This window comes from Salvelinus namaycush, chromosome 31 (genome assembly GCF_016432855.1).
Source record: "Salvelinus namaycush isolate Seneca chromosome 31, SaNama_1.0, whole genome shotgun sequence".
Lineage (NCBI taxonomy): Eukaryota > Metazoa > Chordata > Actinopteri > Salmoniformes > Salmonidae > Salvelinus > Salvelinus namaycush.
This window is the reverse complement of record NC_052337.1, coordinates 43,804,482-43,870,517: the sequence shown is the minus strand read 5'-3', so window position 1 is coordinate 43,870,517 and position 66,036 is coordinate 43,804,482. Positions and strand designations below refer to the sequence as shown.

The following is a 66,036-nucleotide window of genomic DNA, read 5'->3' as shown; positions in this document are numbered from 1 at the left end:
CAATCCTCAATCTAGCCCTGCCAGTGCGGGGAGGTGGAATAACCCGCACCGGGCTATGAACACGTACAGGAGACACCATGCGCTCTACTGCGTAACACGGTGTCTGCCCGTACTCTCGCTCTCCACGGTAAGTACAGGGAGTAGGCGCAGGTCTCCTACCTGACTTCGCCACACTCCCTTTTTTCTTCAAAGTAGCCACCTTTTGCCTTGATGACATATTTGCACACTCTTGGAATTCTCTCAACCAGCTTCACCTGGAATGCTTTTCCAACAGTCTTGACGGAGTTCCCACATATGCTGAGCACTCGTTGGCTGCTTTTCCTTCACTCCGCGGTCCAACTCATCCCAAACCAAACCGTCACTGTAAATAAGAATGCTCTTAACTGACTTGCCTAGTTTAAAATGTTTATTATTATTTAACGTTTATTTAAGTGCAAACCAGATGGGATGGTGTATTGCTGCAGAATGCTGTGGTAGCCATGCTGGACAATGTTAAACATGTATTGTAAATGTTTATCAGCACAGCATTATGACAGCATTTTCTAAACTGCAGAGGGGGTTCTTGCTATTATTTTGTAGGTTTCCTATACCATTATCTTCTGTAGAATGCATTTATTAAACCCCTCTTGTACAGTATGGTCCTCCGTGCTTCATGGTGGGAACCACAGATGCAGAGATCCTCCGTTCATCTACTCTGCGTTTCATAAAAACAGCGGTTGGAACCAAAAATCTCAAATTTGGACTCATCAGACCAAAGGACATATTTCCACCGGTCTAATGTCCATTGCTTGTGTTTCTTGGCCCAAGCAAGTCTCTTCTTCTTATTGGTGTCCTTTAGTAGTGGATTCTTTGCAGCAATTTGACCATGAATGTCTGATTCATGAACAGCTGATGTTGAAATGTGTCTCTTACTAGAACTCTATGAAGCAATTATTTGGCCTGCAATTTCTCAGGCTGGTAACTCTAATAAACTTATCCTCTACAGCAGAGGTAACTTTGGGTCTTCCTTTACTTTGGGGGTCTTCATGAGAGGCAGTTTCATCATAGCGCTTGATGGTTTTTGCGACTGCACTTAAAGAAACTTTCAAAGAAACTTTCCGGATTGACTGACCTCCATGTCTTACAGCAATGATGGACTGTCGTTTCTCTTTGCTTATTTGACTTGTTCTTGCCATAATATGGACTTGGTCTTATACCAAATAGGGCAATCTTCTGTATACCACCCCTACCTTGTCACAGCACAACTGGTCGAATCATGACATCAGTGATCTTCAGGTCGGAGCTCTAGATAGAAGCCTGAGTCCCCGACTTGGAATTCTGAGTTGGATGACCGTTCAAAAACGTATTTTCCCAGTCGGAGCAATTTTTCCCCCCAGAGTTGCCAGTTGTCTTGCACTCACTGTAAATCTGCGATTTCCCACTTCCCGAGATTCCAGTTGTTTTGAATGCCGCAGAAGTCATGCTGGATTGACAGCATGGCCAATGTATTCAACCTTTTCTGGTCCATGGTTTTGCGTGTGAATGTTTATCCTTCTAAGCTTGAAGAAGAGACCCTTAAAACCAGACTTGGACCATACACCCTGTCCACTGAATAGCAGGCAGGGGAAGCAAAATAGGGATTGCTTTGCAGCGCTTGCAGTTAGCCACTGATTCTTTCCAAATCACTCATTGTTGAATTTGTGATTTCCAACTTGTTGTGTAATGTTTATGTCCAATGGCCGATGAGCACGATACCTTTTATCTATAATTTATCTTCATATGACATGTATTGAAAAGGATTTGCCGGTAGATTGTTAACGTGATTCATGATGATGACTGCTTGTCTAGCTAAAATGTTGAAAGTATGATGTTGACATGATCAGTCCAATCAAAGCTACGGTAGATATAACGCTCTGCCCCACCTGCCCTGAAATTACTAGCATAGCCAATAAAGTTATGAGTTTTTTATTGTTTGTAGACTATATACATGTTCCTTGAGCGAGTCTGGTAGTGAGAGACCAGGCCTGTGTATCAGATATAGGCCCCTTTTACACAACACAACATAATGAGTCATCACAGTGGGTGCGTGCACCAAATGTACAGTTGAGTTCGTGGGAACCTGTGGACAAGCTGAAACGGCTTAACTTTGAAAAGACAGGTGTGGTTCGAGTATCACTGACAGTTTGGTTAGTGGAGCAATACTGGTGTGGTTTCCACGCCAGAGTCGTGTGAGAAGAGCAAGAACACACCACACAGAATTGCATCCGTTCGGTTCCCACGGTACCTATGCTGCTGCGCAACTGCAGCAAAAGGAAGTCACACGTGCTCTTGTTATTTGTTAAGTTCCATTGCTTTTTGTCACTTTAAAACAACTGGAATATCCACGTTGCTCTTTAGACGGCTCATAAACACATCTCTTGGCTTTATTTTATGGAGGGAGGTTAGAGACTAGACTTGTGCTCCGGTCTCATTTGCTTTATAGAAGTGGCCATTTGTTTTCTCTGTCCAATTTTGAAGTTTGTTATTGCCAATAAATAAGGCCATGTGTCTATGTCCTAAAGTAGGCCGATGCGTTTTTAATTACACAAATTAACTTAACAAGACACACCTGTTATTTGAAATGCATTCCAGGTGAATACCTCATGAAGCTGGTTGAGAGAATACCAAGAGTGTGCAAAGCTGTCGTCAAGGCAAAGGGTGGCTATGTGTTATTTCATAGTTTTGATGTCTTCACTATTACTCTACAATGTAGAAAATAGTAAAAGCAAAAGAAAAACCCTTGTATGACCAGGTGTGTCCAAACTTTGACTGCTACTAGATATACCCCAAAATATATATGGGGTATTGGAAATGATGCAGACAATTACATTAATGGAAGAATCAATCTTTCTGCAATATTAAAGATGATCTACCCCCTAAAACCTGTGTTCGTTTTGCTCCACTTTCTGGTTTGCTTCCTGTCTTATTTTTTATATAGATTTTTTACCTCTGCTTGGGAACATTTTGTGGGCACTCATGGTGGGTGTCTTTTAGCTTAAGGTTGTTGTTGCTAGTCAACCTTCAGTGGACACCCCCATGAGTCTTTCAGAACCCCTCCTAAAACCCCACCTGTTAAGTTTTAGTTGTTTGTCAGTGACTCTTTGTTAGTTCCCCTTCCGTTTGAGCGACATTTTTCTTACTGGGGAACGTAACAGAACCAGGTTTTCTATATTGAAGTCCCAGAGCAGGACGGAAACTAGCAGCCCTCCAGCTACACCATGATGCTACCCTACAGAGACCTTCATTGCAAAACAGTGTGTTTTAATATGTGACTATACAGTGCATTCGGAAAGTATTCAGATCCCTTGACTTTCATGTTACAGCCTTATTTTAAAATGAATTAAATACATTGTTCCCTCAATCTACACATAATACTCCATAATGACAAAGTGAAAAACATTTGACATTTTGCAAATGTATAAAATAAAAATAAAAAATAAAAATCTACATAAGCATCATTCTATCAGACTCGAAATTGAGCTCATGTGCAACCTGTTTCCATTGATCATCCTTGAGATGTTTCTACAACATGATTGGAGTATACATGTGGTAAAGTTACCTTAGCTTTCTTGGGAACAGGAACAATGGTGGCCCATTTACGGACATATTGATTGAATATGTCCGTAAACACACCAGCCAGCTGGTCTGCGCATGGACGCGGCTGGGGATGCCGTCTGGGCCTGCAGCCCTGCGAGGGTTAACATGTTTAAATGTTTGACTCACGTTGGCTGCAGTGAAGGAGAGCCCGCAGGTTTTGGTAGCGGGCCATGTCACTGGCACTGTATTGTCCTCAAAGCGAGCAAAGAAGTTGTTTAGTCTGTCTGGGAGCAAGATATCGTGGTCCGCGACGGGGCTGGTTTTTCTTTTGTAATCCGTGATTGACTGTAGACTTTTGCCTCATGCAGCGTGACACATCTAATTTGCATAGAGTTGATCAGGCTGTTGATTGTGACCTGTGGAATGTTGTCCCACTCCTCTTCAATGCAAAATGTATGGACATTGGCAGGAACTGGAACATAAATCAATGTAGATGAATGGGAGGAGACCGGTTAGAAGGATTTTTAAGCCTTGAGACAATTGAGACATTGATTGTGTATGTATGCCATTCCGAGGGTGAAGGCGCACCGGTTTGTGTCAAGAACTGCAACATTGCTGGTTTTTCCACACTCAACAGTTTCTTGTGTGTATCAAGAATGGTCTACCACCCAAAGGACATCCAGCCAACTTGACACATCTGTGGGAAGCATTGGAGTCAACATGGGCCAGCATCCCTGTGGAACGCTTGACACCTTATAGAGTCTGTGTCTCGACGAATTGAGGCTGTTTGGAGGGCAAATGGGGGGGGGTGCAACTCAAAATTAAGGTGTTCTTAATGTTTTGTGCTCTCTGACGTCATTATTTGGCAACGGTTACAAGACACGAATCAAAATGATTCGTCAACGATGCACGTTTGTTCAACATGGTATATGTGGTGTAGATTTAAAGAAAGACGATAAGAGTTCTATTTGAGATGCTCAGCTATATAGAACGAATACTGAACTTATGAACATAGTGGAAATGTGGTCAAAACGTATTTTAATTAGATCCCTTGCAACCACACAACACAAATTACAAATAGTTACACATCATACATGCTTTTGTTTATATTGAACTGTTTATCAACGACCAACATAATGCAAAACTTAGTTTATGTATTGTTTAAATCTACTTTGAGTATGCAAATTGGCTTGTTCCAGTAGTGATGAGTAAAGTTGTCGTGACATGTTTTGGGGATTTCGAGATATCTATTATTTTGAATGCTAGAAAGTGAACAAATGTATTTAATATATTGTATAGGTCAATAAAAACAGACTATTAAAATACATATTTTTTATTGTATAATGTCTGTCCCTCAGTCTTATGTAATTGGGGTTACTGCCTTGAAATGCTAAGATAAGTTCATTGAGTATTCCGACTAGTGGCAGATTTATCAGGAGAGGGGTCTATTAAAGAAACCCTTTAGTATGCCATCAATTTGAGGATACCATTGATAATTTGGTGTGTTTAAATCCAAACCCTCACTTGGTGTTAGTCAATTTAAATGAAGTGAAATAACATTGTGAGCAACATTATTCATCGCATCATTTAAGGGTTAATAGTGACCTTAGATTTGAGCATTTACAAATATCCTCAACATAAAATGTCTTATTGGTGTTACTACTCCTACTGCACAACTTTATCCTAATGGCACAAATTATTTAAAATCATTAAGCTGACAGTTGATTTAGAACGTGCCCAAATACATTTAAATAAAAATGTAGAGATAAATTATTTTTCAAACACCACCGCAATTCAAGAATGACACAGGTGGAAAAATACTGTACAGTCTTTATTTGATTGATTTGCTGATGTTGGTATAGCCGGCTCCAACACAGGTCATCAGTACTTTGTCTCCTCCTTTCCTCTCGTCCTCCGATGGTTTCTGAGTCTCGATCTTGAACATCATCCGGAAGAAGTCTCTCATGTGTCGGAGGAACTCGATCCTGAGAGGAGAGCGAGAGTTCAGGTGGGTGGCTTGGCTACTCAAATACAGCAGTACAAAACAAGACAGGCTAACCTCATGGAGATGATTTGTTATTTTACAACAGAGTCAAATACAAAACACCAGAGCATCCTAGAAAAAGGCTATAAAAGGCCAGAGGGGACATCAAACACTGGAATACTGAGAAGCACTGACCCCTGACTAGGGTGGCAGAATTCCAGGAACTTTCAATAAATTCCATTGTTTTCTCGAAATCCCTGTTGGAGGATTCCCGAAATTAGGAGGGAATAAGCAGGAAATCTGGAATTCTCCAACCAGGATTTCTGGAATTCTGGAACAAAACATGCCCGAAATTTTGCAACCCTACCCCTGACCTGGTGTGTGATGTCAGAGTAGATGACCGGGGACAAGCACTGACCGTGGACAGTGTGTGCTTTGGAATGCCTTCAAAACACCAAACAGCAGCTCAAAGGTCTTTATGATCACCCATACACAACAACATATACACACAAATCAGGAAACGGATGGACCGTCCAAACATACTGTAGAACATCAATACCGAGAACTCAGAATCCAAAAATGGACGATCCACACTCAAAAAAACCCCAGAGAGCGATAAGACCTGCCTAGCTGCCTCAGAAGGTGCTCAGAGAACCATTGAGATGGCACTGCCAATCTTCAGTTATCATAGTACTGTACTTGACAGGGACACAGCACCGGTACCATGATAACTGAAAATGGACAGTTCATAGTCTGACTCTGAGAGGACTGGAACCCATTCATATTGACAATAGCATCTTCTGTTCAGGGGAGTTCTTTTTTTTTTTTTAAAGATCCCCGATGCTCGTTCTGAATGTTAAAATGCATCGTTTGCGGTACGGGTTTTTGGAAACATAAGGAACGCACCTTTCATTTAACTAGGCAAGTCAGTTAAGAACAAATCTTATTTACAAATGACGGCCTACCCCGGACGACGCTGGGCCAATTGTGCGCCCCGCCCTATGGGACTCCCAATCACTGCCAGATGTGACACAGCCTGGATTCGAAACAGGGACTGTAGTGACGCCTCTTGCACTGAGATGCAGTGCCTTAGACTGCTGCGCCACTCATATCAGAGAGAAATCATTTTACTACACACCTTTATAGGATTAGGGCCGGGACGATACCAGTATTGCGGCAATGAAACAAAGCGTTTAACTTCTTTAGGAAAACAGCCCTTATGTTGGAAACAAACATTATGCTGTGAATATTTTCCAAGCTATAGCACACTATTTTACATACAGCAGGTTTTTAAAAGGACCAAAGAATTTGGTCTGCTTCACATTTTCGCCATGGGAAAAAATTGTTGATTAGCTATCGAGCTTGCTCTGAACACCCGTGTGTAAGCGTAACTGGGGAGGAAGTGTATTTCGTCAAATGAAGGTGCAAAACTGTGACAGAAAGTGTATCTTTTTTATTTGAATGATTATTTCTTGCTGATAGGGAAGGGTAGTGCGTACGGCCCAGTACATCACTGGGGCCAAGCTTCCTGCCATCCAGGACCTCTATACCAGGCGGTGTCAGAGGAAAGTCCTAAAAATTGTCAAAGACTCCAGCCACCCTAGTCATAGACTGTTCTCTCTGCTACCGCACGGCAAGCGGTACCGGAGCGACAAATCTGGGTCCAAGAGGCTTCTAAACAGCTTCTACCCCCAAGCCATAAGACTCCTGAACATCTAATCAAATGGCTACCCAGACTATTTGCATTGTCCCCTCCTCCTATGCTGATGCTACTCTGTTATTATCTATGCATAGTCACTTTAATAACTACCTACATGTACATATTACCTCAACACCAGCACCCCCTGTATATAGTCCCGCTATTGTTATTTACTGCTGCTCTTTAATCATTTGTTATTCTTATCTCTTACTTTTTTTTAGGTATCTTCTTAAAACTGCATTGTTGGTTAAGGGCTTGTAAGTTAGCATTTCACAGTAAGGTCCACACCTGTTGTATTCGGCGCATGTGACAAATAACATTTGATTTTGATAACAGGCATATCAGCATATGTTTCGAAAACCGGTTCGAAAGCGATGATCGACATTTCTAAACGGAAAAAACATTGTCGGAATTGTAGTTCACATGGAGCCAACCGTGGGCGAATGTAACCGGTAAAAACCCTACGCGAGGAGAAGGGGTGATGAACCCGTTGTCCCCGACAGCCACATTATCACTGCCATGCTATCAGGGGATAAAATGCCGAAGCACACACCGACATACATGTACAAATGTCAACATGTTAGACAGAAGGATACCAGTTATTTACCTTTATGGCTTAGTCTTAACTTTCTCTATTACAGATGCAGTCAAATATAGTCACCCTTGCACGATTCACCTTTTCTCCTAAAATATATTGAAATGTAAAACTGTGTTCACACGTGTATTTGTTTTATATATCTTTTTTTAGATCCAAACATTTTTTTTTACTTTAAAGTAAAAATGGCCTGGACTAAATCATTCAAACACTTTAATTAATTTGGTTGGAGGCAAATGCTTGTTTCCTGTGTAATGTCTCACCTGTGGTAAGTTGCAGGTGCCTACAGGGTAAAAAAAAGCCACTCAACCAGTTTTGAAAAGAGAAATCAGAAAATGTTTTTCCGTTCTAAAGTGCAAGGGTGCCAATATTTTCGACCGCATCTGTAGGATATTAATGGATTGGATTTAATTGATCAAAAATGTTCTCACAATATAATTAAATACAACATTAAAAACAGATGTACTAATAAAACATGATTTTGAAGTTCGTAGAAGAAGCAGAACTATTCACCCTAAATGTTTTGCACAAATCGTCAAACAAAAGATTCAACAAAAATGTGGCCATGGGTTTATCGTAAATGACAACTTGTTTGCTTTCCACTGTCAGGTTAGTCCCTTTTTGGTTTAACCACAGCCGGTTTAAATTCCTGCTATAGGAGAGAACTTTGGATCGTAGGTCCTGCCAAACAGCTTACTGTAAAAAAAAAAAAATATATAAATAAATAACTTACGTGTATGGAGAGAGGTCGCCGAGCAGCGCTTTAGATACATCTTGTTGACCCAAGGCCATGTACACGAGAGCCAGGCTTTGGTTGGCTGAGTCGATGCAGCCGCCCTGAAAAAGAGCGCGCAGAGTGGGGGGTGTCAGTGCGTCAGAAACAACAACATAACACACCGACGTCACAAGGGGAGAGGTCCCGAAAAGCTCAATCCCCCCCGAAGATAAGACCGCATGTGGCGTCACGGCCTCACTTAGAAGATAACAAAAAGCAGATTAGACTGATCATTCTGTTATTCAAAAATAAAAATGGACATAACCAAACTAGGAACACGAACAATCTCAAAATGGTAGAGACAACAAATACACCAACTCTAATACTGAAGTGTACTCAGTACTCAGACTCCCCAGACAGACAGGGTTACAGTCCAATCATCTGTCAATCCCCTTGTAGCTTCTGGACATATGACATTTTAGTAAGGTTGGGCAATAGCAGTGTCTAGCGACGATAATTGACAGCCATCGTCGATGGTGACGACATCGTGATGTGACAGATGGTTTGAACTTGACTGGCGCCGCACAGTAAAAGCCTTGCAGGGCACACAGCAGGGTTGCCCAACCCAACATCTTAGATGTACTGAAGAGCACAGAGGCTAGTCTGGCCGTGAATCCCGTGCTGTGTGAGCATGCGGTGTCAGTGGCCTTCTTTATGCCCGACATCTGGTCATCAGCATGAATATGATTCAATCACTTAAATCAGTTTTTCAAATAACTAAGGCAACATTGTCTCCAGCCATTATGTGTTCCATGATACTACTGAGATCCCAAACAATTCACTGTTTGTAATCTCCAGACAGTCAGTCTGACCCGATGATCTGTCTAGGAAAGGCATGTCCTGACTCCTGATAAAATGTAACAGAATAAGGACATAAGATAAATGTTTAAATCAAATAACGCATGGTCTGGACCTACCATTTAAAACAGTCATTTTTCACAATTCAAACAGCAACATTGCATCCTGAGTAGGGCTGTGGTGGTCATGGCATTTTGTCAGCCGGTGATTGTCAAGCTGCCGGTCTCACGGTAATTGAATGTTAATTAACCTAAACACGTTGCGCTCTAGCAACTACTTGTGGCGGGCCAGGGGCCTGCAGGCTGACTTTGGTGGTCAGTTGAACAGTGTTTCCTCCGACACATTGGTGCGGCTGGCTTCCGGGTTAAGCGAGTGGGTGTTAAGGAGCGCGGTCTAGCGAGTCATGTTTCGGAGGACGCATGACTCAACCTTCGCCTCTCCCGAGCACGTTGGAGAGTCGCAGCGATGAGACAAGATTGTAATTGGGAAGAAAAAGGCTCAGTGCCATTATCCTCGCAAGGTGATTGAAAACAGGTGTGTCAATTTTAGTCCCTACCTTTGAGATTTTTTAAAATTACATGAACAAAATATATTTCTCAGAGCAATTGTATTAGTATAAAATATACATTCCCCCTTTTTTTAAAAGCATACAATATAGTTCAGCATTTATATTATATATTTTTCTTAACTTTATCAACGGTGTCAATAATTTCAGACCCCAGTGTATTTGGCATCTCAACAACTGGTGGAAAAGAAATGGTCAAATTGAATTATCCCACATAGGTACAGAAATGATTTTTGATTTAACTAGAAATGATTTTGCCTAATATTTTGAAGAAGCCAAAGGGAGTGTTACAATCCCGTCTAAGATGCGTAGGCGTAGCCTGCCTCAACCACACAGAATACAACATTTAAAAGGCTGACATCTTGCTTTTCTGTAATCATGCATAGAAAACCACCAAAGCGCAAGACATTCTGACATTAAGGTAACATATGGGTGAGTTACTGGACGAATACTATCAAATAATCTAAAACCGAAAAGTTCAAGTTTACCTACTTCATTTCATATTTAACAATTTGCCAAATCCATTGTATTGATTTGAACTCTAAAAGAGATGAATAACTATTCAAATATAAAAGACCACTACTTACAGCCACTCTCCTTGTCCCTCATCTCAACAGGCGCTCCAAAACATATCTCCCGTTTACTACAACCACTACGCTTGCTGCCTGCCAGCCAGTACTACTGATTAGCCACTGAACAAACACAGATGTGCATCGCATGTCCTCCAAAAGAAACTCAACCACCCTTATATGCTTCAAACAACCATTCCCAGGAGACACCAGTGACTCTTCTATCTCCTAGTCTTCCCTCCTCTTGGCCAATGAGGAGATTGAAGCAGTCACTCTCCACGGGCCAAGCTTAGTATCGAAGTGAGCAACAATATTCACCATTCAAAACGAATCATCAAATTCTCCTGGCTAACTGGATTCACATGCTCTTATGAAAGAGGGTGACCAGTGTGAGTCAGGAGGAGAAAAGTGAAGTCACAGACTCAGCGGCTAATATTATTATTTTGGGGGGGATAAAGTGCCTTTTTCTTTGGGGGAGTTGTGCATTTTCAAAGACGTGAGGCGAGTTTTGCATCACATCGTTATCATATTACCACTTATAGACATAGCGTGAACTTCAATTTATAATCCATCGCCTTAAAACCACTTAACCAACATTAACCCTTCTAGAATTACGCTGGTTAAAGACGTGGAACATATTTCTTCATGAAACTATCAACTATAAAACCCTCTCTAAATAGAGAACTGCGGTGTAATGTCTAGATTGGTACAGTCACTTTATAGAGACTGACATCACAACAGTCTTAAAATGTCTTAACACATCACAGGGCTTTATTGTGTCTCTGAGTTGTGTGAGAAAACCAACCAGGCACTGGTCATCTCACAACTCGGGGCTCATTTCCACAAAGCGTCTTGAAGGAGTGTTGATCTAGGATCAGTTTTGTATTTTAAAATCATAATGATTTAGAGGGGGGAACCTGATCCAAGATGAGTACTCCTACTCTGAGACGCTTCGCAAATACGGGCCCAGATGTCCACAGAGCACATTAGGGTCTGTCAGACACATAAGTCTCTGTAACACAGTTGAGGGCTTGACTCAATCACAACATGTAAACAAACAGTGTTTACCCACATTCCCTGTAACGATGAGCTGAGTCTGAGCTCTGAGAGACGGCTGTCTCACTCGCTCTGTGCACCACCGAGGGTAAATACCGCACACTGAGAATAGCAAGCATTTAGCCTTAAAACAGATGGCGATTTGAATGTTTGAATTAACAAGTCCAGACACTTAATGTCTGGTATGTACTCAACAGCTGTAATGACAGTTAGACATGATAGTCCAGGCGTCCATGGGACTTTATGGTTAAATAGTACATTTAAAGTCGACAACAGCTTCAAGGGCCACAAGTCGTTTTAAAACACGGTTGACAGGAGTCCTGTGTGGATCAGTTGGCAGAGCATGGCGCTTGCAACGCCAGGGTTGCGGGTTCGATTCCCGGGTGGGACCAGTACAAAAAAAGTATGTACTCACTACTCCAAGTAGCTCAGGATAAGAGCGTCGGCTAAATTACTAAAACATATCTTTAAAAAAAAATAATGTTTAAGTGCACCACGCCCTGTGGCTTGGGTTTCGATTGATGGTGTGTGTGTGCGCGTGTGTCACCCACCCTGTAGATCTCCTCCAGCAGTAGCTTGGCACAGTTTCTTCCCAGGTCCTCAGGCAGCACAGGGTCTCCCTGCCCCTGGGGGGTGGAAACCTGCTCTGCACTCAGGAACGTCCCGTTCAGGGTCTCGGCCACCAAGGTCAGGCCAAAGCCTGGAGACCTGAGGGAGAGAAATCAGCCATGATAGAACGGTTTTCTGGGGAAACAACCTGATCAATAAGCGTTTGCGTCACTAAGTGAAATACTGGCTACTATTTGCTACTCGAAACAGTACCCTTGAACCTTGAAGTAGACTAGAACAACTTTTGTTAGTGTGATCATTAGCGCCGAGTGATTAACCAACATTTGTGATTTTTTCCCCCATTTTTAAAACAAATTGACCGACGTCTGTTCCATTATTGGAATTCCATTTCGTTCCATCTTTTTCTGAGTGCAATGTGCAGTTTCTCGAGATAAATCAGATCCTACAACTTTCTACATAGTTTAGCGCAGAAAATGTGGTAATTAACTACAATGACCATAATCCATTGCGCGCCTGCTGGTCTGAGAGAAGGGCCTTGAAAAATGCACAATCTAGGGAGAGAGAGAGCAGTTGTTCGATAGTTGGTATTCAGCAGTCATAAACGTATGCCTTATTTACATTAAAAACTACTAAAATAGTGGTTGTCAGACAGCGTAGTCAGCAGCTCTATAGAGATGAGGACTTTATTATTTCGTTCCAAGACATCAAATAGGCCTAAAACAAATGTAATATACACAACAAAAACATTTTAGTAAAGTAATGTGAATAAATTATGGTTAATAAGTGATAAGCAGTACTGGGCAGTCACTACCATCATGGGACTTTCATCGTTTTATTCTGTATTGTTACAGCATTGAACCCACAATGAATGTAAAAAATTATAATTTATAACCTAAAATCAAAAAACAAGTAGAATCGCTCAGCACTAGTGATCAACATGACTGATGACAAATGTTTCAATATGATAAACAGATTGTGCCTCATCAGAAATGTATGCTTTGGCTGTTGATTAAGCAGTGAAAACTAAGATCATCAAAAGGGAACATTGTTAATCGATTTTGATTAGGGATACACATTTCGGTCAATTGTAGGTGCTGTTTTTGTGAAGTGAAACGTCTAGGGAAACCAACGGCTCAGCCGCAAAGTGGTAGAACACACAAGATTACAGAATGGGACTGCCGAGTGCTGAAGTGCGTAGCGCCCAAAAATTGCCTGTTGCAACACTCACGAGCGAGTTCCAAACTGCCTCGAAGCAACGTCAGCACGAGAACTGTTCGTCGGGAGCTTCATGAAATGGGTTTCCATGACCGAGCAGCCGCACACAAGCCTAAGATCACCAAGCGCAATGCCAAGCGTCGGCTAGTGTGGTGTAAAGCTCGCCGCCATCGGACTCTGGAGCAGCGGAAACACATTCTCTGGAGTGATTAATCGCGCTTCACTATCTGACGGACGAATCTGGGTTTGATGTATGCCAGGAGAACGCTACCTTGCCCCAATGCATACTGCCAACTGTAAAGTTTGGTGGAGGAGGAATAATGGTCTGGGGCTGATTTTCCGTGGTTCGGGCTAGGACCCTTAGTTCCAGTAAAGGGAAATCTTAGCGCTACAGCATACAATGACATTGCCCTCACCTCAACCCCCTCGAACACCTCTGGGATAAATTGGAATGCCGACTGCGAGCCAGGAATAGTCGCCCAACATCAGTGCCCAACCTCACTAATGCTGAATGAATGCAAGTCCCTGCAGCAATCTGTCAACATGTAGTGGAAAGCAGCAAAGGGGGGGACCAACTCAATATTAATGCCCTTGATTTTGGAATGAGCAAGTGTCCACATACTTTTGGTCATGTAGTGTATATTATTTAACAACTACTAATGATGCAGGCAATGTAAAACATTTGCCAAAACGCAATTCACTGGAAAACACAGTTCTAAACAGCACACCTGATGTGACACGTGACAGAGATGAAAAGCTCTTCTAGAAACTTAGAGAGTGAATCTAAAGATGCAACAAATTGGATGGGTTGATAATACGACTAGGATTGTGCCTTTGGCTTCTGGACAAACGAAATAAAGTTGATATGAAAACCAATAGAACAGGAGAGAAATCCTGTTTTCAATGGCATATGAGGAAGTCTTTATAAAAAATAATTGCCTCCATGTTTCTATGGTCGGATTTTGGCTAGGCTACTTTGAAGCGGGTAAGACATCGCCTCATAATTTGAAGTAAAACTTCCAGGTTTCAAACAGTGAAGTATGTTTTCAAAATGCATACGGCCTCTAATTGCACGGTGGCGGATAACATGCCGATAGCCTGCCAAACGTATTGCCTATGCACTCGAAAGGAGGACGGGCTTCAATTAGGAGTTGAGAAATAAAAAAAATCTATCAATAGAAAGCTGGGATCCTCCTTTTCATCAAAGCCATCAAAACTACTTTTAACATGCAATTGCGTTTTGAATTGTTGCGCAATGACCGGGCTTATAAGAACACGTTTCACTCCAACAGCAATCGGCTGCAGCTCTCGCCGTCCGACAGGTGATATTATTCCACTCAAACCTATGCGCCGTATGGTGTGCATGTGATAAATAAGACACAAGACGAACTATCAAAAATAAACACGGTCCAATTTTATTCCACTAAACTATGCAAATGAACCTATTGACCAATAAGCATGACCGGTCGAATGCATTTTCGGCAGCTAACCGATTAACATCCCTAGTTGAGCACAGTTTGCCCCCTCCTTTCTCGAAAAGGAAATCTTCCAGCGTTTCTTAACTATAGCCCCATCTAGTGGCCAAAGTTACAGCACCAGAGAAAGACCACGGTTGACTGAAACGGAGAGGGTTTACCTCGTTTCCCTACGCTACGGACTAATGAATATGACACAGGCAGGGCGATGACTTACTTTCCAGACTTGTCCCCCTTCATGTGGTCTGTGTAGATGTAGATATCAGGAATGAATTTATTCAGTATGCTTCTGGCAGAGTCCACTATTCTGTTGGCCATCTGTGGAGAGACTCTAACAGAGTATCTGTGCGACCAATGTCAAGGGGTGTAACAATTTACGTCGTCTCCGTAGAACGGATCAATAAAGTTGTGTTATATGAGCCAGGTAAAGCAAGGTGACAATGACAGAAAAAGACAAGAATGTAAACAAAGACAAAGACCTAACTGCCATACATTTTGCGGGTGTCAAGACTCTCGACAACACCATAAGAGAAAGGACAAAACATTCAAAACATTTAATTAAGAGACTGAAAAAGATACGCTATTCCTCTGATCCGCTTGATCTTGCCAGGCTCCGACAGTTGGACGGGGCGGAGAGTCTTGCGAACGGGACACGTAAACAGCACCTCGCCTCCCCCACCTGGAGCCATCCCCCTTTTCACTACCTGGACACAGGAAACACAATCATCTTTTTTTATTTAACCAGGTAAAATCATTCAGAAACAATTCTTCCAACAGCTTGGCAAGTTGCAAAAAAAGTCCCCCCCCCCCCAAAAAATGCTCTAAAACATACCAATAACACATTCCACCACATACCAACGTAGAGTCCCAGACAAAGACAGTATAACTGCTATATATCATATGAATACAGGTAAACCCATACACACTAATGCTAGGAATGTGCTCTAAAAGCCTCACCTTCAGTTCCAGCCCCTCTCCATCAATCCCAAACTTCTTCATCACAGGAATGGACGTATACTTGAGTTGGTCAACCTGGAAGGAAGGGCGAGAGAAGGGGTTTGGTTTTCCACTTACACAACGTTTACGAGCATGTTTCCATTCAGCATGTGTGACCGAGTGGAAATCACAACCCCCTGCATCGTAACAATTTAACAACCCCCCCCCTGCACCGTAACAATTTAACAACCCCCCCCCCCCCCCCTCTGCATCATAACAATTTAACCCCCCCCCCTGCATCATAACAATTTAACAACCCCCCCCCCCCCCCGCATCATAACAATTTAACAACCCCCCCCCCTGCACCGTAACAATTTAACAACCCCCCCCCCCTGCACCGTAACAATTTAACAACCCCCCCCCCCCCCTGCACCGTAACAATTTAACAACCCCCCCCCCCCCCCCTGCACCGTAACAATTTAACAACCCCCCCCCCCTGCACCGTAACAATTTAACAACCCCCCCCCCCCTGCATCGTAACAATTTAACAACCCCCCCCCCCCTGCATCGTAACAATTTAACAACCCCCCCCCCCCCTGCATCATAACAATTTAACAACCCCCCCCCCCCCCCTGCATCATAACAATTTAAAGGACAATTCAGCCACTTTTTCCAACTCTGTTTTACAAACCAAAACAATGCTCTCATTGAATTGACTTGTGGCACAGTCGATGCCACGCAGGGCAAGAAGGTTGAGGGACGGCCGACCACAAGCTCACTCTCCCTAACTGTTCCATTATTTTACGACCAAAGCCGGCTGCAGACAATCAGCTAGGGGAAATCCTATTTTTTTTATATTTTGATGTTAATTGGCAGCATCTTGTGGTGCTTTCATGACAACTGGGAACTCTGATCTTCAGGTCAAAAAGTCTGACTTTTAGAAAGAGGCCTGAGTTGGAATTCCGAGTTGGATGACGGTTCAAAGCGATTCTTCCCCAGTCGGAGCTCCCCCCCCCGTCGGAGCTCCCCCCCCCCCCCCTCAAAGTAGCCCATTAGATCTCCTTTCTTTCTAAATTTCAAACGGATATTTTCATCTCTGTCACATGAAACCGCTCACATGTGTAGTGCCCTTTTCGACAACAGTGTTTCCCCGCTAATTGCATTATGGAACATTCCGCATAGCCTACTGCCTTGTAGGCATTGCTGCATGTGAAGAAGTCCATCAATAGTCCATCAACAATCAATAGTCCACCATAGTCCATCAACATTTTAAGCTAAACGTTCTGATCTGTTGTATCACACATTACATTTACATTTAAGTCATTTAGCAGACGCGCTTATCCAGAGCGACTTACAAGTTGGTGCATTCACCTTATGATATCCAGTGGAACAACCACTTTACAATAGTGCATCTAACTCTTTTAAGGGGGGGGGGGGGGGGGGGTTAGAAGGATTACTTTATCCTATCCTAGGTATTCCTTAAAGAGGTGGTGTTTCAGGCGTTTCCGGAAGGTGGTGATTGACTCCGCTGACCTGGCGTCGTGGGGGAGTTTGTTCCACCATTGGGGTGCCAGAGCAGCGAACAGTTTTGACTGGGCTGAGCGGGAGCTGTACTTCCTCAGAGGTAGGGAGGCGAGCAGGCCAGAGGTGGATGAACGCAGTGCCCTTGTTTGGGTGTAGGGCCTGATCAGAGCCTGAAGGTACGGAGGTGCCGTTCCCCTCACAGCTCCGTAGGCAAGCACCATGGTCTTGTAGCGGATGCGAGCTTCAACTGGAAGCCAGTGGAGAGAGCGGAGGAGCGGGGTGACGTGAGAGGACTTGGGAAGGTTGAACACCAGACGGGCTGCGGCGTTCTGGATGAGTTGTAGGGGTTTAATGGCACAGGCAGGGAGCCCAGCCAACAGCGAGTTGCAGTAGTCCAGACGGGAGATGACAAGTGCCTGGATTAGGACCTGCGCCGCTTCCTGTGTGAGGCAGGGTCGTACTCTGCGAATGTTGTAGAGCATGAACCTACAGGAACGGGTCACCGCCTTGATGTTAGTTGAGAACGACAGCGTGTTGTCCAAGATCACGCCAAGGTTCTTAGCACTCTGGGAGGAGGACACAATGGACACAACATCGCTTTTGAATTTTTTATGTAACCTGCGCCTACTGGTTGTATGAATTTGGGATCTATCGTCCCACAACTGTCCCAGAGTCTGTTGGGAATAGGCTATTACTTTATCGACAAGCTGACCAATATCATAGGTAGCTTAAAGTTTTCTACTATAGTAGATTGACATAGGCTAGTGATTTCGCTGTTCGTTACTCGTCTTGTTGGCTGAGGAAAAGTAAACGTGGACAGTTGTTCTAACATGTTCAAAGTGCACGTCAGAATTTCCCTAAGGACTACACAGAAGAAAGTTCTTTGTTTCTGGTCCTTTTGAGCCTGTAATCGAACCCACAAATGCTGATGCTCCTGATACCCAACTAGTCTAAAGAAGGCCAGTTTCATTGCTTCTTTAATTAGCACAACAGTTTTCTGCTGTGCTAACATCATTGCAAAAGGGTTTTCTAAAAGCCTTTTAAAATGATAAACTTCGATTAGCTAACAACGTGCCATTGGAACACAGGAGTGATGGTTGCTGATAATGGGCCTCTGTACGCCTATGTAGATATTCCATAAAAAAATTAAAAAGCTGTTTCCAGCTACAATCGTTATTTAAGTACACTGTATTCCTGATCCATTTGATATTGTTATAATGGACAAAAAAGTGTTTTTCTTTCAAAACAAGGGCATTTCTAAGTGACTCCAAACTTTTGAACGTTAGTATAAAATGGAAACGGCAGACAGGAGACATTCTCTAAAGATCGACAACATTTGTATTCGTTCGACAGGGGTGGATCTTTCTTTTGGCTAACATTATTGCGACAAAGTGTTTCGAATAAATGATGATCGCAGAATAAGTTTGAAGGTACGCAGGGCACGCGATGTCATGGCGTAACTATTAGTTCCACTTTTAATTCTAAATGCCTACTGCTTGCAAAATCATTTTTTCCCCCATTCCCAACTATAAAAACAAGGCGTCTTTACAGGACAAGGATTGTCCTGACCCGACTTATGAACGGCCAAAACGCTTCCCCTTTCTTTTCTGGTTGGCCGGCAAGTTTCACCATCCAATCATTTCAGACTTAAAGGAGTGCAAGTTTCACCATCCAATCATTTCAGACTTAAAGGAGTGCAAGTTTCACCATCCAATCATTTCAGACTTAAAGGAGTGCAAGTTTCACCATGGCACCAACACACATTACCTCCCCCTGTGCCCAATAAATAAAAAAGCAAAAATAAATAAATACGTTTGACAATCTTCTGCTATTTTGGACCACTCCCCCACCCCACAAAATCTTTTAACTGCCCCGTAGCCAGCCGCTACACATGTATATATAAGAAAGGGAACATGGGTCTAACCGAGGGGTCTGTCGGGTCGTTGGTGACCCCCTTCAGCACAGCCTTCAGAGGGTTCTTCATGAAGGGAGCCAGCATGAGTAGAGCTTCCAGGTAGTAGCCCACAGACCGCTGGGTGTTGCACTCATGTTCCACCACACCACCATAGAGCAGGCCCGGCTGGTAGAACAGCACCGTACCTACAAGGCAGAGAGAGGAGAGGGTTGTTTTCAGTGCGGAAAGAATGTTTTCAAACTGGGTGGTAGTGGATACAGTTGTCCAATGGAAGCACAGATTGTTGTTTTCCGTTGCAGTATGCCCTGCTGCGATGTGCCCTTATGAACATGGCCCAGGACAGGGACATAAGCCTGGCCCGCCTGGTCTCTGGGTCTAGGAGTTGAAAAATGGACGCAGAGAAACGCCTAGGAACAACATCGAAAGCAGACACTCGGTGCATGTAAACAGATGCAACTACACCCACGCGAGCATGTGCATATCACGCCTTGCAAATGCTGCGTTGCAACATATATGACACTGTTGGGGGCGCCACGGTCTACAAAACATATAGAAACATTTCCCAATGTAAAAAAAACAGTTTGGTGTATATGCATGCATCATGCATTCAAAAGTTAGGTGGTTGCAGAGCACAAACAAACCCAAATGACATTGGAATTCAGTGGTGAGCATGACATACGCTGTGGTCTGTGTATCCATCCTCCCATGGTTTACCTGTTTGGTTGATTTCTATTCTGGTCCCATTGGTTACCTTGTCCAGAAGCCGGATGAAGCTGGCTTCAAAATCTAGAACATTCACAAAAAATGTGTCAATAAAAGTGTAGCTCAAACCCCAATAACAACCTTATCTATTTATTAGGCATATGCAGCATTTACTTGACTGTCTACAAACAGCTATGGGATATTTTGCAGAATTAAGGGTGTGTGTTTATAGAAGCATGATCTTCTATAGAGCTGAACCAAAGGAGTGTTAGTCTTTGGTTGAACACAAATGCTAGCTGGGTAGTGACTGCTGCCTAGCTAATGTTAGCTAACAAAATCCTCAAAAAGGATCATTGTTATGTAGCTATGGTCCTACTGTATCCGGCATTAGATGTTGTCCAATAACTTAGCTGGTTGATTCATTTATATGGCATTGGTGCCAAAAAGCAACAATTCAGTCTACTTGGGCGTGCTGGAATGGATGAACGTTAACTGCGTAGTAACAGCTAGCTAGGTAATGCTAGCCATATGTAATAATGCGACGCCACACTGGTGTTTTGCAGTCCACTTACCTCTAAGTCCTGGGTTATCATCTTTAGATCGTATGTTTCTGATTTTGACTCTTTTGCCACTTAGAGTTGATAACACTAGTCGTTGTCTGAAAAAATTACAACCATCGTAAGTGAGTCCCTGGCTTGCCATGCTGTTGATATTTCCACACGTGTTTTCAATATGGGGAGTCGAGAGGGTAAAGGGTTAACTACGGGACGCCACGAGGGACATAAAGGACATTTTAAACGGAGTATTCGTATTAACCACCAGATGGCGCCCTAGCACTGCTTTAAACCAGTTATCGCGAGCTTTCTCAAACACCACAGGACACAAAGTTCAGTCAGAGAGGGTTAATGGCTCACACTGTGACAGAAATACATCACACCGTGATGAGAAACATTTTGACCGTGGTTAAATATCAGAAATTATTCATTAATTTATTTATTCTCTGTCCAAATGGTCTTTGGTCCAAATAAAAGCCTATGTAAAAAACACATACCCTTATGGCGCATTTCCATACAGGATATACCATTGTTCTCGAGAACCCAAGACATTAAACAAGGCATTCTGCCTTATCCCAGGGGTTCTCAGCTTTAAGCACTGTTTTAACATTTAGAAACTTCAATAATCATCGGTTGCGATACGGTTTTTGAAACATATGGAACTTATCTTTCATATCAACAAAAAATCTGTAAAAATAAAACATATACACTTACTGTAGCAGGTTTGCACAGATCCATACGGTTGTGTGCCTCCAGCCGACAAACTACACTTCAAGCACGTTAGATAGGTAATTAGCACAGGTCGCCTCTGTCTTCCGTAAACAAGCGCTGTAACATGGAGATATCACCGTGTGGGAACACTAACCCTATAAAGGTGTGTTGTAATTTAACTTTTTAAGTTGTTTTATTATTATTTATCGCTGATATGAAAGATGTTTCCAAAACCGTACCACAAGCGATGCGTGTTAATGTTCAGAACAAAACTCCACCGGCCAGAAGATACCATCAGGAATAGATGCTAAAGGTAGTTAGCTTCTATGAATGGGCTAGATTTACCCCAGTGTTTTACCCAAAAGGCTCAGTCTTTTCTGTTTCCATCTATGCGGGTCGAGCTCCCTGGTGTCAGAGAAAGGCCCCAAAAAATGTAAAAGACTCCATCCACCCAAGCCATAGACTGTTCTCTCTGCTACCGGCAAGCGGTAACAGTGCACTAAGTCTGGAACCAACAGGACCCTGAACATCCCCCCCCACTGAACTCTACCCACACACTCCCACATACTTACACTGACACCCCCACACACATAAGTGCACACACGCATACTGACGCTACACACACAGACACACACACACACACACTTTCACACTCACCACCGACGCTGCTGCTACTGTCTATTATCTGTCATGTTGTCTAGTCACTGTTGTCTACCCCTACCTATATGTACATAGCTACCTCAATTACCTCGTACCCCTGCACATCGACTCTGTACTGGTACTCCCTGTATATAGCCATGTTATTTTTACTCGTTATTGTTCATCGCTATTCCGCATTTCTATTATAATTGTTTTCTTTATCTTTAACTGCACTGCTGCAGAACATTTTTGTCTGATGACTATTTGTCTCTGCTAATGAAGGAGTAATAAAGGTCTAGTGCACTAATTTGGTAGATTTTCGTCGTAATTTTTTTATTAAAATCTCTTTATCTATAATATATAAATATATATTTGATTTGATTTATCAGTGGGTGCTACAGCACCCTCGGCACCCTTACTTTCTGCGGCTATGAATCCAGGGTTTATATCACGGTCGTTAGTTTATATTTATTATTGTTAATCGCCATTCATATGATACATCCTTGACTCGATGGATGTGATGTGCGGGTTTAAGCGTCCTCACGTGTCCTCCGTGCAGCGCAGCCAGCCGAAGCTGTTTTCTCATTATGAACTACCTCCTCCTCTATCCGCGTCAAGGTTTTCAGGAAAAATCATTTGAAGGATCATTTGAAGGGACAAGCTAAGACTACTACAGGAGACGCCCACAGTATGCGATTGCACGATTGCGCACAGTGGATAGACTTTGACGTCCAAGGCCGCTCGAACGGAAGTTTCCTTGTGTAAATGCACAAATAACAGTTTCATGGGAAGGACAATACTTTTCTTTATATGGTGGTTACAACATTAACAACAACATTGGAAAATGCTTCTACAAAGGATATTCCGGGCGGTTATCATGGGACCTCCGGGCTCGGGGAAAGGCACTGTGTCGGAACGCATAGTAAAAAGTTTCGGATTAATGCACCTTTCAAGTGGGGACCTTTTGAGGGCCAACATTAAAGCCAAAACAGGTAAGATTAGACCAGGGTGCAGTTCTAGACCAACCCACCTACGCAGATAACGGAAATGGCTGCTATGGCTGATTTTGAAGTAATGCATAATGCATTAGTCAGTTTCCTCGACGTAGTCCGAATGTTCCAACTTGCTTGTGTCTTTCTCATGCATGACCGCAGCAGTTGTCACATTATAAAGGATATATGTTGCTATCATGTTCTTACGTTTGTGTGATTGGCTATTAATAGGGTTACTTTCAATAACTCTAATCATAAATCAAAATGAATATGAATGTATGGTTTAAAGCCGCAATCAACAGTAGAAACAATAACAACGCGTTTTATCGCCCGTTTCAGTAAAAAGATGAGGGATTGGGGCTGGAGAAATTTAACCAAGAGCTATCGATGCAGGGCTGGCATTCGCCTTTTGGGGGCCCTAAGGCGAATATATATATTTTTAGTTTTAAAGTAAATTTCCTGCAATTCTACACCTTTTGTCATGGGGGTTGAGAAAATGTTGGAGTTTTCTGAATTTTAGCATGGGGTGGAGATACATTTGAGCAGTTTAAAGCTATTTTTCTGAAATTCTACACATTTTGCCATGATTTATGCCATGTTAATAGGATATCTGAGTGGTGACAATCAATGGGGGCCCCCTGGAGGTCAGGCCCTGGGCATATACAGATACAGTATATACCCCAGAATATATACCATATAATGTAAAAATAATGCCAACATGTCAAAGTGAATTATGTCTTTTGAAATTTTTATTAATTAAAAATGAAAACCTGAAATGTCTTGAGTCAATAAGTATCCAACCCCTTTGTTAAGGCAAGCCTAAATAAGTTCACAATAGCCACTCATTTTTTTTTTATTAATAAAAAATGAAAACCTGAAATGTCTTGAGTCAATAAGTATTAAACCCTTTGTTATGGCAAGCCTAAATAAGTTCAGGAGTACAAATTTGCTTAACAAGTCACATAATAAGTTGCTCTGTGTGCAATAATAGTTTTTACAGGATTTTTTAACTGCCTCATCTCTGTACCCCACACATACAATTATCTGTAAGGTCCCTCAGTCGAGCAGTGAACACAGATTCAACCACAAAGACCAGGGAGGTTTTCAAATGCCTCGCAAAGAAGGGCACCTATTGGTAGATGCGTAGGAGAAAGAAAAGCTGACATGGGTATGGCTGTTATGGGTATGCTTGTCACTAGGTAGGTATTTATGATAAAAATAAACGGAATAGAGCTAATCACAGGCAAAATCCTATAGGAAAAGCTGGTTCAGTCTGCTTTCCAACAGACACTGGAAGACAAATGAACCTTTCAGCAGGACAATAACCTAAAACACAGGGCCAAATTATCAGGATAAAGGTAAGACCAGGATGTAGACCGTGTCGAAGTAACAATGTTTATTACAGCAACAGGGGCAAAGGTACAAGACGGCAGGCAGGCTCAGGTCAGGCAGAGGTCGGTAATCCAGAGACTGGGAAAAGGTACAGGTCGGCAGGCAGAGGGGTCAGGCATGCGGCCTCAGGGTCAAAACCAGGAGGACGAGAAAAGAGAGATTTGGGGAAAGCAGGGGCTGATACAAAAACCGCTGGTTGACTTGACAAACAAGACGACCTGGCAACAGACAAACAGAGAACACCGGTATAAATACACATAGGATAATGGGGAAGATGGGTGACACCAGGAGAGGGGTGGAGACAATCACAAAGACATGTGAAACAGATGAGGGTGTGACACAAATATACACTGGAGTTGCTTACCAAGACGTCGTTGAATGTTCCTGAGTGGCCTAGTTACAGTTCTGACATAAATCAGCTTGAAGATCTACGGCAAAACCTGAAAATATTTGTCTAGAAATGATCAACAACCAATTTGACAGAGCTTGAATAATTTTGGAAAGAATAATGGGCAAATGTTGCACAATTCAGGTGTGGAAAGCTCTTAGAGACTTACCCAGAAAGACTCACTGTTGAATTGTTTACCATGTGCGGTCGTTTCCTGAGTGAGTTTTTGAGACTTAGTGTTTGTTGTTTTTCAAGTGTACTGTGATCCTGCGGCGACTGTTTCTCAGTAAAGTATTATGTTTATCCTGAACCACTGATTCCTTGTCTGGTCTCTTCTCTGAACCTGGGTCCAACCTCACAACTTCCAGACAAATTAAACAACTTCTTTGCGCGCTTTGAAGACAATACAGTGCCACCGACGCGGCCCACTACCAAAGTTTGTGGGCTCTCCTTCTCCGTGGCCGACGTGAGTAAAACATTTAAACGTGTAAAACCTTGCAAGGCTGCCGGCCCAGACAGCATCCCTAGCCGTGTCCTCAGTGCGCAGAACAGCTGGCTGGTGTGTTTACGGACATATTCAATCAATCCCTATTCTAGTCTGCTGTCCCCCCATGCTTCACCATTGTTCCTGTTCCCAAGAAAGCCAAGGTAACTGAACTAAATGACTAGTGCCCCGTGGCACTCACTTCTGTCATCATGAAGTGCTTTGAGAGACTAGTCAAGGATCATATCACCTCCACCCTAACTGTCAGCCTAGACCCACTTCAATTTGCTTACGGCCCCAATAGGTCCACAGATGATGCAATCGCCATCACACTGCCCTATCCCATTTGGACAAGAGGAATACCTATGTAAGAATGCTGTTCATTGACTACAGCTCAGCATTCAACACCATAGTACCCTCCAAACTCATCATCCCATAGGGCGGCGCACAATTGTCCCAGCGTCGTAAGTAAGAATTTGTTCTTCGCTGATTTGCCTAGTTAAATAAAATACAAATGTAAGCTCGAGTCCCTGGGTCTTGACCCTGCCCTGTGCAACTGGGTCCTGGACTTCCTGACGAGCCACCCCCAGTTGGTGAAGATAGGAAACAACATCTCCACTCCACTGATCCTCAACACTGGGACCCCACAAGGGTGTGTTCTCAGCCCCCTCCTGTTCTCCCTGTTCACCCACGACTGCGTGGCCATGCACACCTCCAACTCAAGCATCATGTTTGCAGACGACACAACAGTTGTAGGACTGATTACCAACAACGATGAGACAGGGTGGAGGTGAGGCCCCTCGGAGTGTGGTGTCATGGAAAATAACCTCTCACTCAAGGGCAGCAAAACAAAAGAGATGAACATGGACTTCAGAAAACAGCAAAGGGAGCACCCCCGATATCCACATCGACGGGACAGCAGTGAAGGTGGAAAGTTGAAGTTCCTCGGTGTACATACCACCACTTTCTGAAGGCACTGTACATGGGTCTTTCTATAAATAATTGGGCCAGTGTGTGACATTGGGATCAACATTTCAAAATGGTTTGAAACTAAAATAAAAAGGATTTTCATGCAGTTTCACGTGAGAATAATGTGGACATTGTTTTACCTGACTAAATAGATTGTGTGTATGCATGCATGTCGATTATTATAATTTCTTTCTGTAGCCTTTGTGGCCGACTCAGGCACATATAAAGCCATGAATAGGGGTAGCATTAATCTCACCGTTTGAATCTCACCATTGTGTTTCTATGATGAGAAAGTGGCCAAAAACCAGGTTCATTTTTAATGGAGTGATTAAAAGAAGCCAACATTAGATGTCATCCTCATAATAACTGCACATGGTTTTACCGCGACAGAGTAGTGCAACACACTTCAATTGAAGCGTCGGGACACAAACGAAAGTGGACAAATCTCTTACAAAAACGGATCAAAAATGAAATCACAGATTATTTTATGGGAGCAGGAGAATTTATACATTGGCTACAATAATGCCAAGAACTTTTCAAGCACCAAATTGAGGAAATGTCTGATTTTCAAGGTACACCTATTCCAGTACTTGTATTTCTGAGCTCGAAGTTCAACTAGGTTACTTGAAGCCCCTTGTATTGTTTAAAATTGCAGGTGTAACATGGGACAACCAAAATGTATTTGTCATGTTATTTTATTACCAAATCATATTGTGAAGAAGCCCACTAGGCTATGTGATTTGTCATAATATCCAGAATAATTAATAGGAATAGCACTGGGTGTTGCACAATAGTCTTTCCTACACAATTGCGCATAGTAGACTCAGTGTCCAATCCGAGGCACAAAAACATGTGAAAACATGAACTCATTACCTTGATTACCTCAAGACCCAGCTGTCAATCAAGCAGACAATAACAGATGCTCAACATCAATTCGCTAGGGATATTGGATCCAACGTGGATCCAGGCACAACTGTCTTCACCGGCGTACCAAAATATTCTGGACAATCCTCGCAAACATATTTTTTTCCAGCACTTGGGCTGTTGTTGCAGTGTATTAGCTATCACCAAAGCTGTTCATCACTTGACTGTCATTTGGCAAATTTCTTCCCGGATCAGATGTGTGAAAATATCACGGCGTAGCTAATCAGCTGGACACCAAATGCGCATCCAACAAGTATTATTTAGGTTTTAAGTATCAAGGTAAGGTGACTCTTTCAGTTAGAAGCATTTCATTTTGCGATGCAAAAATTATTTTGGATTTGTGTGCCCATGAAAACTGTTATCACCCCGTAACATAAGGAGACAAGAAATGTTACGTAGTTACACTGCATTTCTGAGATCTCTATACAAAAAACTGTCTGACAGCTAGATCCAGGATTCTTACAGGGTTCAAGTTCAATGTATAATTTAACCGCCGGTGTAAGTGCTAAACTGCTTACTGACTGTACACTGTAACGTTACTGCATGATTGTACTGGGTTTACTAACGTGTTAGTTCTATTAGCTATGTTAACTATGACGTTACTTTAGCTAATATGGTGACAACGATGTATATATAGGCTGTGTGTAGCGGTTATGACATGGTTTGGCTTGTAAAGTTTTTTTTGGCCTGGTCACATACAGCTGATGTGTTGTGCATTGAAGTCAACAAGCGAAGGGAAAAGGTGAGAGGAGGAGAGTGCGAGAAGGAATACAACTTGGCTGCTATGAAAGTGAACTGTGTTTATTCGTGATCAGCGGTGTATTTATTCTGCCGATTCTGTTGAAAAAGTTTCTTTAATGGAAGCAAACAGAACAAAACATGATGAACATACCTGAATTTGTCCAATAGAAAGTCTCGTTTGCAACAGACGAATGATTACAGCCTATATCAGCTAGATGCAGGCAGGAGTGTGCAAGGTGGTATTGAATGTGTCACTGTCTGTCCATGTGTCTCTGTCACCTCAAATTTTAATTTCGAACTGTGTCACCTACGTTGTAAACTTTCATTCATAGGCTAGGTTGTAGCAAGCTCATGGGTATAGGGAAATTATCATTTAGTAGCCTAAACATATCACTGTTACATTGAACTGGGTAAATGGAATATGAATGACAGTCATGCAATATGCTGTAATAGAAATAAGGCCATGCTCATGGAATATTTTTTTGTCCTCCCTCATCTTAAACGGCACTGACCCCATTGGCTATTATCACCACTATATCTTAATGTAATGACATGAAACAAAATGGCTGATTATAATTAATGACTTATCAACAGTTGTAACAAGTTGTCCGATGTAGGAAATCCTCACTGGTACCCTCTTTTATAGAAAGACCCTAATATAGATAAATGGTCGGGGGCACCCTAGTGGCCAGGGGCCCTAAGCAACCGCTTATGAATCAATCAAATGTATTTATATAGCACTTTTTACATCAACAGATGTCACAAAGTGCTATACAGAAACCCAGCCTAAAACCCCAAACAGCAAGCAATGCAGATGTAGAAGCACGGTGGCTAGGAAAAACTCCCTAGAAGGGAAGGAACCTAGGAAGAAACTTAGAGGAACCAGGATTTGAGGGGTGTCCTCTTCTGGCTGTGCCGGGTGGAGATTATAACAGTACATGGCCAAGATGTTCAAACGTTCATAGATGACCAGCAGGGTCAAATAATAATAATCACAGTGGTTGTAGAGGGTGCAACAAGTCAGCACCTCAGGAGTAAATATCAGTTGGCTTTTCATAGCCGAGAATTCAGAGTTAGAGACAACGGGTGCGGTAGAGAGAGAGAGAGTCGTAAACAGCAGGTCCGGGACAAGGTAGCACGTCCGGTGAACAGGTCAGGGTTCCATAGCCACAGGCAGAACAGTTGAAACTGGAGCAGCAGCACGACCAGGTGGACTGGGTACAGCAAGGAGTCATGAGGCCAGGTAGTGCTGAGGCATAGTCCCGGGGGTCAGGTCCTCCGGGAGGGGAGGGAGAGGGAGAGAGAGAATTAGAGGGAGCATACTTAAATTCACACAGAACACCGGATAAGACAGGAGAAGTACTCCAGATATAACAGACTGACCCTAGCCCCCCGACACATAAACTATTGCAGCATAAATACTGGAGGCTGAGACAGGAGGGGTCAGGAGACACTTATGTCACTTATGGCTAGGGGCCAGCCCTGTATGGATGCAAGGACTGGCCGTCCATTATATCAAAATTATAGTTTAAACCATGTTTTGAGGCTATAATGTTTACATTTACTTTGTTTACAAACATTGGAGTAAAACAATCCTACATTTTGCGTTCTGATGGGGTACGACCAGGACTCTAAAGTTCGACCATATGCTCCTAGATATTTTGCTGTGTTACCTAACATTTTATTTTGGGAGCAGCAGTGCGACCCGAGAAAAAAATCACCCAGATGATAATTGTTGAAATAATAGGCTTCACTGTGCTGTTGTGCCTAGAGAAAAAAAGTGAGCGCAGATTCGTTCAATCCAAAGACTACATATTAAAGAATGCATCAGTGATTTGTATTTCCTGCAACTTTTTGAATACTTAATGGTATGGGAATGCCTGTTTCTTTGTGTCGCCAGTTAGCGATGCCAAAACAGTCATTTCTAAAGGCTTTCCCATAAAACTTTCCAAATGAAATGTTAACTGCAAAGTAGGCTTACCTGTCAGAATAATATGATATCATGATGATTTGTATTAATCAGGTGGTCTTTTGTTTCGTAATCTCTGCTATTGCGCATGCAGTACAGAAACAGCGCCAGCCAAACACCAGTCTATTGAGGTGTGCAAGCGAAAATATATATATTTTTCCAGACTCCTGATGTGGTTTAAGTATGGTTGTGGACTTAGAACATCAAATTTAGTTGTTTTTCTATAAAAATAAGTGAGATTTTGAGTGTGAAAACCTGAAAAACACTAGGGGAAATCAGGAACCTGGAAAAACGAAATAAATGTATTGGCTGGTAAGAATTGTGAGTGGCTGGCAAATTGTTTCATCTACCTGCCACAGTGGCTGCTGGACCAACAAGTTCGTTTTTAGGCCATGTTCGTAAACCATGTCACGGGTCGTTCCAAAAACCAGACTTTTTTTTTACACCTTGTTCAGTCATTTTACTTCATTAGCTCTCTATCTAAACATTTGGGGGCACAGAAAGAAAGGAAAAGGGGATAGCTTCGAAGATCAATGATCATAGCAATGAATGACGTATCCCTTGCGATGTCTTCACTCTCACACATTTGAGACCGTGTAGAATGTTCAATGTAATACATCTCTATAGGTAGTGCTTTTACACAATGTAGAAACCACCTAATATTACACAAATTACGTCGTCATTTTAATTACAGGTTTTTGTATCAACATTTTAGCTTTTTATAATAAACAAATGTATTTACAGGTTTAAATATGAGTTTCTAGAGCACAAGCAGGCCCCCAAGTCAAGAGCTCTGCTGACCGGCTACTGCGAAGCCAAAAGCCCTGGTCTGCCCTCGAAATGCTATGTTTTGGGCTCTCAAATTAGTTTGTTATGATCAGGTTTGATTCCAACAATGAATTATTTAAAAGTTTGCTACAAATCTAGATATTTAATTAAATAGTGATCTAATCTGACTACAATATTTGTTGTCACACAGGACCACGTGCTGACACAGACCAATCACGGGCCAGCAGGCTAGGAGGAGGCTCCCGATTGACTCTCTCATGCAGGATGATAACAACCACATGATCCTTTGCTAGTTACGGCCACTTTCACCATGATCTTTAGCATTTATTTTGTGCCATTCAGCCCCATTCAGCTTCAAATTCAAATACTCCCGGCTTCATGTGCGATCGGGAGTTTTCCAGCGGAATAGGTGGATGACATCCGCTCTATCGCTATCTACTGGTTTAATATCTATGAGCACAACATGTGCTTCAATAGTACCTAGAATTTATATAGGCCCAATATGCTATATCTCAATTAATGAAAAAAAATGATATATTCTGGTGCTCCTAGATTTTATGTTGTGCTCCTAACTTTTTTAATTTGGGAGCGCCAGTGCTACCAATATTTTTTTTAATTTAGAGCCCAGGGGACGGCAGTTGAACTAAGCTATTGAAGCATTTCTAAGTTATATTCTTCAAGAATATTGGGTATACAGTGGGGCAAAAAAGTATTTAGTCAGCCACCAATTGTGCAAGTTCTCCCACTTAAAAAGATGAGAGGCCTGTAATTTTCATCATAGGTACACTTCAACTATGACAGACAAAATGAGGGGGAAAAAATACAGAAAATCACATTGTAGTATTTTTAATGAATTTATTTGCAAATTATGGTGGAAAATAAGTATTTGGTCACCTACAAACAAGCAAGATTTCTGGCTCTCACAGACCTGTAACTTCTTCTTTAAGAGGCTCCTCTGTCCTCCATTCATTACCTGTATTAATGGCACCTGTTTGAACTTGTTATCAGTATAAAAGACACCTGTCCACAACCTCAAACAGTCATACTCCAAACTCCACTATGGCCAAGACCAAAGCGCTGTCAAAGGACACCAGAAACAAAATTGTAGACCTGCACCAGGCTGGGAAGACTGAATCTGCAATAGGTAAGCAGCTTGGTTTGAAGAAATCAACTGTGGGAGCAATTATTAGGAAATGGAAGACATACAAGACCACTGATAATCTCCCTCGATCTGGGGCTCCACGCAAGATCTCACCCCGTGGGGTTAAAATGATCACAAGAACGGTGAGCAAAAATCCCAGAACCACACGGGGGGACCTAGTGAATGACCTGCAGAGAGCTGGGACCAAAGTAACAAAGCCTACCATCAGTAACACACTACGCCGCCAGGGACTCAAATCCTGCAGTGCCAGACGTGTCCCCCTGCTTAAGCCAGTACATGTCCAGGCCCGTCTGAAGTTTGCTAGAGAGCATTTGGATGATCCAGAAGAAGGTTGGGAGAATGTCATATGGTCAGATGAAACCAAAATATAACTTTTTGGTAAAAACTCAACTCGTCGTGTTTGGAGGACAAAGAATGCTGAGTTGCATCCAAAGAACACCATACCTACTGTGAAGCATAGGGGTGGAAACATCATGCTTTGGGGCTGTTTTTCTGCAAAGGGACCAGGACGACTGATCCGTGTAAAGGAAAGAATGAATGGGGCCATGTATCGTGCGATTTTGAGTGAAAACCTCCTTCCATCAGCAAGGGCATTGAAGATGAAACGTGGCTGGGTCTTTCAGCATGGGCCAAAATACCAGCAACAGTGTGTGAAAACCTTGTGAAGACTTACAGAAAACGTTTGACCTCTGTCATTGCCAACAAAGGGTATATAACAAAGCATTGAGAAACTTTTGTTATTGACCAAATACTCATTTTCCACCATAATTTGCAAATAAATTCATTAAAAATCCTACAATGTGATTTTCTGGAATTTCTTTTTCTCATTTTGTCTGTCATAGTTGAAGTGTACCTATGATGAAAATTATAGGCCTCGCTCATCTTTTTAAGTGGGAGAACTTGCACAATTGGTGGCTGACTAAATACTTTTTTGCCCCACTGTATATCATACATTTATAAGTCCAAAAATGAATGTGGCATCTGCCACTTTACTAGGGATGCAATCAGGTTATTCTGTATGTAAGCACAAAATGCAACATACAGAGAGATAGAAAGAGAAAAAAGAAAGTGTTATCTACAAGATGATGCAATGAAGCATGTCCTGAAAAAAGCTCTGAGTTCTCACACTCCTACTATTATGGTGTGGTGGTTGCTGATCAACTGACCCCTGGGGAGAAAGATGCAGATCAAGAGTTCACCAAAGTTCACCAAAGTTTTTCTAATGACCCCTGGCCTAAACCCCTGGATTTCCTGTCTAACTACTTGTTGTTTTGTTGAAGTTGCTCTTGACAACTATTACAGAAATAGCAATAGACCAACACCTTGCAAATAAAGTACTCCCCCCTACAGTAGCCAATAGTATGTTTCTGGTCGGACTATGATAAGAGAAACAGTTCAGTCCAGTTCCACAATCATACTGGTATCTTACTGCAGTTAGGTCGAGCCTGAAGAGGCGTGACAAGACCCCCATCACAAATCATTAAGTGGAAAGAAGAGTCATTGTGACAAAGAACCGCTTTAGCTTGAAACAATTCACACACCTGTATTTCACATAGAACTACGGCTAACGTAAACCTGTGCACAGGTCACCTGATATATAAACGAGCTGCTACCCGAGCTTTCTACAGTGAAGTTCAAGGTGGTTCTGTATGTAACTGCAGCATGTTATCACATTGCTCCAGCTCTTACCTTGGCTGAAGTCCCATCAGATATGAGGACATCATAAACTGAAGAGTAGCCTGACTACTGACTTCAAGGACTTCATTCCCACTCTCCCTAGCACCTTTGTATCACACTGGAATGATATGAAGGACATAAAAGGCAATAGAGTTTTATTTCAGAACACCCAAGTGAAAACAGGACAAAAAGACACCGTTTTATTGCCCATACCATCTTCCACAAATCTGTGATCTAGTTAGCAGTTAAATTGTACATTTTGTAAGTACACACAAGCACAGCAAGCCATGTGCCAAGTCCTCAAAGAAGGCCAAAAGTTCAAAGAATGCAAGCCTGTATATCCAAAACACATATTTTCAGTGTGGAGTGTGCAGCCTCTCTGCTCTAGACTGAGATGAGATCCACAGTAGGCTATATTAGCATGCATATGGGTCCTGCTGCACCGTCTATGGCCCTGCACAACCCCCTGCCCGGACTGTCAGGAAATTCCTTTCTGCTGTTGGACAACGACCAATTAAGTGAAAGGCTGAGGGGGAAATGTATTCTGGCTTAAATAGGAAATGATCTACTGAAGTTTTTCTAAACCTATTAGAAATATATAGGTAACTGCCAAAATAAAGGAAACACGTGAGTAAATGAGGGATGCAACGTATATTGAAAGCAGGTGCTTCCACACAGGTGTGGTTCCTGAGTTAATTAAGCATCCCATGCTAAGGGTCAGGTTTAAAAATGCCCAGTTGCCCATTATGTTGGATACCATGGCTAGAATAAGAGATCTCAGTGACTTACCATGGCTAGAAGATTTCAGTTACTTTGAAAAAGGGGTCTCAAAGGAGCATAGGGGGTTTAAAGTGTGTGTCTCAGTCACCAGAACCCAACCCAATTGAACACTTATTGGGAGATTCTGGAGCGGTGCCTGAGACAAGGTTTATCACCGCCATCAAGAAAATACCAAATTATATGGAATTTCTCATGGAAGAATAGTGTCGCATCCATCCAATAGAGTTCCAGACACTTGTAGAGTCTATGCCAAGGCGCATTGAAGCTGTTCTGGCGCGCCCTATTAAGACACTTTATGTTGGCGTTTCCTTTATTTGGGTAGTTACCCGTAGTTTCTTTGAGTACAGTACATATCGTAATCAATTGGGGAGATTTTGTCTTTTCTCGACTTGGTAAAGATACAGGATGTTTTTTTGTCCTTAGTGTACAGGTTATGTAAGATATATAACTCTATTTTGGACAAGATAGGATTTGGTAGAATATGTTCTTAGTGGAGAATGCACAGTAAAGATGACAGCTCTGAGCTGTGTGTGTTCCCGTGTCTCTTCTTTTGGCAGAACATGTAAAGAGTTGGTCCCATGTTTCATGAGCTGAAATATAAGATGGAGTTTTGTCACACAGCTAAATGCCACAGATGTCTCTAGTTTTGAGAAGAGCGTGCATTTGGCATGCTGACTGCAGGAATGTCCACCAGAGCTGTTGCCAGACTATTGAATGTTCATTTCTCTACCATGAGCTGCCTCCAACGTCGTTTTAGAGAATTTGGCAGTACGTCACAACCTCAGACCACATGTAACTACGCCAGCCCAGGACCTCCACATCAGGCTTCTTCACCTGTGGGATCGTCTGAGACAAGCCACCCTTACAGCTGAGGAAACTGTGGGTTTGCACATCCGAAGAATTTAAGTACAAACTGTAAGAAACCATCTCAGGGAAGCCTATCTGCGTGCTTATCATCCTCACCAGGGTCTTGACCTGACTGTAGTTTGGCATCGTAAACGACTTCAGTGGGCAAATGGTCCCCTTCGATGGCCACTGGCATGCTGGAAAAGTGTGCTATTCACGGATTAATATTGGTTTCAACTGTACAGGGCAGATGGCAGACAGAGTGTATGGCATCGTGTGGGCGAGAGGTTTGCTGATGTCAATGTTATGAACAGAGTGCCCCATGGTGGCGGTGGGGTTATGGTATCGGCAGGCATAAGCTACGGACAACGAACACAATTGCATTTAATCTATGGCAATTTGAATGCACCGTGACGAGATCCTGAGGCCCATTGTCGTGCCATTGTTGCAAAGATCTGTACACAATTTCTAGAACCTAAAAATGGCCATGGCCTGCATACTCACCAGACAAGTCACCCATGGAGCATGTTTGGGATGCTCTGGATCGACGTGTATGACAGCATAATATCCAGCAACTTCGCAACAGTTTTTGAAGAGGAGTGGGACAACCTTCTACAGGCCACAATCAACAGCCTGATCAACTCTTTGTGAAGGAAGTGAGTCGCGTTACATGAGGAAAATGGTGGTCACACCAGATACTGACTGGTTTTCTGATCCAGGCCCCTATCTTTTTTTAAGGTATCTGTGACCATCAGATGAATATCTATATTTTGCAAATGTATAGAAAAAAAACTGATATCACATTTACATAAGTATTCAGACTCTTTACTCAGTACATTGATGAAGCACCTTTGGCAGCAATTACAACCTCGAGTCTTCTTGGGTATGACGCTACAAGCTTGGCACACCTGTATTTGGGGAGTTTCTCCTATTCTTCTGTGCAGATCCTCTGGTTGGATGGGGAGCGTCGCTGCACAGCTATTTTCACGTCTCTCCAGAGATGTTCGATCGGGTTCAAGTCCGGGCTCTGGCTGGGCCACTCAAGGACATTTAGAGACTTGTCCCGAAGCCGCTCCTGCGTTGTCTTGACTGTGTGCTTAGGGTCGTTGTCCTGTTGGAAGGTGAACCTTCGCTCTGGAGCAGTAAGCACCTACACAATTATAAAATGTTGTCTTGTTTGGTGGCAGAGCTCATTGAAATATTAACCATTGTGTAGAATTATACCCAAATATGCAAAGGAGGATATTGCATATTTCTACTTTTGTGTACCTATTTAGGATACATTACCATGAAGAGAATGACATTCATATCCATAATTATGCATTTCTGTGTAGTACAGATCAGGGACCCATGATGCAATTTCGTTACCGCACACATAAAAAAAGATTTTACAGAAATTCTGTTACTAAATCTTGCATCTGCACAGTTCTTCCAGAAATGTATTTTTGTAAAATGTAAATTGTTAAAAGTAGTCCTTGTGTTAGACTATGGTTTGTTAGACTTTGAAATCAATGGTTTTTGTTTTTTCATATATTTTAAGTGAAAAATCTTGAGTCTCATCGCAATTCTGTTATCGTGGAATTGCCCATGACAGCTTTCTGTTTTATCCTTGCAGAATTGGGTCTACTGAAATAATAAATAGTAAAGATGACAGCTCTGATCCTTGTCTCTTCTCCGGACTCCTGCAGAGCTGGGTCTTCTGATGAAGTGTATAATGTGTATATGTGTAAATAGTGAAGATCACAGCTCGGAGCTTTAACTTCCTCCATGTCTCCTCTCCCTGCAGAGCTGGGTCTTAGCTTTGTGTTGCTCTGTGTGTCTGTGTCTCCTCTCCTGGCAGAGTTGGGTCTTAGCTTTGTGTTGCTCTGTGTGTCTGTGTCTCCTCTCCTGGCAGAGTTGGGTCTTAGCTTTGTGTTGCTCTGTGTGTCTGTGTCTCCTCTCCTGGCAGAGCTGAGTCTTCTGATTGAAGTGCATCATGTGTACATGTTTAAATAGTAAAGATCACAGCTCTGAGCTTTATTTTCCACGGTGTCTCCTCTCCTTGCAGAGCTGGGTCTTCTGATGAAGTCATGCATTGACCAGGGTCAGCTGGTACCTGATGACGTCATCTCCCGTCTCATCCTGACAGAGATGAGGAACATAGACCAGAGCAGCTGGCTGCTGGATGGTAAGCAATAAGCACCTGCACCACACTCATTACAGCAACAGATAGAGGGGATAAAAATGGGGAAATATAGAAAAAGGTTATAATAATAAATATAGCTCTGAGCACCAATGAACAGGGTTGACAGGATTACAGAAAGGACACAAGATCAGGTGGATAACCAAGCAAGCACTCTATCATGTGAAAGCATTGCCATGTTTATCTCTCAATTGACACAAGTGATGTTTGACTAGTACAGTAGGTTGGGTATCTTTGAATGCAGCAACTAATCATTATCCAATTCCTTAAGAGGCTAATTCATTGTATCTATATACCAAATCTGGAGTCAATCTGATTTATGGTTCATGAGAAGAAGATTTTTAAGCAGTAGCATATGTGCTAACATGCATCTATAGATACAATGCAGCCATATTTGAAAGCAGCAACAAACAAACAAATATGTAAACCATTAAAGACTGATGTAATGAGTCTAAATGCAAAATCTGGAGTCAATCTGATGTATGGTTCATGAGGAGAAGATTATTGCAGATGACTTTGAGCATTAGCGTTACACATGCAAAGAATGAGTTGTTAATAGATTCCTTGTTTTTTGAGATATCAATACCAAATTCAGTGAGGTTCATCTTAGGGACATCCATGATAGCGATGACAAGCTTCAAGTTGATAAGCCATTGCGGAGTGGAATTACAGTGGTTTAAATCCCTTATATTTTCTCAAACTAAGTCTAGGTAACAGTTCTTTTAGCTAATGTTCCACTCCTTGCCACTCCTGTCATTTGCCAAAGAGACCGGCCTTTTTGGCAAATGAGCCGGATTTCCGGCACAGTTGCTGATTGGTAGTTGGAAACATTAATGTTAAACATGAACATGCGTGCAAATATGGCGCAATATAGAATTTTAAGAACAACAATAAACTATACCGTTACGACCTGCTGCGGTCACTCCCTTGTGAGAAGGTCAATGGAGGGTCGTGTTCAAAGTGGCTAGAGAGGACTAATGAGAGAGAGAAATAATGATAAGGAAAATATTAGCCTACAAGTTTCAATCAAGCCACTTTTGCTTCAGTTGCATCCCATTAAAATGGGCAAAATTGATTTAAAAATTGATACATCATCAATCAAGCCACTTTTGCTTCAGTTGCATCCCATTAAAATGGGCAAAATTGATTTAAAAATTGATACATCATCCAAAGTGTAATTAATAACTTCACCATTCTCAAAGGGATATTCAATTCAAAAAACATTATGGGGTTTTGTATGTGTCGGCCAGTGACAAAAATGTCAATTTAATCAATTAAAAATTTGGTCTGAAATGTGGAAAAAGGGGTGTGAATATTTTCTGAAGGCACTTGAACAGCAAGCTGATGAACAGGAAGTTGCACCTGCATTCATTAGACTACTGGTCTTTAGGCACGCACGTGCGCGCACACACACACACACACACACACACACACACACACACACACACCACGCTTATTATGCTCATCTTTAGGCACAGCAGAATTCGCCTCTATCACCAGTCGGCTCTCTAGAAATTAGCCTGGGAACTAGGCTACACCAACACAGGCTTAGGTAAAAAGGCATACACTCCAAAAACCTTCAGATGAGTAAGAATAAGCTTTAGATGTATCTACATTGAACAGATCTTGATAGCTTTCATGCTATTTATTACAACTTTGTAATGTTTTTATAGATGAATAGATGTATGCTTTTTGTGGGGCAAAGCCACTATGTATAAACATGTCTCTAAATGGGTTAAAAACCTTAGGCCACTTATATGACAACTAATATTGTATGTGATGAAGGGGAATGGACTATCAGATCAGACTCTTGTCTTGCCCATTCACCCTCTGAATGGCACACATACACAATCCACGTCTCAATTGTCTCAAGGCTTAGAAATCCTTCTTTAACCTGTCTCCTCCCCTTCATCGACACTGATTGAAGTGGATTTAACAAGTGACATCAATAAGGGCTTATAGCTGTCACCTGGATTCACCTGGTTAGTCTATCATGGAAAAGGCAGGTGTCCTTAATGTTTTGTACACTAGGTGTATATCTCTAAGGTTATGACTGGGTCTCTCCTGTCTGGCAGGGTTCCCCCGTACCGTGTCTCAGGCAGAGTCTCTGGACAACGTGTGCAGTGTGGACACAGTCATCAACCTGGACGTGCCTTACCAGACCATCAAACAGAGACTGACTTCTCGCTGGCTCCATCTGCCCAGCGGACGTGTCTACAACATAGACTTCAACCCACCCAAGATCGCTGTAAGTTGGGTCAATGAGCCACAGATGTATTTGACAGCTAGATAAAGGGTGGCAGCTAGCCTAGCCGTTAGAGCATTGGGCCAGCAACTGAAAGGGCGCTGGTTCGAATCCCTGAGCCAACAAGGTGATGAATCTGTCGTTATGACCTTGAGCAAGGCATAAGAGCATCTGCTAAATGACTGAAATGTAGAGACTACTGAGTTATAGTGACGCTTCTGCTCTAAATGTGTATGGCCACATTTTACACAGGCCTTATCACACTGTAATTAGAATGTTATTACACATGTAATAACCAGGTAACAGGATAGTAAAAACTCTGATATGGCAGCTATGTCTTGTTCCATCTCTCCCAACACACAGTTGCTCTTGTCGTTAGCTAGCTTTATATGAATATACAGCTGCTCTTTAAAAGCTCTTACTTGTCCTAATCCACCATGCAACCATCTAACACTCATGTTATCAAATTATGGGTATTCATATAAAAATGTCCTTGAACGTTATTGTACTCATTTCAGACAGAACATGTGGAATATGATAAGAATGGCGCCAGAGGGGTGTTTTTTTGCATTGTTTGTAACTTATTTTGTACGTAATGTTGATACTACCGTCTCTTATGACATAAAAATAGCTTCTGGATATCAGAACAGCGATTAATCACCTCGAACTGAACAAAAACATTTTTTTAATGGGTCTGACGCGAAAGATGTACATTTGAAGTCGGAAGTTTACATACACCTTAGCCAAATACATTTAAACTCAGTTTTTCACAATTCCTGACATTTAATCCTAGTAAAAATTCCCTGTCTTAGGTCAGTTAGGATCACCACTTTATTTTAAGAATGTGAAATGTCAGAACAATAGTAGAGAGAATAATTTATTTCAGCTTTTATTTCTTTCATCACATTCCCAGTGGGTCAGCAGTTTACATACACTCAATTAGTATTTGGTAGGATTGCCTTTAAATTGTTTAACTTGGGTCAAACGTTTCGGGTAGCCTTCCACAAGCTTCCCACAATAAGTTGGGTGAATTTTGGTCCATTCCTCCTGACAGAGCTGGTGTAACTGAGTTAGGTTTGTAGGCCTCCTTGCTTTTTCAGTTCTGCCCAAATTTTCTATAGGATTGAGGTCAGGGCTTTGTGATGGCCACTCCAATACCTTGACTTTGTTGTCCTTAAGCCATTTTGGCACAACTTTGGGGTCATTGTCCATTTGGAAGACCCATTTGAGACCAAGCTTTAACTTCCTGACTGATGTCTTGAGATGTTGCTTCAATATATGCACATAATTGTCCTTCCTCATGAAGCCATCTGTTTTGTGAAGTGCAACAGACCCTCCTGCAGCAAAGCACCCCCACAACATAATGCTGCCTCCCCCGTGCTTCACGGTTGGGATGGTGTTCTTCGGCTTGCAAGCATCCCCCTTTTTCCTCCAACCGTAACAATGGTCATTATGGCCAAACAGTTATATTTTTGTTTCATCAGACCAGAGGACATTTCTCCAAAAAGTACGATCTTTGTCCCCATGTGCAGTTGCAAACCGTAGTCTGGATTTTTTAAATGGCTGTTTTGGAGCAGTGGCTTCTTCCTTGCTGAGCGGCCTTTCAGGTTATGTCAATGTAGGACTCGTTTTACTGTGGATATAGATACTTTTGTACCTGTTTCTTCCAGCATCTTCACAAGGTCCTTTGCTGTTGTTCTGGGATAGCACTTTTCGCACCAAAGTACATTCATCTCTAGGAGACAGAATGTGTCTCCTTCCTGAGCTGCGTGGTCCCATGGTGTTTATACTTGCGTACTATTGTTTGTACAGATGAACGTGGTACCTTCAGGCATTTGGAAATTGCTCCCAAGGATGAACCAGACTTGAGATCTACACATTTTTTTCTGAGGTCTTGGCTGATTTCTTTTGATTTTCCCATGATGTCAAGCAAAGAGGCACTGAGTTTGGTAAGAAGGTAAGCCTTGAAATACGTCCACAGGTACACCTCCAATTGACTCAAATTATGTCTATTAGCCTATCAGAAGCTTCTAAAGCCATGACATAATTTTCTGGAATTTTCCAAGCTGTTTAAAGGCACAGTCAACTTAGGGTATGTAAACTTCTGACCCACTGGAATTGTGATACAGTGAGTTATATGTGAAATAATCTGTCTGTAAACAATTGTTGGAAAAATGACTTGTGTCATGCACAAACTGAATGTTATAATCGACTTGCCAAAACTATAGTTTGTTAACAAGAAATTTGTGGAGTGGTTGTAAAACGAGTTTTAATGACTCCAACCTAAGTGTATGTAAACTTCTGACTTCAACTGTAATGTTGCTCCCAGACAAGGCCCAAATCCCTGTCATTCGTATGAAGAAAATAAGGAAATACAAGGGGCGGAGATCAGGGTGCCTTGTGACAATTCGTCAGCGAGTGTGTAACCCGCCTTCACTATCCGTTCTATTGGCCAACGTGCAATCACTGTAGAATTAGCTGGATGAGCTCCTACCAACGGGACATAAAAAACTATAATATCTTATGTTCACTGAGTCGTGGCTGAACAACGACACGGATACATTTGAATCCTCCTACACAGGCTCTGACGCTTGTCGGATGTGGCAGGGCTTGCAAACTATTACGGACTACAAAGGGAAACCCAGCCGCGAGCTGCCCAGTGACGCAAGCCTACCAGACTGGCTAAATGCCTTTTATGCTCGCTTCGAGGCAAGCAACACTGAAGCATGCATGAGAGCACCAGCTGTTCCGGACGACTGTGTGATTACGCTCTCTGTAGCCGATGTGAGCAAGGCCGCTGGGCCAGACGGATTTCCAGGACGTGTATTCAGAGCATGCGCGGACCAACTGGCAACTGTCTTCACTGACATTTTCAAACTCTCCCTTACTGAGTCTGTAAAACCTACACTACCAGTCAAAAGTTTTAGAACACCTACTCATTCAAGAGTTTTCTTTATTTTACTATTTTATACATTGTAGAATAATAGTGAAGACATCAAAATGAGGAAATAACACATATGGAATCATGTAGTAACCAAAAAAGTGTTAAACTAAATATATTTAATATTTGAAGATCTTTGCCTTTTGCCTTGATGACAGCTTTGCACACTCTTGGCATTCTCTCAACCAGCTTCACCTGGAATGGTTTTCCAACAGTCTTGAAGGAGTTCCCACATATGCTGAGCACTTGTTGGCTGCTTTCCTTCACTCTGCGGTCTGACTCATCCAAACCATCTCAATTTGGTTGAGGTCAATTGATTGTGGAAGCCAGGTCATCTGATGCAGCACTCCATCACTCTCCTTCTCTAAATAGTCATTACACAACACAACCTGGAGGAGTGTTGGGTCATTGTCCTGTTGAAAACAATATGATAGTCCTACTAAGCTCAAACCAGATGGGATGGCGTATCACTGCAGAATGCTGTGGTAGCCATGCTGGTTAAGTGTGCCTTGAATTCTAAATAAATCACAGATAGTGTCACTAGCAAAGCACCCCCACATCATAACACCCTCTCCTTCATGCTTTATGGTGGGAAATACACATGGAGGAGATCGTCTGTTCACAAAGACACGGCCGTTGGAACCAAAAATCTTCAATTTGGACTCCAAATTTCCACCGGTCGAATGTCCATTCCTCGTGTTTCTTGGCCCAAGCAAGTCTCTTCTTATTATTGGTGTCCTTTAGTAGTGGTTTCTTTGCAGCAATTTGGCCATGAAGGCCTGATTCACGCAGTCTCCTCTGAATTGTTGATGTTTAAAATATATACATATATTTCACCTTTATTTAACCAGGTAGGCCAGTTGAGAACAAGTTCTCATTTACAACTGCGACCTGGCCAAGATAAAGCCAAGCAGTGCGACACAAACAACAACACAGAGTTACACGTGAAATAAACAAACGTACAGTCAGTAACACAATAGAAAAAATATATATACAGTGTGTGCAAATCAGGTAAGATTAGGGAGGTAAGGCAATAAATAGGCCGTAGTGGCGAAGTAATTACAATTTAGCAATTAAACACTGGAGTGATAGATGTGCAGAACATGAATGTGCAAGTAGAGATACTGGGTTGCAAAGGAGCAAAAATAATAATAAAATAAATACCAATATGGGGATGAGGTAGTTGGATGGGCTATTTACAGATGGGCTATTTCCAGATGGGCTATGTACAGGTGCAGTGATCTGTGAGCTGCTCTGACAGCTGATGCTTAAACTTAGTGAGGGAGATATGAGTCTCCAGCTTCAGTGATTTTTGCAATTTGTTCCAGTCATTGGCAGCAGAGAACTGGAAGGAAAGGCAGCCAAAGGAGGAATAGTATCTAATTCTGCATTAAACAGAACTTGAAACACCAAAATAGTGTTTTCAACATTTTTCGGTAGTGCTCCCAGTCCCTGGCAAGGTGTTGCACAATACTTGATTAAGTGGTGTACCAACAAACTGCGTCATGTTTCAAAACATCCCAGGATGATGTCTTTCAATACTCCAGCCAAGTTAAGGTTTTGTCTCCTTTGCGTTGGTGGCAGCTCAGTTGCCAATAGTTTTGTGTTTCAAAGCACTTTATTTTAGCAGTGTGCTCTCTCAAGGGTCTATTCACGTCTTTGAGGAGTGGGAAAAGTCTTGTTCAATGTGATCACTTGTTCGAGTGTTTTCGTCATCATGGTCACACGAGGAGTTAAAAGTATGTGGCAATTTTTTTGAGAGCTCTCAAGGTAAAGCAAGGTCCTCATAGGTCATGTTTTGCTACTAACTATAGGCATACAGGTTTTCCCCCTCCCTGCATGTCTCATAATATACAACACAGGCTTGGGCTGTGGTGTTTACAATTGACATACTATGGCAGTACGTTGGACACATTGACAATGGCTTAACAGCCAAATCGTTTGTCCTGCACTTGTCGCCTCTAAAGTTAATAAGCTTCAAATAATTGAAACTTTTTTTTTAATACAGGACTTCACTGCATTACTAAATTGTCCAATATACCTTTTCTTTACACACTCATGGACTGTTTGGTATGTTTTGGTTTGCCTACAGGGCCTTGATGATGTCACCGGAGAGCCTCTGATTCAGAGAGATGATGACACACCAGAGACCGTCACCAGGAGGCTAAAGGCATACGAGAACCAGACACAACCTGTGCTGGAGTACTACAGGTGGCGTCGAAAACCTGAGCCATATAAAAACTCAGCAAAAAAAGAAACGTCCTCTCACTGTCAACTGCGTTTATTTTCAGCAAACTTAACACGTGTAAATATTTGTATGAACATAACATGATTCGACAACTGAGACAAACGGAACAAGTTCCACAGACATGTGACTAACAGAAATTGAATAATGTGTCCCTGAACAAAGGGGGGGTCAAAATCAGAAGTAACAGTCAATATCTGGTGTATCAGTTGCATTAAGTACTGCAGTGCATCTCCTCCTCATGGATTGCACCAGATTTGCCCGTTCTTGCTGTGAGATGTTACCCCACTCTTCCACCAAGGCACCTGCAAGTTCCCGGATATTTCTGGGGAGAATGGCCCTAGCCCTCACCCTCCGATCCAAGGGCTCTTCGCTGGCCAAGAGCAGAACACTGACATTCCTGTCTTGCAGGAAATCACGCACAGAACGAGCAGTATGGCTGGTGGCATTGTCATGCTGGAGGGTCATGTCAGGATGAGCCTGCAGGAAGGGTACCACATGAGGGAGGAGGATGTCTTCCCTGTAACGCACAGCGTTGAGATTGCCTGCAATGACAACAAGCTCAGTCCGACGATGCTGTGACGTACCGCCCCAGACCATGAAGGACCCTCTACCTCCAAATTGATCACGCTCCAGAGTACAGGCCTCGGTGTAACGCTCATTCCTTCGACGATAAACGTGAATCCGACCATCACCCCTGTTGAGACAAAACCGCGACTCGTCAGTGAAGAGCACCTTTTGCCAGTCTGGTCTGGTCCAGCGACGGTGGGTTTGTGCCCATAGGCGACGTTGTTGCCGGTGATGTCTGGTGAGGACCTGCCTTACAACAGTCCTACAAGCCCTCAGTCCAGCCTCTCTCAGCCTATTGCGGACAGTCTGAGCACCGATGGAGGGATTGTGCATTCCTGGTGTAACTTGGGCAGTTGTTGCCATCCTGTACCTGTTCGGATGTACCGATCCTGTGCAGGTGTTGTTACACGTGGTCTGCCACTGCGAGGACGATCAGCTGTCCGTCCTGTCTCCCTGTAGCACTATCTTAGGCGTCTCACAGTACAGACATTGCAATGTTCCACAGGTGCATGTTCATTAATTGTTTATGGTTCATTGAACAAGCATGGGAAACAGTGTTTAAACCCTTTACAATGAAGATCAGTTATTTGGATTTTTATGAATTATCTTTGAAAATCAGGGTCCTGAAAAAGGGACATTTCTTTTTTTGCTGAGATATATATATACACTGCTCAAAAAAATAAAGGGAACACTTAAACAACACAATGTAACTCCAAGTCAATCACACTTCTGTGAAATCAAACTGTCCACTTAGGAAGCAACACTGATTGACAATAAATTTCACATGCTGTTGTGCAAATGGAATAGACAAAAGGTGGAAATTATAGGCAATTAGCAAGACACCCCCAATAAAGGAGTGGTTCTGCAGGTGGTGACCACTTCTCAGTTCCTATGCTTCCTGGCTGATGTTTTGGTCACTTTTGAATGCTGGCGGTGCTTTCACTCTAGTGGTAGCATGAGACGGAGTCTACAACCCACACAAGTGGCTCAGGTAGTGCAGCTCATCCAGGATGGCACATCAATGCAAGCTGTGGCAAGAAGGTTTGTTGTGTCTGTCAGCGTAGTGTCCAGAGCATGGAGGCGCTACCAGGAGACAGGCCAGTACATCAGGAGACGTGGAGGAGGCCGTAGGAGGGCAACAACCCAGCAGCAGGACCGCTACCTCCGCCTTTGTGCGGTGACCAAAACATCAGCCAGGAAGCATAGGAACTGAGAAGTGGTCACCACCTGCAGAACCACTCCTTTATTGGGGGTGTCTTGCTAATTGCCTATAATTTCCACCTTTTGTCTATTCCATTTGCACAACAGCATGTGACATTTATTGTCAATCAGTGTTGCTTCCTAAGTGGACAGTTTGATTTCACAGAAGTGTGATTGACTTGGAGTTACATTGTGTTGTTTAAGTGTTCCCTTTATTTTTTTGAGCAGTGTATATATACACATACATACATACACACACACAGTTGAAGTCAGAAGTTTACATACACCTTAGCCAAGTACATTTAAACTCAGTTTTTCACAATTCCTGACATTTAATCATAGTAAAAATGCCCTGTCTTAGGTCAGTTAGGATAACCACTTCATTTTAAGAATGTGAAATGTCAGAATAATAGTAGAGAGAAAGATTTATTTCAGCTTTTACTTCTTTCATTACATTCCCAGTGGGTCAGAAGTTTACATACACTCAATTAGTATTTGGTAGCATTGCCTTTAAATTCTTTAACTTGGGTCAAACGTTTCGGGTAGCCTTCCACAAGCTTCCCACAATAAGTTGGGTGGATTTTGGCCCATTGCTCCTGACAGAGCTGGTGTAACTGAGTCAGGTTTTTAGGCCTCCTTGCTCACACACACTTTTTCAGTTCTGCCCACAAATTTTCTCTAGGATTGAGGTCAGGGCTTTGTGATGGCCACTCCAATACCTTGACGTTGTTGTCCTTAAGCCATTTTGCCACAACTTTGGAAGTATGCTTGGCGTCATTGTCCATTTGGAAGACCCATTTGCGACCAAGCTTTAACTTCTTGACTGATGTCTTGAGATGTTGCTCCAATATATCCATATAATTTTCCTTTCTCATGATGCCATCTATTTTGTGAGGTGCACCAGTCCCTTCTGCAGCAAAGCACCCCCACAACATGATGCACCCCCCTGCTTCACGGTTGGGATGGTGTTCTTATGCTTGCAAGCATCCCCTTTTTCCTCCAAACATAATGATGGTCATTATGGCCAAACAGTTCTATTTTTGTTTCATCAGATCAGAGGACATTTCTCCAAAAAGTACGATCTTTGTCCCCATGTGCAGTTGCAAACCATAGTCTGGCTTTTTTATGGCGGTTTTGGAGCAGTGGCTTCTTCCTTGCCGAGCGGCCTTTCAGGTTATGTCCATATAGGACTCATTTCACTGTGGATATAGATACTTTTGTACCCGTTTCCTCCAGCATCTTCACAAGGTCCTTTGCTGTTCTTCTGGGATTGATTAGCACTTTTCGCACCAAAGTAAGTTCATCTCTAGGAGACAGAACGCGCCTCCTTCCTGAGCGGTATGACGGCTACGTGGTCCCATAGTGTTTATACTTGCGTACTATTGTTTATACAGATGAACGTGGTACCTTCAGGCGTTTGGAAATTGCTCCCAAGGATGAACCAGACTTGTGGAGGTCTCCAATTTTTTTTCCTGAGGTCTTGGCTGATTTTTTTTGATTTTCCCATGATGTCAAGCAAAGAGGCACGGAGTTTGAAGGTAGGCCTTGAAATACATCCACAGGTACACCTCCAATTGACTCAAATGAGGTCAATTAGCCTATCAGAAGCTTCTAAAGCCATGACATTTTCTGGAATTTACCATGCTGTTTGAAGGCAAGGTCAATTTAGGTTATGTAAACTTCTGACCCACTAGAATTGTGATACAGTTAATTATAAGTGAAATAATCTGTCTGTAAACAATTGTTAAATTTACATGTCTCATGCACAAAGTAGATGTCCTAACCGACTTGCCAAAACTATAGTTTGTTAACAAGAAATTCGTGGAGTGGTTTTAATGACTTTAACGAGTTTTAATGACTCCAACCTAAGTGTATGTAAACTTCCGACTTCAACTGTATATATATACACTGTATTTGTTTCTCTCCAAAAACATACCAGTCTAGTACAACACATTTGATACACCGTTATATTAGTTATTAAATTATATAAGCTGTAACTGCATAATAACATTGCAGTGGCCCTTCTCGGGTCATCATAGGCTTCAAGGCTTACTGTAGATCTGCCCTTTCAAAGCTGCGACATAAGGTGGCGTAACAAACGGACATTCATCTCAATTAGCTAGAAATTTGAATTTAGATGCATAGCTAAGTGCATGTGTGAAAGCCAAGATGAAAATTACATCCACACATTTCACTGGCCAATTCAAAAAAGGAAAACAGTAGGCAGAGCCCCCTGTGTACATAGGATGTTATAGCGTCCAAGTTATTGATAACATAGATGTTGGGGCTCTTCTTCACTGGTAAATTGATAAAGATGAATAAACCCTACTACAGAGGCCAGTCTGAGAACTGAAATATCTTGGGACTGTAACAAAGGATTCAGGTTTCAGAAATGAGACCAGACAGTGAATGCATTACACTGTACAGTGATCTCTTTCCCTTTGTTAAACAGTGAATGATCTATGTTGGCAACCGTGAAAGTATTATGTAGTTAGGAACTGGGTTGCGTTCAGTAGAGCATACGGCAGCAAAACATTTAGCGGAAATCTGTTCTTATTGGAGAAAAAGGTAGTAGTACCTCCCCATTTCAAAACGTTTTTTTTTTTTACCCACTGAACATGACCTGGTTCACTGCTTATGTTTATTGTGATAACTTTCATGACTGTCATGAGGTACTAATGTCTGTTTCTAACAACAGGAGTAAAGGGGTGTTGGAGACATTCTCAGGAACGGAAACCAACAAGACCTGGCCTCACATTCAGGCCTTCCTGTCCAAAAAACTCTCCCCACAATATTAAAAGGTTGTTGGGAAAGCATAGAATACACTCCCGGGAAAAGAATGGATCAGTTTATCACAACTTTAAATGGGACTCAACTCTTCGGTCCAAAATGTAACAGTATCTCAGTGCCTATATAAGACCATATCATTTACTACTACAACATATGTGGATGAGGACCACTCATTCAACTAAATGTCACATTCCATCTCTGTTCATTCCATATGTCGCCTGACCAAGGAATGGTATGAATTGGATACAAAACCACCTGGCAACAAGCTACAATACAGATCTGTTTGTGCTCTGGCCAACTTCTATAGTCATGCCAAACAATGACGATAGAAGTTGGCAGAACAGCACAAACAGATATGTCTGTGTACAGGACAACTATAATGGGGTAAAGAGAAAAGTGCCATTATATTAGGTGAAGTTGTCTTGAATTCATCTTTAGGGCCAAGTAACTATTGTTGACATGACAATATATCGTGTCGCTTTTAAATGATAAAAAAATGTGGATCACCATGCAATTAATTAATGATAAAAAAAATACTTAATGCCAATGACACATTTGTCACCAGAAATGCAGTAGTTTAGAGTAGCTGTCATTTGAAGTTGTTAGCCTGGTTAAACCAGAGTGAACGTTGCACTCCCGCGAAGTGAAACGTCACAAAATCTATTTGGATGCCAGGCTCATAAGTTATAACGGAGACGTATATTCTCAAAAAAAGCTGTAATTAGCCGATGCCTAGTTTTAATTACGATATTTGTATATTTTCTCTGACTGTGGCCATGCCTTGGGAGTTTAGATTTGTAATCCGATTCATCTATACTGAAAATGTATGCCGAATGTCTGACCAGCATATTATATGCATTATTTTTGTAGCACATTATCTGTACTTTGATCAGTCAAAGGAATAACTACTTTATTAAATGTGTATACATGTATCAATATACTTTAATGAACCTTAAACTTTATTTCATAACAAGTGTATTATTTATTATCAAGTCTCACTTGCTGGAAGAGACTGTATTCAGGCTAACTGTTTAAAATTTTAAAATAAACAAATATAATACATTTTTAAAAATGGTGAAAAGCAACAAACAGTTTTCCATTTAATGTCAACCTTGGACGCTCCGCAAAAGTCTAAGTCCCTAATATGGCTGGTAGGCCTGTGAAAAGCATTTCCCCCTGAACACAGTTGTTTTAAAGCTGTTCTATTTCAAACAGAGCACCGAAGCAGAGCCTGACACAGGATGTTAATCACGCTACGTCAGCCAGAAAGTTTTACGATCTGTTTCTATTCCACAATCAAGTCTGTGAGCAGGTTTAGCAGCCACACACGTATGTTGAGAAGCTCATTCTTCTGTGACGACATAGACAGACGGACACATTTTTGGAGGGTTGGTTGAGGTGGAGTGACGAGCAGTAACAAAAACAAAAGAATTCGGGTACAGCGGTCAACAGATCACTTTGCATAGTTACGTCGTCGTGGCAACACCGTGGTACTGTCAATGTTTGGCCTAATGACGACGAACTGGACACGCAGGAGTTTAAAGGAGCACTGAGCAGTTCCTCTGAAAGTTTCTCGGACAGTTTTGACCACATAACGCTAGTATCATAGCAGTTTTAGACAGCACGTCGGAGATGTCCACTGCAGAACCATGAGTACAGGAACGGGCCTTTTGTTTCTTCAATTAAAAAACAATATGTACTTTTATTTACAGCAAGAGCGTGTTTTATTCTAATGCTCAGGTTTTCCCCCCTCCTGCTAGGGAAGGACTGCGCCGGGTCCAGTCAAACCTACTGTAGATGAAAACTGTTTCAAACTCCCTTCAAGATATGACATAAGAGATACTTTAGCGATATAAGCAAAGGTACAGTAAGCACTTCAAAATACCTACCAATTGTCTTCCCTTAAATACTTTTTTTGTTTTGAACAAATATAAAGTGCAGGACACATTCCAGCGCTGATTCTGCGGCATACAAAAATAAGTCTGTGGGAGCTCAGCCCTTTTTTCCTCCATTTTGTAATATTTCTATTGAGTGTCATGAACTGATGGGGAGAAGGAGGGCGCTTGCGCCACATTCGCTATGTCTCCATCATGCGCAGGTCGTCTGTTTCTAAAGTAGCGTCCTCCTTGGACCATCTCCCTTCTCTGTTGGTCCACAAGCCAGCCTCCAGGCAGCGCTTCACATGGTACTCTGCCACCTGGTGGTACAAAACAGAGACAGAACGTAAGGGCAACTTCAACTCCCCGAGAAAATTCAAAAATAAATCATGCAAATGATTGCAGTACAGGTAGGCATAACTCATCTAAAGAGGAAAGCAGACACACTTCTACAATATGACGAGTTCATTTCTATGGGTTAGTGCTAAACATTGCTCCCTGGGAAGTGTAGTTTGCGACCCTAATCCACCTGCTCCGTGGGGCATCTGATAGCGAACATTGCTAACTCCCTATCGCCAAGTTCCCTGTAGTAACACCTTTCAGCAGCACTCAATCTAAAAAGGAGTCTGCCATGTCTAACTCCAGTGAACAACTCTCCAGGGCCCGTATTTAACAAGCATCTCAGAATAGAAGTGCTGTTCTAGTATCAGGTCCAACCCTCTGTCCATATAAATCTCATGCATTATGATCTAAGAGGCTAAACTGATCCCATATCAGCAGCACTCCTACTCTGAGACTCTTTGTGAATACAGGCCCAGTGTTTCGTGAGCATGTGGGGGAGAGGGTTGGAGAGTAGACCCGTCTGCTCTGAGTGAATGTACAAATAACACCCTATTCCCTATAGTGCACTACTTTTGACGTGCACTATATAGGGAATAGGGTGCCATTTAGGATGCACCCAGGGGTTAACACACTGTGCTGCTCAAGCAGATTATAATGCTTATGTAACAGGAGTTAAATTGGCCCACGTCTAGACTTCCAACTAAGCCCCTGCTGCTAACTAAGTATAATTTGTGGAGGAGAGGACATTTGTTGATTTTCCCTCCGTCTGTTAGGATTTGGCAGGAAGTCAAACTTTAGGTGCCCAGTTGGGGGTGATCTCATTCTTTAACTCACTACCATCCCCCTCGCTCTCTCTCTCACTCTCCAGAAAGTAATTATGTTCGAAAACAACACAATGACTGTTAATTTACCCTCGGTTTCAAAAACAGAGAGCACAGCTTGAACTTGAGCATGAATTTCAGTTACGGTATCTTGGGATATTTCCGTCGGTTATCTCAATCAATGTTCACATAAGAAAATGTTTCTTTCTCAACAAATAGTGTGGCTGAATAAACAGATCCGACAGGCCTACAGCACGTGTCTGCCTCTGTGGAAACTGTGGTGAGAAGTGTAGCCAATACCTGTGGATTCATGGTGCTGAGAACATTCTGGAGAATCTGCATGTCTTGCAGCTGGAAGCCGGACTTCAGTTCCTGTTCCAGAATGATAGGAATAGAATCATACATATAGTACCGTATATATATATATATATATTCACATAGTAGTACATATCAGAATGTATCAGAACGTACAGCTTCAAAAATACATTTCAATAAAAAAATTTTTTTTTTTTTTTTAAAAAAAAGAAGGAAAAAAAAAAAATCGCAAACTTTCCACACATGTAAATGATGTCATTTGGAATACTTACAGGGGGTAAAGATTCTAGAACTTCTTTGGGGTCCGGACGACAGCGTGCTGTGCTGCTCTGGTGCTCTGTAAAGTTAGGGAGTGTCTCTCCTTTGCACTTGACAGTGTGCTCTTTTACTCTCTGCTTAAAGGCCTCTAGCTCAGTATGGAATACGTCCAAGTACCCCTCTTGTCCTGCCTTGCATAGAAAGAAATGACAACGGCATTAAAGTATATCCACTTGATCATCCTCTGTTGACAAGAGGAACTTGGAATCATAACAGATGCAACAAATGTCTTCTAAAATGGCATATATTAAAAGAGTGTCAGTTGTAGATAAATGTTTACAGATGACAAATGCAACATATTTTGGCATGAAACCATACTGTTCACAGAAGGAACTTACAATCATATCAACATGTCAGACTGGAAATCATACAGAAATGCTTACAATGTTTTCACATGAATGCAATAGTGTGTTGGTATGAAATCATGTAGCTGTATATCATTGCCTTGTTGTGTTGTAGGAATCTTTGTCTTGACTCCTGTCACTCTAGTGGTCATCTGACCACATTACATCACTGTCCGTACACCTTCCTTCCTCCAGCAAAAGTTTTTTTTTTTTTTTTTTTTTTAACATGTTAGTTACATAATAACAAAAAACCATGAAAAACAAGTTTGGTCATTGAATTACAACACAAAAAGTTGAATAATTCCTTAACCTAGCTTATTAATAACAACTGGTTAGACGGTGGGTAAATCATTTTTCTTAAAATTACTTTGTGGTATAATGACTTGACAGTGACTCAGCAGACAGACCAAGGCTGATTTACAAGCCGTTTCCACAAAACCGTCTCTTCATCTACACTGATTGAAGTCGATTTAACAGGAGACATCAATAAGGAATCATAGCTTTCACCTGGTCAGTCTGTCATGGAAAGAGCAGGTGTTCCTAAGCAAAATATTTTAGCGGCCCCCCTTGTGACATCGACGAGAACAGTCTTGTGCTCTAAAAGTTAATTTCCTGAAATTCTACACCTTTTGCCATGGGGCGGAGAAGATGTTATAACTAATTCCTGCAATTCTACACATTTTGCCATAGGGTGGAGGCAAATGTTTGCAGTTTTTAACATGATAACTGATGATCAATGGGCCCCATGCCAGTCGGTAATTCGACCATGCTTACTACAAGTGTATTCCTAGCAGCTAGACTAATTTACCAACCAAGAAAAAAAGAAAATGCTGACATGGGCTAATTGAGTGACTGCTGATGCACATCCAGATTTCAAAATGGCACCTTGTGTATTCTATTATTCTAACTCCCAACAGTATGTATGTTGAGACCCCGACTGACTTCCCCCCTTCCAAAAAATTCACAATTTTTTTTCTCAAAAAAGGACCTGCAAAAAGTGGGCCACCAGTGACCAGTACCAGTCAAAAGTTTGGACACATGTACTCATTCAAGGTTTTTTTTTTTTTTTTTTTTACTAATTTCTACATTGTAGAACAATAGTGAAGACATCAAAACTATGAAATAACACACGAAGGTCAGTCAATCCAGAAAACGTAACTTTGAAAGTTTCTTCAAGTGAAGTAGCAAAAAACTAAGCGCTTTGATGAAACTGGCCCTCATGAGGACCGACACAGGAGAGGAAGAGCCAGAGTTACCTCTGCTGCAGAGGATACATTCATTAGAGTTAACTGCACCTCAGATTGCAGCCCAAATAAATGCTTCACAGAGTTCAACAGACAGACACATCTACTGTTCAGAGGAGACTGTGTGAATCAGGCCTTCATGGTCAAATTGCTGCAAAGAAACCACTACTAAAGGCCACCAATAAGAAGAGACTTGCTTGGGCCAAGAAACATGAGCAATGGACATTAGACCGGTGGAAATCTATCCTTTGGTCTAACCGCCATGTCTTTGAGACGCAGAGTAGGTGAACGGATGATCCCCGCATGTGTGGTTCCCACCGTGAAGCATGGAGGAGGTGGTGTGATGGCGCTTTGCTGGTGACACTGTCAGTGATTTATTTAGAATTCAAGGCACACTTAACCAGCATGGCTACCACAGCGATACACCATCCCATCTGGTTTGCGCTTAGTGGGACTATCATTTGTTTTTCAACAGGACAATGACCCAACACACCTCCAGGCTGTGTAAGGGCTATTTGACCAAGAAGGAGAGCGATGGAGTGCTGCATCAGATGACCTGGCCTCCACAATCACCTGACCTCAACCCAATTGAGATGGTTTGGGTTGAGTTGAACTGCAGAATGAAAGAAAAGCAGCCAACACATGCTTAGCATATGTGGGAACTCCTTCAAGACTGTTGGAAAAGCATTCCAGGTGAAGCTGGTTGAGAGAATGCCAAGAGTGTGCAAAGCTGTCATTAATGTAATGGGTGGCTACTTTGAAAAATCTAAAAAATATTTAGATTTGTTTAACAATTTTTGGGGGTTACTCCATGATTCCATGTGTTTTTTCATAGTTTTAATGTCTTCACTATTATTTTACAATGTAGATTATAGTAATAAAGAAAAACCCTTGAATGAGTAGGTGTCCAAACTTATGACTGGTACTGTGCGCGCAATCGATATACCTACCTAGTATTAAGTCATTAGGCTACATCTGAGCCGCTTCAATATTTGTATCTATTATGCCTATATGCTACTATTATCTAAAAGCTCACGCATTTGACAAAGCTTAACTTGCTACCTCAGGTTTAATTATTTGAATTGTGGAATATCTGTAGGCCTACTTGAAGCTCAATTCCTGCCTGTCATTAGGCGACAATGATTTGTTGAGCAATTATCAAAACCATTGTCATCATATCCTATTTTTTAGGTCACATTGATATTTTCTTTAGCGAACGTGTCTATATTCATTCTGGCTCACAATTGACACAAACTGAAGAAATGCTGAATTTACATAAACATTGCATAGAAAATAGCACAAGAAAACACAGAATACATAACACAAGGCAAACATATAATACAAACAAATACATAATAAGCTACAGAACATTTCTTCTCTTGATGGGGAAAATTGTATTGTTCAAAACTTTTTAATTTTATTTTTTAAAGATGACTTTGAATAGCCATTTAAGAGCTACAGCAAACTCTTACGCAGATATTCTATAATACTTTTCGGCACAGAAAAGCTCCTGTAACGACACGGTTAAGTTCCACTTCGTAACGAGTGTACTGCGTGGTCTTTTGGGAAACTGGTGCGACTTCTTTGGCCGTTATTTTGTACGATGCATCGTTAAAAAACACCTGTATGCCTAAGTTGCATCACTATCTAAAACAGTGCCCAGGATAGATAGAGGCTTACTTTGGCTTTGTGGAAGAACTGACGGAAGCAGCCTCTGGGGTCCTGCTGGGAGGTGCTGGCCATCTCCAGGATAAACTGCATAACAACAGCCTGGTGAGCTACCTGCTCCATCAACGCCTCTTTCTGTGGTTGAATAAAAACAATGTTTTAATTTTTTTTTATTTTTTTAAGTGAATTCATCTGTATAACACAAATACAGTCTCTGTAGGCTATACTATAAAGTAAACGTTTGTAAACCTGAACTGTAAAAATATATATTTTTCAAGGCCTCTTTCTGGCAGGGGAAGTGGACAGGATGTAACCTTTCACTGTTACAACAACCTCTAACATTGGGCGGCAGGTAGTCTAGCTTGTTAACAGTGTTAGGCCAGAAACCGAAAGATCGCTGGTTCAAATCCACGAGTCGACTAGGTGAAAAATCTGTTGATATGCCCTTGAGTGCAAGGGGTGAGGGTAGGGGGAGATGAGGCCTTTCGCCAGACTCTGTGACACCGAATGGCACCCTATGCCCTTAAAACAGTGCACTACTTTTGACCGAGGCCCATAGCACTATGGGTAGTGGAGTGAAAGGCACATCAAGCAGTCTCAAATAGATGCCCCAGTGACCAACTGAAACACTGTGGTTGATATTAAAATATGTAAGTTCTTATCCAGATACTCTGCGTGTGAGCTTGAGGACAAAAGGGAGTTCTTATTATACATTAGGAACAACTGACTGTATGCAGACAGTGAGTTTAACCTAGTTTCTTGACATGTTGCCCCCACCCCCACCCCCCATTATTAGTGAGTAGCTGTCGAGGTGGGGTGAAAACGCCTCGATTATGGCGCTAGACATTCCTACTAAGACAGCAGCAATTAAGATGGCAGAACGAATGGAGGACAGCCGGAACTCCAGCCCTGATCCACTCCAATGATGGGGGCGTTTGAGGCAGGGCCTCCTGCTTAACTCACTGCGAATACATATGGAACAGCACCCTCTGGTGGGCCTTACTGATAAAACCTCATACAATTTCAAGGCATTTATACAAATCTTATGCTGAAAATAAATGCTAATTATAAAACAAACAACAAAAAACTTTATGCGTCAACTCTGAACAGGAAACATACGGGTGACATTGGCTGTTAGATAACATATATTGTATCAAATATTGTACACAGAACAGGACAGTGTGCGTGTGTGACTGTTCTGACCTCTTCAGCCTGTAGTCTGAAGCACCAGAGGATCAGGTAGTTGGCAGTCTCCTCACAGACGAGGTGAGGCAGGTCAGACAGGAACCGCTGGCTGTCATCCCACCTCCGCAACATGCCTGACCAATCACAATAGACCATCGGACCAATACCACATTCTCCCCCAGCCCCACTAGAGGGACAACACCAGCTCCATGGATGGATGGCTCCACCATGGATCTGCATAACTCAATATTGAACTACGACAAGTTATAGATTAAACATTTCACTCACCAAAATGTCTAAGTTCTTGTTCATACTTCTGAACAAAGGTTTTGCTCTGGTCATGATCCTCCAATTCAACGTTTTTACTTCTTGAATTAATAATACTCTATAAAAGAAAAAGAAAAAGAGAAACACTGAGTCCATAACTATTCCTCACATCCTCTTCAGAACCTTCTCCTTCAATGTGTTTTGATAAGGTTTCAAGAGAGCACACAAGAAATCAAGGAGATACAATTGAGACTCGCCCTCACAGTACGTGGAGAAAGATTACATGTGTACTAATCAGGTAGGTAGCTTTATCAGGGATGCAAACCTGCGAGGGTCCAAAAGGGTCAAAAATAATTGTTGCATATTTTCAGAGAATAACAAGTAGATAATACATATTTGGACAATCTCAATACTCTGGAAACGTGTTTGTGGTAGGCTGGCATTGCTTAGTTGATTAAGTCGCTCGAATTTGATCCACAGAAGTGTATTGTGCCATATCACAACGTGTTGCTGTACTCATGAGCGGCATGATTTTCCATGTTTGAAGCGAGCCTATAGGCCTATTTGTTTGGCAAGACAGCTGTGCAAGGCTGCATTATTTGGATCACCATTTGCCTTTTGTTTACTGTTAATGCAACTAGCTTAAAACCTCTTGACGCTAGGGGTCAGTTTTTTTTTTTTTTTTAATTAACGTTCACAAGGTAAACGGACTATTTCTCAGGTCCAGATCGTAGAATATGCATATAATTGACAGATTAGGATAGAAAACACTCCAAAGTTTCCAAAACTGTCAAAATATTGTCTGTGAGTATAACAAAACTGATTCTGCAGGCGAAAACCTGAGAAAATCTAACCCGGAAGTGATATATATATATATATTTTTATCTGTGTTTCCTGGCCCGTCTTTCTTCCATTTAAAGGGGTATCAACCAGATTCCCTTTCCAATGGCTTCCTCAGGCTGTGACGAGGCTTTAGACATAGTTTCAGGCTTTTATTTTGAAAAATGAGCGAGATTTTTCAAAAGTAGTCAGGTGTCCTCTGAATAGTTCCTGCGCGCGAGAGGGTAGCTCTCCATTTTCTTTCTCTCTCTAATTGAATAGGTTACGGTCCGGTTGAAATATTAGCGATTATGTTTGTTAAAAACAACCTGAGGATTGATTATAAAAAACATTTGACATGTTTCTACGACCATTACGGATACTTTTTGGAATTTTCATCGAACGGAACGAGGCTGTAGTTTTCTGAACATAACGCGCAACCCAAATGGCGTTTTTTTGTTATAAAAGTAATATTTATCGAACAAAAATAACATTTATTGTGTAACTGGGAGTCTCGTGAGTGCAAACATCCGAAGATTATCAAAGGTAAGCGATTCATTTTATTGCTTTTCTGACTTTCGTGACCATGCTAATTTGGGGCTAGCTGTTCTAGCATTGATTGATACACTCACAAAAGTTTGGATTTCTTTCTCTGTAAAGCATATTTTCAAATTCTGACACGATAGGTGGATTAACAACAAGCTACGCTGTGTTTTGGTATATTTCACTTGTGATTGCATGATTAGAAATATTTTTAGTAATATTTTGCGCCCTGCAATTCAGCGGTTGTTTAGGAAAATGATCCCGTAAAAGGGATCCGTAGCGCAGAGAAGTTAAATATAGATCGTGTCATGCCTTCATCGATCTGATTTTTTGTTTACTAGGCCTACTTGCTACCACTGTTTTGTTTGATTTGCATTCGCAGTCGTGTCAGTATTCTAAGCCAAACTGCTATTTAGTATTTTTGGGCTTAAGGGTAGGCCTTGTCAGAGGTGGGGCTTTAGGAGGGACTGAAAGATAGTGATGGACTCAGTCACAGATAGCTGGAGGGAGTTAAAGAGCCTAGGAGCAACCCTGGACAAGGCCCTGTCGCCTAAGCTCTGTAACTTCAACTGGGGGATGACAAGGTGGCCTGCTGTGGTGGAATGGAGTGTGCGTGTGGGTTGGTAGGGGAGAAGGTCTGAGATGTAAGGGTGGGGTGTTGAAGGGCTTTGTAGGTCAGAAGGAGGATATTGTAATCAATGCATTGGGAGACAGGGAGACAGTGGAGTTCAGAGGACAGGGGTGATGATCGCTCAACATTAGTGCCGACCTCACTAATTCTCGTGGCTGAATGGAAGCAGGTCCCCACATCAATGTTCCAACATCTAGTGGAAAGCCTTCCCAGAAGAGTGGAGACTGTTATAGCAGAAAAAAGGGAACCAACTCTATATTAACGCCCATGATTTTGGAATGAGATGGTCGACAAGCAGATTTCCACATACTTTTGGTAGTGTATGATTGTAGCCAGAAACATGTGGTGCCCTCAACACCCAGACCCTCAAGCCGGATCGACACGATTCACACGGATTACCTATTTTGAGATCAAAACAGCGAATGTCCCCGAGAAGTGGCAAGTTTGCATCCCTTTTTATTATTGTCAGGGACATTTAACTTCGTATTTTTCTCTTGTGTTTCAATGAGTGTGTGTAAGTTTCCATAGTTACCTTGTCAAACACATCCTGGCTGCTGTCAGCACTGAGCACAGGGCTTCTGCTGCCTCCCAGCATGTTCTCCTTCCGGCGCCACTCTTGTTCCGTCTGAGAGAGCTCTGATTGGCTGGCAATGGCGCGGGCATGCTCCTGCTCAACACTCTCGGAGCCGTGCAGCTCCAGCCCACACAGCTGGTCCTGAGCCTCCACCAGCTGCCAGCTGGACACGATGGAGGCCTTCACACACTGCTGCTGGCTCTGGCACAGGGACGCCATGCTGTCTTCTGATGCAGACGCCATGCACTCTTCAACGAAAACACCCTGGTCACAGAGAGGAAAAAGAGTAGTTTGTTATGAACAACTGATGGAGGCCTTAACCCACTGCTGCTGGCTCTGGCACAGAGATGCCATGGACATGCAGCTGCACCCTGGGGTCACAGAGGGGAGAAGAGTTCATTAACATCTGATATCTTGACTAGAACCCAAAAAATAGCTAGTGCTAGCCTCTCTACACTGGCTTCCCGTTAAGGCTAGGGCTGATTTCAAGGTTTTACTGCTAATCTACAAAGCATTACATGGGCTTGCGCCTACCTATCTCTCCGATTTGGTCCTGTCGTACATACCTACATGTACGCTACGGTCACTCTACGGTCACGCTATGCCAGCAGCATACCACCCTGCATACCACTGCTGGCTTGCTTCTGAAGCTAAGCAGGGTTGGTCCTGGTCAGTTCCTGGATGGGAGACCAGATGCTGCTGGAAGTGGTGTTGGAGGGCCAGTAGGAGGCACTCTTTCCTCTGGTCTAAAAAAATATCCCCAAATGCCCCAGGGCAGTGATTGGGGACACTGCCATGTGTAGGGTGCAGTCTTTCGGATGGGACGTTAAACGGGTGTCCTGACTCTCTGAGGTCATTAAGATCCCATGGCACTTATCGTAAGAGTAGGGGTGTCCCCGGTGTCCTGGCTAAATTCCCAATCTGGCCCTCAAACCATCACGGTCACCTAATAATCCCCAGTTTACAATTGGATCATTCATCCCCCTCCTCTCCCCTGTAACTATTCCCCAGGTTGTTGCTGCAAATGAGAACGTGTTCTCAGTCAACTTACCTGGTAAAATAAAGGATAAATAAATAAAAATGTACACTACGGATTCTCTGCCTCTGACCCTAATACGGGGGCTGAGTCACTGGCGTACTGGTGCTCTTCCATGCCGTCCCGAGGCGTGTGCTGAGTCACTGACGTGATCTACCTGTCCGGGTTGGCGCCTCCCTTGGATTCGTGCCGTGGGGGAGATCTTTGTGGGCTATACTCATCCTTGTCTCAGGGTAGTAATTTGGTGGTCAGATGATATTCCTCAAGTGGTGTGGGGGCTGTGCTTTGGCAAAGTGGGCGGGGCTATATCCTGCCTGGTTGGCTGTGTTTTGGGGTATCGTCGGACGGGGCCACAGTGTCTCCCGACACTTCCTGTCTCAGCCTCCAGTATTTATGCTGCAATAGTTTGTGTCGGGGGGGGGGCTAGGATCAGTCTGTTATATCTGGAGTATTTCTCCTGTCTTATCCGGTGTGAATTTAAGTATGCTCCCTCTAATTCTCTCTCTCTCCCTCCCCTACCAGAGGATCTGAGCCCTGGGACCATGCCTCAGGACTACCTGGCCTGATGACTCCTTGCTGTCCCTAGTCCACGTGGTCGTGCTGCTGCTCCAGTTTCAACTGTACTGCCTGCGGCTATGGAACCTTAACCTGTTCACAGGACGTGCTACCTGTCCCTGACCTGCTGTTTTCAACTCTATGAAAAGCTAACTGACATTTACTCCCGAGGTGCTGATCTGTTGCACCCTCTACAACCACTGTGATTATTATTATTTGACCCCGCTGGTCATTTATGAACGTTTGAACATCTTGGCCATGTACTGTTATAATCTCCACCTGGCACAGCCAGAAGAGGACTGGCCACCCCTCATAGCCTGGTTCCTCTCTAGGTTTCTTCCTAGGTTCCTGCCTTTCTAGGGAGTTTTTCCTAGCCACCGTGCTTCTACATCTGCATTGCTTGCTGTTTGGGGTTTTCGGCTGGGTTTCTGCATAGCACTTGGCGACATCGGCTGATGTAAAAATGGCTTTATAAATAAATGTGATTGACTGATATCCAATTATCTTTATATTATATTCTGCTGCTGGCTCTGGGACAGAGATGCCATGAACTCTACAACACCATGGTCACAGAGGAGAAAAATAAAGTAGCTTATTATGACTGATATCAGAAAATATGTTACATTACATCCTGCAGCAGAATATTAAAGCTACAATCATCAGGGCCTGTATCCAAAAAGTGTCTCAGAGTAGGAGTGCGTATATGAGACATGGTCCTCCCTGTAATCTTATTCATTATGATTTTAGTCTTAGTCAGAGATGCTTTATGAAAACGAGCTCTGTTCGGAATGAAAAGTGGGTCCGGGCTCCCAATACTGCCTGTCCTCCATTGCAGCTGAAATCTCCTCCTCCTGATGATGCAATGCAGTAACTCTGTTAGGGTGATGTGTGTACAATGGATGTGCAAACGGACATGTAAAAACACAGGTTGTGTAGCTTTGCATAACACGCTAATAATAACAACAATATGTGCCACCCACTAGCTACAGCTGTCAAGACAATACTGTATGGATACTTCAGGGAATAGAGATGACACACATACTAGTTATGGGTGCTTATATCATTCATGGTACCTGAGATAGCTAAGTAGCTAGTTACTGCTTGACTGGCTAAAACAACAATACAGCAAGTACTACTGACATCTGCTAAACATGTGTATGTGACCAATAAAATTAGATCTGAGAATTATATGGTGTAACGTTAGCTCGTGTTCTATGCACCAATTCGCCGTGTAATATTGGTAAGCATCTAAATTACAGTGGCGCTATCTTGGCTGAGTTAAGAACTGGCAAAAACGGGCAATATGTCGTTCTGCTGAGCTAGCAGACTCTGCTAGAGCTAGCTAGTGGCCTCTTTCGAATCCCAGAGTGGAAATCTACAGAGGTAACGTTAGCTATCACACAGTCTGATTTATTGGGCAAGCTAGCTAGCTAACGTTAGTTGCACTGGTCCAGAGCGACAGAGCTAGCTAACTAGACACAGTACTGTAAGAGCAGTCATTACAGATGGACTCAATACTAACTCAGACTCGTTTCTATTGTTGACTTTATGTAATGAAATTGACTTGTTAACTAGCTAACAGCATACTGCAGCTATTATTATCAGAGATTATTCGGCAAGGGTGTCGAATAACTAGCAGCAGGCTAACTAGCAACAATGGAGAGGGGGGTGCCTAAACTAGCGTGCTAAGGCTATATTTCCTGGATGACTGACGTAACGTTAGCTCCGTTGCTACCCGTCTAGTACGAATCAATTGGTAAAAGTGTGTTGGCATTTAGCCCCACAATACCTGCAGTGAAGTGCTGTAACATCTACCGTTACTTGGTACAGCAGAGGCACTGCAGCTTTCTTCTTCGTCTGCTAACATGGGGAAGTTTATAGTCCCGAACTCCTCCATCGCTGCTGCTGCTCCTCGAGCCGCCCAAAACACCGTCACTGAATTCTAGAACCTGTCACTAGAGAAAATATATTGCCTTAAATTCTTCCCAAGACAGGCAATGAGCTAGCCAAACTAACAGCTGTGATATTTGGGTAAATCTGATCACAAAAATACAGCAGCCTCTTTAATCAACTTCATCCTCCATGTTTTTTTATTCAAGTACCACGTGTTGTGGAACTTTGATCACGTGGTAAATCTGTTTTGGTGTTTTTAAAATGTGTATTTGATAACCACGATTACTATACATTTTGTAAGGGATAATCAACGAGGGGCTATGCGTTCCATGGAAAATAATGAACAACGTGGAAGGTTTGTTCCATGACGCGCTATTGGAGTGGAACTGACCTTCCACGGAATTGTATTATTTTTCAGAGAATGCTTAGAGCCCCGAATTGATTATCCCTTTTATACCATGGCTATAAATTTAACACATTTGTTGCTATAAAAATGTGTTAAACATCCACTGAAGTAGCTAGCAAGTTTACTAGATAGCTACAGTAGTTGCCGTGGTAACCAAACAGACTTGCTAGTTAAGCTAACCAAACCATAATCAGTCCTCGCTTGCCGTTATGAAAATCGAATTCAACAATGCCAATAATGTTTTCAATTTGACTTTTGCGTTCAAAAGCAGCTCAAACATAGAACATGTAAGAATGACCTATAGCCATTGAATGCTACAATGCAAAAATACTGTATGGCCAATATACCAAACATTTGATCTCAATACAGTTTTCTGTTCCTAAGACTATAGTCTGTTATGAACAGTGTGGACTACGTTCTATAGACTTTTCCCTTTGTAAAAATGGTTTTAAAAAATCGCGTTGTTTATAAGGAGTGCAAAGGAGAATTAAGTTATTGCAGACGCGCAATTCACAGAGGAGGCGTTCAATAACGGAAATATGCAACGCGGAAATAAAGTCTCGCTAGCTCGTGCTTGGCTCTGCCTACCATAACTCATTTGTTCCCATTGGAAACGACAGGCTGTGGTCTAGTCTTAAAACCCTTTGAATATACTGTGCGACCGCCAAGGGCTGTTCTTGGGCACGACGCAATGCCCTTCGTGCAGACCCTTAACCTGGAATGTTTCGTTCCATAAGCTATCAAAATATAGAACAAGTCCATTGTTTCGCTTTTCCATTAATGCCAGAGGCAAGTTATAACGTAAGTCTATTTTTGACCTTCAAAACATTGTAAAATAACATGACACGTGGTGAATTCGGATAACATTCAACCCATGTAAAAACATGTCAGATCTAACATTCACACATGAAACAAAGGCTATAAACGCAGGCTGGGCTTTCTAGCTAGACATGTTCGGGGATAACTCTCAAACTGTCACGATTCTTCTACAATTGAACCCAGAAGCAGACCAGGACAAGGAGAGTAAGACGAAGGTGAGTATTTATTTACAAGTTTGAATGTAGTGATAGAAAAATCCAAGTGGCGGAGCGGGCAGCGGAGGTGAGTTGATGGGATTGAATAGGCAGATCCAATGAAGTAACTGAAGTCACCGACGACCAGGTAGGGATGAGATGAGTGTTCCGGGTGAATGACTGTAGACAGAAAAAACGGAGGTGAGTTCAAGGCAAGCAAGACGTACAAAACAACAAAACAAACTCTATCAAACTGGAGGCTGATACACTGGCACAACATACTGTTCATGGCTAACGATCCGGCAGGGAATGGATGTCAGGTCAGTGCTTATGAAGTGGAGGGGTGATGATCAGGACCAGGTGTGCAGATAGCGGATTGGAAACAGGTGCGGTAAATCAGAGATCTCCCAACCAGCTACGTCGCCCGGCAACCAGACAGGGTGCGTTCCAGGACACCGGAAAAAACACTCCAGGACAGAACACAGGCAAAAACAGACTCAGGAAGCGGGATTCGTGACACAAACTCTAGCCATTAGCTTTGCCCATGTCTACTTCATGTGAACCACAATCCCAACGCTGTGTTTTAACATTTAGAAACGTCAATAATCATTGCTTCCGAAACATTCATCAGCGAGAAAGAATCCTTCAAATAAAAAAGATACTTACTGTAGCAGTTTTGCACAGATCCATACAGCTACGGGTGCCTCCATCCGACGAAACTACACTTCCGCTACACTTCCTGAGTTACCAAAGATTATGAATATACTGACAAGACACATAACATGTCTCTCCACTCTAACAATGGGAGTCATTGTCCACAAAGCGGAACGGCATGCTATCTAGCACCCGCAAATCCTTTCTTTGGATTGGTGGATACATCTCATTATTACAATCTTTTTTTAAATATTTGATAAAGGTTGTTGACAAATGCTATGCTACTAGCCTGATGTCATGAATATGCATAGCCATCTCCAGACAACTCATAAATAAAGTGTTTTTCTCAATGTTGCCGGGATGTCACATGTCCTACTAATATCAATACAGTTGTAACAACTTAAGCAT

At 42.3% G+C, this 66,036-nt stretch overlaps 3 protein-coding genes across 4 annotated transcripts; 1 reads left to right on the top strand and 2 right to left on the bottom strand.

The window, feature by feature from the left end:
- Positions 1–5,367: 5,367 nt before the first annotated feature.
- Positions 5,368–20,686, bottom strand: rcl1 (RNA terminal phosphate cyclase-like 1; the record flags this gene model as incomplete). Its single annotated transcript, XM_038970180.1, has 9 exons — positions 5,368–5,540; positions 8,567–8,670; positions 12,148–12,304; positions 15,074–15,199; positions 15,436–15,560; positions 15,814–15,888; positions 19,241–19,416; positions 19,946–20,017; positions 20,506–20,686. Coding segments are annotated over 9 exons (1,170 nt in total), but the record flags the coding sequence as incomplete, so codon positions are not given.
- Positions 20,687–22,420: 1,734 nt separating this feature from the next.
- Positions 22,421–50,145, top strand: ak3 (adenylate kinase 3). Its single transcript, XM_038970600.1, has 5 exons — positions 22,421–22,829; positions 36,998–37,117; positions 39,208–39,380; positions 44,411–44,529; positions 49,032–50,145. The coding sequence occupies exons 1-5, from the start codon at positions 22,682–22,684 to the stop codon at positions 49,129–49,131; spliced, it is 660 nt and encodes a 219-aa protein (XP_038826528.1). The 5' UTR covers positions 22,421–22,681; the 3' UTR covers positions 49,132–50,145.
- cdc37l1 (cell division cycle 37-like 1) lies at positions 50,109–63,747 on the bottom strand. Of its 2 annotated transcripts, XM_038970598.1 has the most exons (8): positions 63,452–63,747; positions 60,030–60,335; positions 57,526–57,622; positions 57,256–57,371; positions 56,065–56,187; positions 52,751–52,927; positions 52,464–52,535; positions 50,391–51,320 (listed from the first exon to the last, which is right to left on the bottom strand). In XM_038970598.1, exons 1-8 carry the CDS (start codon positions 63,557–63,559, stop codon positions 51,201–51,203), a joined length of 1,119 nt encoding a protein of 372 aa, XP_038826526.1. In that variant the 5' UTR covers positions 63,560–63,747; the 3' UTR covers positions 50,391–51,200. The 2 variants fall into 2 exon arrangements, with proteins under 2 accessions (XP_038826527.1, XP_038826526.1); XM_038970599.1 differs by lacking the exons at positions 57,256–57,371; positions 57,526–57,622 and having other exon boundaries at positions 50,109–51,320.
- Between the last annotated feature and the right edge of the window lie 2,289 nt (positions 63,748–66,036).

What these genes read in the sequence shown, in the direction of transcription:
- ak3 (XM_038970600.1), top strand. Translation starts at nt 22,682, where the DNA reads ATGCTTCTACAAAGGATATTCCGGGCGGTTATCATGGGACCTCCGGGC. An exon ending in CAACATTAAAGCCAAAACAG is followed by an intron (nt 22,830 to 36,997) that starts GTAAGATTAGAC and finishes CTCTCCTTGCAG; the next exon opens with AGCTGGGTCTTCTGATGAAG. An exon ending in GAGCAGCTGGCTGCTGGATG is followed by an intron (nt 37,118 to 39,207) that starts GTAAGCAATAAG and finishes CCTGTCTGGCAG; the next exon opens with GGTTCCCCCGTACCGTGTCT.
- cdc37l1 (XM_038970598.1), bottom strand. Translation starts at nt 63,559, where the DNA reads ATGGAGGAGTTCGGGACTATAAACTTCCCCATGTTAGCAGACGAAGAA. An exon ending in GCCAGGATGTGTTTGACAAG is followed by an intron (nt 57,623 to 60,029) that starts GTAACTATGGAA and finishes TTTCTTTTATAG; the next exon opens with AGTATTATTAATTCAAGAAG. An exon ending in TCAGACTACAGGCTGAAGAG is followed by an intron (nt 56,188 to 57,255) that starts GTCAGAACAGTC and finishes ATTCAACCACAG; the next exon opens with AAAGAGGCGTTGATGGAGCA.